Source organism: Rhipicephalus sanguineus, chromosome 5 (assembly GCF_013339695.2).
Source record: "Rhipicephalus sanguineus isolate Rsan-2018 chromosome 5, BIME_Rsan_1.4, whole genome shotgun sequence".
In the NCBI taxonomy this organism is placed as follows: Eukaryota; Metazoa; Arthropoda; class Arachnida; order Ixodida; family Ixodidae; genus Rhipicephalus; species Rhipicephalus sanguineus.
In genome coordinates, this window is record NC_051180.1 from 39,361,215 (window position 1) to 39,433,303 (window position 72,089).

Below are 72,089 nucleotides of genomic sequence, written 5' to 3' on the forward strand. Positions count from 1 at the left end.
GACGATAAAACGTAAGGCGCTTTGTGGCATTGTGGCATGTATTTATTTGAGCACAAGCATGAAGACTAATGTTAGCGGTTCGCGATAGGCATGCACACCTAGGAATGGCTAGCTTTGTGCTAGTTGGTTCTGCATAATTACGACCAACTGAACAAGGAAATGTAAACAATTTTTTGGAGACAAGGACGGCCATGTATTCGTGTCGTTGTGCATTGTTGTATTCCGTCCCAAATAACTTTCACGTAATTATGCGTAAATAAAATTCCCATATTTCACCAACATTTATATATAGGCCTATACTGCGCAGTGCTACGGTCAATACTAAATTCGTGATTTTTGAATCAGCATCACTTATACAATGTGTGCTTTTATTCTTGTTTATTGATATGTACAGGGTGTTCCAGTTAATAGGCTTGAACCTTTAAATATAGGCTACTCTGTGCAAATATCATCACGCAAATATTGCTCAGTCTTAGTGAGAAGTCTTCATTGATTATTAGTGGCTGGCATGAAATGAATCGTTTAAATATGAATAATTAACACTTTGTTGTTCCTATTATCGTCAAAAAGGCTGTTATGGTTTTGTAGTTCACTATGAAGGACGTCAGAAAGAGACGTTTAAAGCAGGAATATAGATTGCTTGTTTGCTTCTCCGGCGTTTAGCGGAAAGACTGCAGAATACGAAAAAGAACCACGTGATTATGCACCCGCGTGCACAGGATAGTAGCACCGTCAAAACATAATCGCATGTCGAAGTTCCGGGAGCAGCATCAAAGCTAAGTTTCATGCTCGGAACAAGTAGATACAGCACTAAATTTCCGGCGTTAGAATTGAAGCCACTTCCACGCTTGTGAAATCTGAGTAAACAGCGGCGCTGGCAAGCAGGCCCCACTACTAGGCGAACGCAGATATTATTTTTTTCATCTTCTTCTCTTTTCTTTTATCTTTGTCTTTCTTTATTTCTTTCTACGTCTTCTCCTTTCCTTCTTTCTCTCTTTTCTTCTTTCTTCCTTTCTTTCTTTCTTTCTTTCTTTATCTTTCTTTATTGCCTTCTCTCCTCCTTTTCACCCTGCTAACGATCACATCACTCCTCTTCACACTCACTTCCCTTTCCCACCCCTTTGCTACACAATACCATGCATGGCTATGCTATGCTAGGAGCTAATTGGCACATACCCGCTTCCTGTCGCGCATACCCGCCGAGTTTTTTGTCTACGACACCGGCCTTACCCCGAGCTGAAACAGCTCCGCTAATTAATATACTTCTAAGAGTTCTCAGTTACCTTACAGTACTTGTGGGGATTATATATGTGCATGAATAATCCCTCGGGACCTTTATCCAGGTTAGTCTCAATAGCTTCGTCAATTATTCCTTTACCTAAGAAGTAATCCCTGGCAACATATATAATGCCGGAACATGTCTTTCCTTCTTGCAAGAGATATTCGGTAACGTTACGGTTTACCCACTCTGCCGCACGCCGGTTTCCAATAATAAACTTCGGGAAGGACGGCTTGAGCTCTGCCATTATAGCAATCGGGTTGCTACTACTTCGGGGCACGCATGCGTTGTCTTTCAGATACTGCATGAGGTCATCTGTGCTCTGCGCATTTGGCCATTTGAGTTCGATACCGGGTGCCAAGAGCTTTTTGTCTCTCCCTTGTAGCCTTCATAGTTGTAGAACGCAATAAAGTGGCCTCGCGGATTTGTTTTGTTTTCGCATTGGTCAAATATTTACTTCAAGCTCTTCACATAGGCCCGCCTTTCGAGAATGACATCTTTCAGCTCTGTAACGATTAGGCGCACAAGCTCTGAATGCCGCGCTGTGGCGTTATCGTGCCCTTCGTCGAATACCATCGTGAACGTGTTGAAATCTAGAAGCACACGTTCACCAGTCCCTGACACGAATTCACGAACTTCTTTGAAAACTTCTTGTATGGTTGGCCGCACATGCGTTCTCTCGTGGGTGACGTAAAACTTGCCGCCGGAATACTGCACCCTCAAATCCAGGCTACGGATGCCGTATGCCAGCTGCTGCGTGACGGTTTGGTCCTTGTTATAAACGTACTCCTGGCGCGGATGCGCGTACCCCTGGTTGTGCATGCCCGAATGGTGAGTGACAGGAATGAGCAGTTCCACAAGGCCGAGCGTTGAGAGCGTGCAACAATTCTGCCGCATCCATCTAGGCTTGTTTGTGAAGCACGAAGAATACAACATGACTGGATTCCAAGGCTCATACGAGTTGTTCACCACGACAGCCCAATAGCTGAGACATTCTCCTTTCATCAAATTGTTGACATTAAAGATAGGTGACTTTGCTTTTGTCGTATGTTTATCTGTTTGTCGCGTAATACGTACATAGGATACAACATCAGCAGATTCCTCCGGTGGATATATCGTTGTTAGCGCAGCGCATGCCTCTCCTATAAGCTCATCGGGAATGCCGAACCAGTTCATCTCGAAGTGTCCATGAGTCCAGAATGAGCTGTATGAGGATACTGTTATGTAGATTCCAGTCTGCCGCATATCTGTAATGAAGTAACACGTTCTAAGGTTCTGGAACTCTTGCATTCAGTGTGTTCAAGCTTGTTCCATTTTTTTCCTTTTTATTAATAACCGAGAAAAAAGAAGTAGGCGTTGCCACTTAATGGCGACAGCAACCTCGGTTTATTATTATGTAACTGGACTCCTACAACTTGCCAAAAATGTTTTTCTGGTGAAGCGCAAATATCACTGATATTTACTAGACTATTTTCGAAGAATATTGGAAGAATGCCAACATCATCTTGATCCATAAGAAAGGGGGCGTCAAGGACCTGAAAAATTACAGGCCCATCAGCTTACTGTCCGTTGTCTACAAGCTATTTACAAAAGTAATTGCTAACAGAATTAATACGACATTAGAGTTCAATCAACCAAAGGACCAGGCAGGATTTCGTACAGGCTTCTCAACAATAGACCATATCCATACTATCAATCAGGTGATAGATAAATGCGCGGAATACAACCAACCCCTATACATAGCCTTCATAGATTACGAGAAGGCATTCGATTCGGTGGAGACATCAGCAGTCATGCAGGCACTGCGGAATCAGGGCATCGACAAAGCCTATATAAACATAATGGAAGAAATCTACAGCGGATCCACAGCCACTATAGTCCTCCATAAAGAAAGCGACAAAATCCCAATAAAGAAGGGCGTAAGGCAGGGAGACACGATCTCTCCAATGCTATTCAGTGCGTGTTTACAGGAGGTTTTCAAGGCCCTAGATTGGGAAGAATTAGGGATACGAGTTAATGGAGAGTATCTCAGTAACCTGCGATTTGCTGATGACATTGCATTGATGAGTAACGTGGGAGACGTATTACAGCTCATGATTACTGAACTGGATACGGAAAGTAGAAGAGTAGGTCTGAAAATTAATATGCATAAAACTAAAATAATGTGGAACAATCTTGGCAGAGAACAGCGCTTTGCGATAGGTGGAGAGACACCGGAAGTTGTAAAGGAGTACGCCTACTTAGGACAGGTAGTAACCGCGGAGCCGAACCATGAGAGTGAAATAACTAGAAGAATAAGGATGGGATGGGGCTCATTCGGCAAGCATTATCAAATCATGAATGGTAGTCTACCACTATCCCTCAAGAGGAAGGCATATAACAGCTGCATCTTACCGGTACTTACCAACGCAGCAGAAACTTGGAGACTTACAAAGAGGGTTCAACTTAAATTGAGGACGAGGCAGCGAGCGATGGAATGGAAAATGATAGGTGTAACCTTAAAGGAGTCCTGACACAAAAATTTTCGCCCCGCATTTTTTTGCTGCAATGTGTTGCTGGGGGCCTGTTAGTCATAGCACGGCACATCGTTTGCTGCAGCGCGCAACAGATAATTAATTACAAGCTCCTCATTACCGACACAGCCTCAGTTTCGGTTTGACAGAGCTCCAAAAACGGCAAGCCGCCGGGTGCAACTATCACCACCTAGCGAGTGAAACGCTCGGTCACGTGAGCACACAGAACAGTGACGCATTTCCGCGCGGTCTGTCGTCGTCGGGCTCATCGTCGTCTGATGGCGACGATTTTCTTGCGGCGGGGATCGAAGGAATTTTCGACGTGGCGAATCACTTCATGTTTGACCCGCTGGCGAGGAGCGATTCGTCGGGAAGCGCGCCAAAACAGAAATGGCGGCTACGACGTCATCGTAACTTGTAGCGGCTGCAACGCGTAGGGGAAGTAGGGGGGTCACCTCGGGTCACCTTCGAGGATGTCAATGCACTAGGTGCGGCCTATAATGCTGGATCGCGCTCGCGAACTTCAAAATTCATATAAAATACATTCCAAGCTTTATTCGCTGCCGATATTTTGCAGATGGTACACGCACGTACACGGGAATCGATCCAGCAGGCTATCTCGGCCGCGAAATTTTGTGTCAGTACCCCTTTAAGGGACAGGAAGAGAGCAGAGTGGGTCAGGGAACAAACGGGGGTTAAGGATAGCATAGTTGAAATCAAGAAGAAATGGATATGGGCCGGGCACGTAGCACGTCGGCAGGATAACCGGTGATCATTAAGGGTAACTGACTGGATTCCAAGAGATGGCAAACGCGTGAGGGGGAGACAGAGGTGGTAGATGAGATTAAGGAGTTTGTAGATATAACGTGGCAGCAGAAAGCACAGGACCGCGTTGATTGGCGGAACATGGGAGAGGCCTTTGCCCTGCAGTGGGCGTAGACAGGCTGATGATGATGATCATGATGATTGGAAAAATCGTTGTCCCTCGCAGGCGATATAGGTTTACGCAAACCCGTATGCAGTTAGGAACTGCACATTTCTTTCTGTTTTCATTCTTGACAAAGAAAAAGTCATTTGATTGATTGATTGATTGATTGATTGATTGATTGATTGATTGATTTTTTGATTGATTGATTGATTGATATACGCATGTCTTCGAACTGATGGAGTGTCGAACAGCAGTGCATTACGCTTAGAGGATAGTGGGTATTTCTGAAACAATTTTCGTTATTGAAAACATTTCATTGATATTGGTAAATTAAACCACGCTAAGGGCTTTCTTAGTTATCGCAAACATCCGTTTGTTTTTTCCCTTATTTATCAAACAAAATACAAACAGAAAATTTCACGTGAAGAAAAATGAGTCCTGCGGCACCGTTTTCGTGAAACGAGGGTGCGTCTTGAGGGCAGAAATTAGGAGCAAACAGTGCGAGAGCTGCTGTTAACTAGAACTATTTTCCGGCAGTCCCACTTCAAGCGTGAAAGAGGATTTACTTGTGACTTGCTATGTTGTCGCTCCTGTTGAGCGTGAGCAGCCACGAAAAATGGTATCTGAAAAGCAGAACATGACATTATAACGCGTGGGCTATCAAAAACACGCACACTACAAAGCTATGTACGTTTGGGAGGATAATTCGCGCGTGATAGTCGTCCAATATAAGCAGCGATTCATTCAGATTACGCTCTGCGCGAACGCGGTACGAGCAAGCGGTTTGCTGTATATAGCTACAGACTCGCGTCAAGCAGTGAAAGGCGTGAGTTGTCAGCGAAGTGATTATTTCCATTGTTGCTGCTAACTTAAGTTCCGCCGTATGACATGCCTTGCCAGGTGCAACGTAGTTTACTGCGTAGCTTACGACGACCAGCACGATGTAAGAACGAGTGATAAACCCATGATGGTGTACGGAGACGGCATGTGAAGGACAAGCCACGTGCAGGGATGCCAGGTCAAAAAGACAAAAAGCAGCCGAGAAACTGGAAAAACTAGCCGTAAAGTATCCACCGTTAGCCAACTGAAATTCAATATCCTTTTGTAGAAAATGTAAATAAGGATAGTGTGGACACTTCAATATGAGCATTGTTTAGATTCAAGCATTAATTTTTGACTAACAATAATTTCATTCAACATAATGAAGTGCCTTGTGCTGTTGCAAAAATGGCGCTCTCTTTACGCGTCTTGCGCGAGTTTTCTGAAAAGTACTGGAAGTAACAGCCTTTGACAACAATAAATAGGACTGCGGCATGAGTGTGCTATGAAACTCCAGGCATGCGCGAAACAGGCAACACATTCACAGCGAAAGCTGATGGAGCGGCCTTTCTAGAGCTCTTGTAAGCTCTCTCGGGGCAGTCACGGCAAGCACAACTGCAAGGTAGCCACTTCGCCAGGAATCATAATTTTGCAAAATAGGGGAGTACCCACTTCGCCATTATTCATCATTCTGTGGAGAAGCGACGTAGCCACTGCGCGCCTGTAAGGCTTTATACAGCACTTTGTTGATGCTGCGGCTGATGTTGTTCATTATCGCTGAGCCGTTTGTAATGCATGGGTGCGAAGTTTTAAACCACCCACTCGCTACGCAGTTTGCATTGTGTGACGTGTGGTGTTATTTTATTCTACTATCATACTATCTTAAATCTGCTAACGTATTTCCTTGCCCAACACAAAGCCTGTATAAAGTTTTCCAAAGGAATTTCATGTACGGGCGTGGCTCTGTGGTAGAATATTCGATCGTCACACAGGGGTTCTGAGTTCAAATTCTCCTCAAACCGTGTTTGTTGCTCTCATTATGTGCGATAGCTGCTACGGACACCGGCGGCGGACAATACGTCATTAAAATCAGCTGTGGTAGTGATCTCATAACAGCTCTCGCTGTAAAATCGCAGTTGCTGTGATTAAGTTACAAATTGTGGTGTTCACTTTCACGATCATTTCTTGTGTGATGACGAAGTCCGAGCATTTAGTATACCTGAGTCGCAGTCCATACTTAATCCCAAGAAAAGACACAACCTGTTCTTCAGGCATCCAATTTCTAATGTCGTTGTGTGCCGAACGGCCACGATGCGCAATACGGAGCGCTTTCAATTGTCCTGTTCACTTCAAACTTTGATTTCAAGTCACGATCAAGAATAGGCGAATTCAGGCCCCATCCAACAGTTTTGCCTTAATTCCAGCCACGCATATTAATTTGCTTTGATGTTCTGCAAGTGCCAAATTGAATTGGGAGCAGGGAACGCACCCTGACTACTACGTTTTTACACAATAAACTTGAACATCACCGGCTGTGGCGTCGCCAGATATTCATAATTTGGCTCAAATGAGAGAACTGAAAGTAGCCAAAGAGTAGCCAAGTAGCCAATACGTTTTTCATGCCACCACCGGCCCAAAAAGGCGCAAAGTAGCTGAACCTGCCAACCCTGGCCACGTGCATTTCGACAAGCCTCAACGCGCGGCTGAAGCAGACGACGGAGTTCAGCGCTCTTTTTTGCCGTGATGCACTGCGCCGACGCATGGTGGTGCACGCGACTTATAGGAAAGGTCCATTAGGTGCTGTTTGGATCTGTTCAAAATTATTGTCATGTTTATGGAGTCTGAAAAGGTTCTTCATACCTTTGTTAAAGGCCAACTCCGGCGATCTTCTGAACATGTCAGGGTAATGGTGCTTTTATGTTTCTGAGACGCTCCTTTCATGCGCCCGATAGAACAAATGCTCATCACATTAGAAAATAATTTTTAATAAGCAATAAGGCCCAACACCGAAACTGAAACCCAACCTAGTGAACTGTCTACGCATGACGTGATAGCTGGTAAGAACCGGACGTAGTGCAATGCATGCCGCTCGATTTGTGTCACTTGCCTTCATTGCGCCTCTCTACCCTCTACCGACGCCGACAAGCCCATTGTTTCACCGTAGGATCTCCAAGACATCCCAACGTGCAAGAGCTACTGAACTGATAGGCGAACTTTCTTTACTACCTGGTACATTGGCTTTTACAGTTTAGTTCAGACCTTTTGATAATATGTTCGCTGAGTCACCGTGTCTTTTCATGATTATTTGTATCGTCTTTCTTTGAGTTTTTGTCTCTGAAATAAGAAAGACATGTTGTTCCACCACACGGTTTGGTTTACCATGTCAATGAAGCCGTTTCTCAGGGACATTATTTAGCCCCATGATTCAAATACACGACACTGTGCTACGTGCATAAACTCCTCGGAGCTTTCGGACAATGGCATCTACAATTCGGACGCATTGATTGAATGAATGAATGAATGAATGAATGAATGAATGAATGAATGAATGAATGAATGAATGAATGAATGAATGAATGAATGAATGAAACCATGGCCAGCCAGCCAACCAGCCGGCTAACCAGAATCTGCATTCCTCTTTGATGAAGTAATGAGGTAGAACATACTTGCACGCTGACGTTGCACGCTTGTCTGATTGCGCAGTTCACCGCCAGATGTCGCCATCTGTCCAGACCGCTCAAGTTCGCTGCTGCCATGATCAGGTACCCGAACGAGCAAAAAACTAGCCTTTACACGATATGCTTGAATAAATTTTATTTTACACAAAAGCTGTTACGTTGCAGTAGTTGTGAGGCCTGAAAGATTCTGAAGATAATCTACGGAGCCCTCTTACTACGATAGCCTCGATTGCCACGTCAATAATCCCACTTCCGAGGAAGTAATCTGTAGAAACAATGCCAGAGCACATCTCTTGTTTGTACCTGAAATATTCGGTCAAGTCGTGATTTGCCAATTGGGTGATGTGAGCTCTGCCATTATAGAAACCATATTACGTCTTTCCCGCGCGCAAGGGTCTGTTTCCAGGAATTCGATGAGCACCCTTTTGCTTTGCGCATTCGCCCACTTATGCACTATCGCGGGTACTAAAAAACCTTCGTAAGGACCCCTGTAGTGTTTCGAATTATAGAACACTGCGACGTGGCCAGGCGTTCTTCTGTCTCTTTCGTGTTCCTTCGAATCCCTTCGGGAAGCGGTGGAAGTCGAGAGGTACCAGTTCTTTCGTGACTTCGACGAAGTTGCGAACTTCTCGGAGCACTTGTTGTATGGTTAGCCATCCTCTCACCACGTCGTGAGTAACGTAAAATTCTTCCCTACACCACTGAATCCTAATATCCAAGGCGCGAATTCTCGAAGAAGTTAATCTCGAAGAAGCCGCGACCCCAGAGTCCACTGAGAGAAGATCTCGCCAAGTAGGTCCCCCACTTCATCGTCTCTGTAACAAAACAGAGCAGCGTGTTTTAAGCGTTTATGTAACGTGGTTTGTATTCCAATCGCTTGTGTGGCTTGTCGCATAACTACGCCAGTATTATTTTCGCTACTATTTGCCAGAGTCTGTTGTAATCCCAATCCCGGTTATTGCATTTCTTTTCTCAATGCGTTACTGCAGCATTGGAACAAACTTTTGTAGAAAAATGAAGCAGTGAACCATTGAAGTCCTTGAAGTTTCATAGTCTCTTCTTGCGCTGCGTACTAAAGAGAACGGGGACATGAAGACCATGGTAACAGATGGCGTTCGAATTCACAACTGGTTTATTCGTACACTGAAACGTGTTGTGTAAAGATTGAGAATCAGATAGGCAAAGAGAACTTGAAGAACAGAAAAAAAGCAGTTCTACATTTTCATTATCGCGGGAAGAGACAAAGGACCAATGTATCAGCTTGTAACAACTCCCTCAGTCAGAAATCGCATTCGTGCGCAGGAGTAAATTATGTTTAATTATAGCTTACGTATACATCGACTATTGTGTTTTATGTTTGTTTTTATTTCTTGTCTTGCTTTTGGGGGGGAGGGGCGTATCTCACTTCTCGGTCCCTTAACAGGATAGACCCCGACCATTCAAACTCGTGCCCCAAATGTAGCCATGACTCATGTTCTTTGGATCACATGCTCCGGTTGCGCCCCGCCCTTAGCGCCTCTCCATCCACCACGAAGGAGCAATGGTAGGAATCACTGAAGAGCAGCACTCTTCACACTCGACTCCAGGACGTCCAGAGGGCCCACGACATCGCGACGGGACCTCGAGTTCCGGTCCGTCGTGGGCGGAGCCACCGAATTGATCTGGGGGCAGGGGAGGAGAGGGGGGGGGGGTTCCGGTTCTGATAAATATCAGTTCCTCAGGAATCTAATAAAGTGCTTGTCATGTATTTCACCTTGTGTCCGCCTATCTGATCCTTAACGTTTACATAACACGTCACAAGATACGGAGGAACCAGTTGTGATTTTGTGCACTAGCCGTCGTCTTCAGCTGTTCGATTCTGTTCTTGTCCTTGGTGCAGAGCACAAGGAAGAAATTAGAAACAACTAGCCTAATTCATCGCTTTTTTGAGATTTGAATAATTTAAGTTAAAGCACAAAACCCGAATTTCCATACGTTTTTCAATGCTTGTACTTTCTTAATTAAGTAAGTTTTTCTTCTTAGTCTTTGTACAACGACGGGGTCCTTACACAGACGAACGGATTTATTTATGTCCACTGAAATACAATGCATGTCTACAGAATATCGTGACAAGCGTCTGCACCTTACAATGAATTCTTTCTTTTATGCTAGATAGCTCAGAGATATTTATATATATATATGTATATATATATATAGTCTTGAGTAGTCTTGAGAAAGGTCAGGCTCGTACCGAAACGTCGACGTAATAAATGAAGTTTTCTTGAAGTGCCACCTCTCATACTTATATATATATATATATATATATATATATATATATATATATATATATATATATATATATATATATATATATATATATATATATATATATATATATATATATATATATATATATATATATATATATATATATATGGTGAATAATTAATGTTCATTGCTTTGTTATAAAATTAGGTAGACGAACAGCAACCACAGTTGACATTGCACCAACATTAGACCTGCATAGGGACTTTGTGTAGCGTTAGGTATACACTGGCCTAGCCGAGCCAGTTTCGCGTGACTCCTCAAGAGCCGTGCTGCGCATGCGCGAGGATCAGTGATGTCACACAGCTGGCGCATCGGAGCCGGCACCTCCCGCGCACTCCGCCGCTGCCACGTGCGACACGCTGCCGTCGGTCTGCGCTTTCTAGAGGAGTGACGTCGTAGCCGAGGTAGACGTACTGGCGCCGGCGCGCGCGCAGCTATTCACCTTCGCTGTACAGTCACCGTCTGACACTGCGCTGGAGCCACTTGATAGCGCCTCTCACTGGCGTTTGCCAGTGTAGTTTAGCTATGGAGAAGGAGAGCGCAAATGCTGCTCAACGGCGCAGAAGAGGAGAGAAGCCTAACTCATCAGATCCCAAAGTAGTAGCCTAGCAAAAGAAATATACATGTGCCACATAATATGTATACCATGTGTGTGCCATTGAAGCAGCAGTAAGCATGATAATCAAGTTAATCCTAGAAAATCAGGAAAGCTAAAAACAATCAGCTGAACCTTTGCTAACGGTACGTTATCCTGGCATAGCCGAGCCAAGCCACTGCAACATTTTTTGAAAGCAGTGTCAAGACACGACGTGGCTCTGTGGTAAAATACCTTATTGCCGCGCAGAATGCTTGGGTTCGATTCCTGCTGGAATCCTGATTTTTATTCTTTGTATTCGTCGGGTCAACACTGCCGATGCCGGTTTTTCTTAACGCTGTCGCATTTCAATTTCCCATGGCTGTTCTTGTGGTGGTGGTGTACTGGTTGCACGGTGGTGGAGACTATTTGCGCTGGCTGAGAGCGCGCGTTGGAGGCTGCGGTATCTCAGGGGATCCCCGCCGACCTCCTCTGTTCTCGCGGTTCCTGGGAAGATATAAACTGTCAATCACCTGTGGCGCATACCCGCTGACCGTGGCCTGTGATATAGGGTTATGTGCCACACGTGTCTGGAGGAAAAGGTTCGACGACGTACGCTACTGGATTTTCACGTTATTCATGTCATGACCAGACAGTCATTCGTCAAACGCTCTCACCCTCCCATACCAATTTTGGTCTACACCAAGCTAAGGATGCGACCGCGAGAGCACCCAGACGTAGGCGGCTAGATAGATAGATAGATAGATAGATAGATAGATAGATAGATAGATAGATAGATAGATAGATAGATAGAAACGCTCAAAGGGCCTGTGGTTCGCTAAGAAATGCTTCGTACTAAAAAAAAAGTATGTGTTACTCGTTCGGTGAGTCCTGACTTGCCAGGTATTATGACTCTCTTTAAAGAGACGCGTTAAACTCTATTTTGGGTCCCACGACTCTGAGACGAGAGTACAAAGACCTCCAAAGAGAGTTCATGTGTTGCTTTAAAGAGAGTCATATACGTGGTTATTCAGGACTCGCAAAAAGAGTGAAAGGACGCTTTTTTTTTTTTTTTTTAGACTGTGAGTATGGGCCTCTACATCACAAGCTCATTCCCTGTTTATGACTAAAGAAAGAAAAAGGTTCATAAGCATTGCAGGGATATATATATATATATATATATATATATATATATATATATATATATATATATATATATATATATATATATATATATATATATATATGTACCAACCACAACAGGGGTTTCAATGCGGGCTATATAGCTGGTATTTGATGAGAAAGTTACGTTGTAGTGCAAAGTAACAATTTTATTTGTCTAAGCGGAGCGTCTCTTTCCTGCCTTTCTTACGTTCATTACGTTGTTACTTGGCGCTACAGCCAAACTTTGCTTTTTTATCTCCCTTATCGCCCCGACTGACGCTTTCGCAGACAAAGCTCGCGCGCAGCTCGCGCGCGCGCTCGCTTCGCTTTTTTTTTTTTTTGCACGATTTTAAGTGTACAGGTGCCCCAAAAGTAAAATGGAGCCCGCGAGATGTGACCAAACGGGGCGAAACTGCATGCCAGGGAGCTCTATCAGAAGATGTGCTGCAGATAGCGAGAGTGCGTCGGCATATCCGGCTGACCCATCTCGATATTCTGATGCTCGCCTTATCGCCGGCTCGAGCGAAGCCGCGTTGCAAACATCACTGCTCGTCAGGAGCGTAAGTGGTGGCATTCTCGTCCATACAGAACGCACATGCATCCGAAGATTTCGTCACGACGCGGGCAAACAAATGCATAAATAGTGGAAAGCGTCCCCTGACGAGTAGTGATGGTAGCAGCGCGGTTTCGCTCGGGCCGGCGATAAGGCGAGCATCAGAATGTCGGGATAGGTCAGCCGGATATTCCGACGCACTCTCGTTATCTGCAAGGCATCTTCTGACAGAGCGAGCTGGTATGCAATTTCGCCCCGTTTGGCCACAGCTCGCGCGCTCCGTTTTACTTTTTGGGCACCTGTACACCGGCTTTGTGCTCTATGCTACCTTATTATGAGACATACAAAGCTTTCGTAATATAAGATCGAACGCATTACTCTGTCACCAATGTGAATTTCTGGGCATAATACGTGAAACAATAGCGAGTACTTATGCTATAATAACACCAAATATAGTAGACCTTAACTAAAGAAATGTTGCCACGTGCTTTAAATTTGGTAACATCGCATTTTAACACAATACATTTCAATCATCACAGCAGCCTAACTCCATTGTTTAGTGGCATACAAAGCACAATGCATGCCTTTTTAACGGCCAGACATGTCATTTAGTTTGCGAAAGGTCTGGTGTACATCGTCGCTTTGCGAACGCCGTACATGCATTGTTGAAATGACGCACGAAGCGTGCGGATTTTGCCTAAATAGCCTTCATTTCACTGAAGGTAATTTTATCCCATTGATTATCATAATGCTCACTTGTCGTGAGAGAGACGCATGTTGCTGAAATGACGTTCAAATAGTAATGATTGCTAGCCGACACCTTTCAGACTACAGTGCTAGAAACAGTCGTTAAAAAATTAGGGAATTGGCAGTATCTCCTTAAACTGGGGCATTTGTTACAATTGCTTATGTACCCGCAAAAACTGTAGAGGCCTTCCTTTCTGGGCTAAGTATACAGCATATATTTTGCGCCAACTGTATCGTGCGTCTGTATCATATAAACAGCGCAAAAGAAAAAAGTAAAGTCCAGTAAAGAACGAGAAAAACAGGCTCTCACGCGGGTTTTCAAGATGGATCCATATCAACTTGCCCAACCATCGCTTCTGATGTATGATGTGGTCACTTGAAGCAAAACAGTCGCAGCCTACTGTTTTTCTGCGTGGTATATGTGGTCACTCGTTGCAGCAGCTGCACTGTCCTTCTTTTACAGCGAAAGCTGTTATGAGATCATTTCACCGGCCGTTTTTGGCGCCGTAGTTGTCTGCCGCCGCCGCCGCCGGTGTCCGTAACCAGTATCGCTCGAAATAAGAAAAAAAAACGAAATAAGAAAAAAATTCCAGGATGGAACGATGTTCAAACCTGGGCCCTCTGCGTGGGAGCCCAGTATTCAACCTCTGAGCCAGGCCAGTGCTTGAAACAGCTTTGCAAAAAGGTCCTATACAGGCTTCATGTCGGGAAGGAACCACATTAGCATATGCAATATAGTGTGGTAGAAGAGTAAAATAAGCACCAAACGTCGCACAACGCGAATTCTGTAACCAGGCGTCACACAATGCGAATTGCGCAATGAGTAGGTTGTTGAATGCTTCCAACCAAGAAGGTTTAAACCTCCTTGCTACCAACCCATTACAGGGCTCTGCCATAATTCTTCGTCGTCATCAGGCAGAGCATCAACAAAGTGCGCATAATGCCTTACATGCGTTTAGCAGGTACCTCGGCTCTCCTTAAAATGACGAAAAATGGCACAGTGCCTGTTGCCCTACTTCTCAAAAATTACAATGATTTATAGCGTAGTGGGTTCCTCGCAAGTGCACTTGTATTGGTTGCCAAGGAAGCCCATAGGCGCATGATCCATTTCCTCGGGGTCTCAGTAAAATTACAAGGATTTAGAGCGTAGTGGGTTCCTCGCAAGTGCACTTGTATTCGTTGCCAAGGAAGGCCATAAGCGCATTATCCATTTCCTCGGGGTCTCAGTAAAATTACAATGATTTATAGCGTAGTGGGTTCCTCGCAAGTGCACTTGTATTGGTTGCCAAGGAAGCCCATAAGCGCATGATCCATTTCCTCGGGGTCTCAGCAAAGTTCTTCGCCCTTCCCCCCGTCTCTCTCCCACGTCAACGCATGTTATACAGCATGACGGGAGAGGGAAATAGCGACCGGGCGTCACCCAATGCAAATTACGTAACTGGTGGGCCGTTTAAAGCTTCCAACCCATTACAAAGGGCTGAGCCATAATTCTTCATCGTCATCAGTCGTCGCGTCGGTTGTGTGCACATAATGCCTATAGACGTGTAGCTGGTGCCTCGCTTCTCCGCAGAATGACAAATAATGGCTTAGTAGGTGCTTCCAAACTTCACAAAAATTGTGATTTATGGCGAAGTGGGTACCTTTCTAGTGTACTTGTATTCTAGCCCCAAGAGAGCTTACAACGGGCTCTAGAAACGCCGCTCCTCCAGCTTTCGCTGTGACTTTGCTGCGGTTTCAGCGCAGGCCTGGCGTCTTTTTTTGTGCACTGAGTTCTTGTACACTGTGACGCTGTTACACGCGGAAACAGAGGCAGACACACTTAAGACCTAAACAAGGATTGATTACGCGATATGGATGTAGCGATGTAGTGTTACTGTCCCTGTGCCGCTCTAAATTCCATGACACGTGAAGTGAAATGTTTTCGTTATGTCATTTGCGTCCAACTTATAGGAACAGTTATGTACACTGTAAGCAATGTTTTGACGTTGCAATTACATCCTAATTCTACGTGAAAAAAACATGGTGTCTACGTTTTCCAGGTGCTGAAAGGCCATTATCACATCGGTAATTGACTGGCTTAATTATTGATTGATTGATTGATTGATTGATTGATTGATTGATTGATTGATTGATTGATTGATTGATTGATTGATTGATTGATTGATTGATTGATTGATTCTAGACTTGATTCTAGTCTAATCGTGGGAGTGTCAGCAAGCGTCACTCGTATTTACGGCGACGAATGTGGACGCGCAATTCAGAGATTGCTGGTCCCAACCAGTGGCAATTCGTTTATTTGTTTGCTTGAATTCATTTCCATTTATGTCGCAACGACCACGCTACAGTTAAAAAAATGTCCCCACCTCCCCGAAGGGAATCGTGAGGAAGTGCGAATGCATTTCTTGCGCCGAGAGAGGGTACCGTTGCCGTCAGACATTCGCCTTCACCGACTTCTGCCATAGCCTTGAGAGGCGCTCAGCCAGCGAACGGTCGAGAGTGAGGCGCGAGCGGACGGGAGAGTGGGGCGCAGGGAGGAGAGAGAGCGAACGGCGAGAGAAGGAGCGGCGAAGCACTGCACCTACCCTCTCCTACACTCTCTCGCACCACATGCTCCGGTTGCTAGGGGCGAGGATAAGCGCGCGCGCCCGCAGCTGTTGCTATGGGAGAGGGCGCCGCGGACAACGCCGGACGCCTGACATAGCCCGACTAAGAAATGCATTCGCATTTAAAAGTACAAATAATGTGTTCTGCGCTTTCGTTGACTTCATTATCTATTTTCAGTATTAGGAAACGGGTCCACTAGAAATGCAGTAATGAAAAATACCTGCTACACTTCAATCCCGTGATATTTTTAGAGCGCAGCTCTTAGGCGCCCGTTCCTGCATTAAGCGGCGTCGCCGTCGCCGTTGGTGGCATAACTGATAGACATGAAATGAAGCGAGAAACAAAATAAACCCAGGATGGAATGGGATTTGAACCCGGGCCCTCTGCTTGGCAGTCGAGTATTCTACTAAAGAGCCACGCTGGCGCTTGAAACTCATTTGCAAAAAGACACTATACAGGCGTCATGTCGGGAAGGAATCGCGTTAACCTATGTAATATAGCGTGGCAGGAGACTAAAATAACAACCACTCATCACACAACCGTAATCGCGAAACGAGTGTGTGGTTTAATGCTTCCCACCAACTGCATAGTGCTCAGCCATAATTCTTCTTCGTCATCAGCCACACGAGCATCAACAAAGTGCACATAATACGTTACAGATGTGTAGCGCTTACCTCGCTTATTCGCAGAATGACGATAATGGCGTAGTGGGTGCTGTCCTACTTCACAAAAATTCTCATTTATGGTGTAGTGGATACCTTGCATGTGTACTTGTATTACTTGTCCCAAGAGAGTTTAGAACGGGCTCTACAAAGGCCGTTCTTCCAGCTTTCGATGGGACTATGCTGCGCGATCCGCGCAGGCCTCGCGTTTTAGAGCGAAGCTCTTAGGCGCCCGTTCCTGCCTTGAGTGGCGTCGCCGTAACCGATAGAGCAAGCGAGAACGAAGGAGAGCGAACGCATAACACTCGAGCGCTGGCATTTTAATTCTGTGGCAATATGTAACGAATGTTACATTGCTACGACTGCGAAAAGCCAAAACTTTAAACACATTTGGCGTTGCCCCAACATGAAACTGCACTCAGAATTCGTATTAGGTGGTATCGTAATCGTCGGCGAATTTTTTGAAAGATGAGGAGGAAGGAAACAGAAAAAGGAGAAGGCAGGGAGGTTAACCAGAAACATTTCCGGTTGGCTACCCTACACTGGGGGGTTGGGGAAGGGGCATAGAAAGACGAGAAATAAAGAGGAAGAAAGAGAGAAAAGAGAGAGAGAGAAGAGATGCAGTGCATTCACTACAGCGTGCGGGATCGCACCACAAGTCAGAGGCGTTCGCATAAGCCCGTCGTTCTCAAAAAACACAAGAGCGCTTTCACTGCTTTGTGGGCCGCCGAGAGATGTGGACGGTGCTGTAGTAGCACCTGCACGGAAATTGGCCGATCATCCAGTCGCCGCAGTGCGTTGGACAGTACTTGTCTCTCCGAGGAAAAACGAGGGCAGTGGCACAGCAGGTGTTCGATGTCTTCTTGGGTGCCGCAAACATCACATGCCGCGTTGTCCGTCATTCCGATTAACGTTGTATATGCTTTCGTAAAAGCAACTCCCAACCAAAGGCGATAGAGAAGCGAAGCTTCGCGTCGATGAAGGCCGGATGGAGGTTGGAGTTGCAGTGAAGGGTTCAGTTGATGTAGTCTGGTATGTCTGATGCTTGGTGCGTTCCACTCCGTAAGTGTGAGACTGCGGGCCAGTTGTCGAATCTGCCTTGCAGCGTCTGTCCTTGAAAGCGGAATTGGGACAACGTTTGCTTCCTGATGTGATGCGCGAGCAGCGTGATCGGCAGAATCATTTCCACTGATTCCACAGTGGCCAGGTAACAACTGGAAGTCAATATCGTGGCATTTTTTGAATTACGTGGTGGTGAAGTTTCACGGTTTCATAAGTAAGTGGGCTGTGTTTTCGGATTCAAAACCGGCGTTACAGTGCCTGCGGTCAGTTCTCCGACGAGGATGCCACGAACAGTTTGAAAGATGTGTCTAAGAAAACGCCAGGAATGCGCGGAACACGCAGAACAGTCAAGCGAAAGCTGGAAGAGCGGCCTTTCCAGAGCTCGTTGTAAACTTTCTGGGCAACCAACTATGCGATAAATCTTCATAATTTCTTTGAAGTACGGAAGCACCCCCTACGCTGCTATTATTTATTCTGCGAAGAAGCGTGGTACCCGCTACACATCTGCAAGGCGTTATGTGAACTTTGTCGATGCTGTGGCTGTTGACGATGAAGAATTATGGCAGAGACCTTTGTAATGGGTTGGAAGCATTCAACAACCCACTCGTTGCGCAATCCGCATTCTGTGACGCCTGGTTGTAATTTTACTCTTATACCACCCTATATTACATGTCAGAGTGATTTCTTGGCCGACATGACGTCTGTATCAGGTCTTTTTGCGAATGATTATTCAAGCAACGGCGTTGCTCTGCGGTAGAATACTGGACTGCCACGCAGTCCAGTATTCCATTCGGTCCTAGACACTTTTTTCCCATTAGGCACGATAGCGGTTACGGACACCGGCGGTGGCGGACAACTACGCCACCAAAATCGGCTGTTGTTGTGATCGCATGAAAGCTTTAATAATATAACAGGATAAGAATCACAATCTAAACACGAGCGTTTTCGCATTTACCTTCGATCAAAAGACCTTCGCTGGGGCCGGAAATTGAACCCGAGAACTTTTGAAAAAAGTAAAGCGCAAAAGTAGACATTCACATAGGTCGACAAACACAGGTGCCTGTCCTGGTGTTTCTCGACCTATGTGAATGCCTATTTTTGCGCTTTACTTTTCCCGAAAGTCATGCACAACATCGCTCAATATCAAATCTTTAGGAACACATGACCCTCTGCGTAAGAATCGTACGCCATGACGACCCTTCTCTGCGGATGGCATAGCATTCCTGTCAAGTTTCCCACCCACAATGTTTATTTATTTATTTATTTATTTATTTATTTATTATTTATTATTTATCTATTAATTTATTTATTTATTTATTTGGCAAGTACTGTCAGCCTTACACATGCCATTACAAGGCGTGGGCTTTACAGCCTGATGCTTTTAGTTCAATGGAACGGAAGTGTTCAAAAACAAATAAAAAAGAACACTAATAAGTTAATAACCGTTTGCAATTTCAGCAGCAAAGTTCTTCATAATTCTTCGGGCGGAAATCTCAAGTGATAAAGGGAGTATTTGTCAACACACATTTATCACACACACTGACTAGCGCTTACAAATGTATGAAAGAACACACACAAAAAATCATTTCTTGAAGACTACTTTATTGTCACACATTTGTGCACCGACAAGTAACTTCACTTCGACTGGTGTTAAAGCTGGTGCTCTTTTTTGTCCAAATAACACGGCTATTTTTTTTTCAACACACTTATACTTATGACCTAATTTATACTGAAATGAAAAGCTCAACATTTATTGCCATTCATTTCATTTATTACGGATCAGAAATGCCGTACTCTCAAGAAAGCACAATTTATACTCCTTCGTGATGCCATGGTACTTTAGAAGAATGAAAGTTCGAGCATATTTACCACGGACAGAGGCGAACTACAAAAGTATCAAGGTGTGTGCGTAGAGTAGGACGTAGTTCTTCAGCAAGTACAAACATGTGTGGCATAACGTAGTAAAAGTATCATTCCACACCAACGCAAAGCAACAATTGTCCTCAGTTTGTGAATACGAAAGTGGAATTATAACTTTCATCTTGTGCGGTCTTCTTGAAGTTCCGATAAAGCTCATACATGCATGAAAGCAGTACAGTAGCGGCATATAGGCGCTAACAAATTTTTCCCCAAGATATTTCCTCGGTCCTGTCGCTCGTACATCAGTGCTTATGTGGGCCAACATTGTGATTTGGTAGCATCTGGCGACCCCTCAAACAATTCGCTTCTATCGCGACATCAGTTATACCGTTTCCGAGAAAGTAATCTGTCGCAATAATACCAGAGTACTTCATCTGCCGACGCCTGAAGAACTCCGTTATTTTGTGGTTTATCCACTTTGCTAACTTGCGGGTGCTAATAAGAAACTTTGGAAACTTGGGCGTGAGTTCCGCCATTATGGCAATCATATAGTGAACACCGCGAAAGCACGCGTTCCTTTCCAGGTATTGCATCAGCGCATTTTTAGACTGCGCGTTCGGCCACTTTTGGCTTACCCCGGGAGCCAGATACTCCTGATAAGGTCCTCGGTAATCTCTAGAATTGTAGAACACTAAGACGCCGCCCCGCTGTCTACCTCCGCTCCTACATCCACCTAATATTTCACCCACCGTCTTCATGTAGTCCATCCCTTTCAGGAGTACATCCTGCAGTTCGTTAACAATTAGCTTCACGAGGTTCTCGTGTCGATCTGTGGCAACCTTGCGTTTCTGCTCGAAACCTTTCGGGAACCTGTGGAAATCTAAAAGCACCACTTCGCCCGTACGTTCCACGAACCTACGAACTTCTCTAAGAACCTCCCGTACGGTCGGTTTGCCTCGGATAACGTCGTGAGTGATGTAATAGTCGCCGCCGCTATACTGCACCCTCAAGTCCAGGCCGCGAATACCGTAGGCGAGCTGTTGCCAGATGTCTTGATCTTGGTCGTATATCAACTGTTCGTGGGGGGCCATGGGCCCGGCCTTGTACATTCCGGCATTGTGCGTTCCTGGGATGAGCATGTCTGTTAATTTGAGCCCGTACAGGGTGCCGCAGTTATCTCGCATCCATCGAGGCTGAGGTGTGAAACACGATGAGTAAAGAACTTTCGTGATTCGCTGTGACTTGACAGCTGTCGATGTTTCCATTATGAGAGCCCAGTATCCGAGGCATCTTCCTTCCATCAGTGTGGAGGCGTTAAAATTCGGCGCCAGAACTTGTGTGGTGTACGCTTCGGTGGGGTTTTTGACAACTTGGCTGGCTAGAATATCGGAAGGGCTTTGAGGTGGATTTTTTGTTGACAGTACAGCTGACACAACACCGATGTATCGCTGAGGCATGCCGTACCAGTTCACCTCAAAAAATGGTTTGATTCCACGGTCACTGTACGACGATACTGTCAAGTAGACGCCGGTTTTTCGCATTCCTATAACAAAATAAAAAAAAGGGTTAGCGCAGAATCCAGCATAATCACAGACATAGTCAGGGAGGAGGGCTCAAGCCCCTCTGAAATTTTTCAGTTTTGCATTTATATATACGCAAAAATACAAACACACGCACGAACACACATAAAGGGCGGTTACTCCTCCACCTCCCACCCCCCTCCCGAAAAAAATTTCTGGCTGCGCCCCTGAACACAATATCTACATTCGACAAATTCAGACGGACGTATTCTCGTATCTACAGAGTTTACACGCTATACATCCAAAGCTTTAGCCGGCCGTGTGTCCTTGGTGCGGCGGTGGACCGGCTCGTGGGGGTGCGATCGTACACCAAGCGACTTAGCCAATTTTCTCGGCAAACCTCTAATACCTAGGACGGAGCAGTGGGAGGCATAACTCGCCAGCTCAAACCCGGTAGTGCAGCTCGCGCTCCTGCATCAAGTCCGGCGGGCAGCTAAGGCCAGTGCATGGAGCCCTAGACGTAGGACCCCATGCCATACAAGCTCCAACATCACCCTTTGCCCTTTCCCTTAATAAAGTTTAACTCTGCCCAGGGTGTCGGAACGAAATGTTTTTCGTTTAGGTTTTAGTTTCGTTGCACCGCAAGAAGTTCTGTTCCGTTTCTGTTCCGGATCGAAAAAATGTTCCGTAACGGTTCATAACAATTTTTTTGTATGCAAAAATTTGAAGTAAAGGTAATCATAAAAAACATTGGATTTGTGATGTAGTTACTTGCCCTCCTCTTTGGAAAGTGGGAAAGGGTAAAACACGATCTTCAGATGAGCGGAAGTAACTGTACCACGAATTCCTACCAACAGCCATAAGCCAGTACTAATTTCAAAGTCATAGTATGTATTTTCTCAAAAGACAAATACCAATTTTTTTAGTGGGCTCAATGCTTTGTGTCAAGGGAGTGAGCACGATCTCAGAAGCAGCACGTCATTGTGTGTACTCTGATGTGCGAGACCGCTGTTCTGATAGAAAGATAGCCAAGTCTGCGCGGAATACGCAGCACAGTCACAGCGAAAGCTGGAAGAGCGGACTTTGTAGATCCCATTGTAGAGTTCAAGTACAAGTACAAGTACGCATGCAAGGCACCCACTACGCCATAAATCATCACAATTTTTCTGAAGTAGCGAAGCTCCCACTATGCCATTTTTCGTCATTCTTCGGAGAATCGTAGTACCGCTACACATCTGTAAGGCATTATGTGCACTTTGTGCTGTGGCTGATGATGATGAAGTGTTATGGCTGGGCACTTTGCAATGGGTGGGAAGCAGTGTTACGGAATGGGAGCCTCCATTCCATTCCAATTCCCTTCCGGGAAATTAAAACTTGCCGCAATTCCATTCATTTCAATTCCTTGTAATGAAAAAACTTAGCCCATTTGGACACTGGGAATTGCCGGGCAGCTCAATTCCATTCCTGGAATTCTTGAACGTAGGAAAGGCATCTTGATAGTTTCATCGAGTTAAGAATGAACGCCCCGTACAGCTGATGTCATCAGATGCATTAAGAACTGCAAAAGTACGCAAAACACGTTACCAACGTCGAGGGATAGTAGCTTGGTGACATATCTCGTGCAGTGCAACCACCCAACTAATTCCCATAGAGGCAGTTCTTCCGCTACCTACAGTAGTTGCATGGTCAGCTTGTTTGAACGAATGGTTGCGTTTTAATACTGTTTAAGCTTAAGTGTGCTAATGCTAAAATAACGACATAGCGTATTTTTTGCTGCAAAAGTAGTATTCAAGAAGGCTAAGCAGTTTTGCCACGCGTCTGCAGCGGTCGGGAATATGGAGAAAACTGCTGGAATTAATTGGAACACTGCACCGCTCGGGCACCTTGTGCTTTTCCATAAAATACGGAACGCTGGGCCGCACTCACGCTTGTCAGTACTCGTGCTTGTCACGCGCTCCTCGCAAGCATGGATGGGGTGAGGAGAACTTGCTGTGTTCACCTGTGCGCAGGTATGCAATATCTTCCTTGTCGCAAAGGTTATTTACGTGCGTCTGGTATTGAACTGCTCGTGAGATAAAGATCAGGCTGTGCATAGAGTATTCGCCACTTTCGTGTGGGGGTACAGAAAGGGAAACAACGCGCAGAAATAATTTTTCTCCCTTCTGTATCTGCTAGGATAGTGCATTTGTTTGTACACTAACTTATGCCTCGGTTTGTAGTGGGTGTGTTGCTTAAAAATGTACAGTGCTTGTAATCAGCCAAGCCATTTTAAAAATACTGCTTTATTGTTAATTTCAAGGCTCTGACTTACTAATGTTTGAAGTTTGAAAAACAGGACGTAGACGAAAACGTGCTCTATTTTCGGAAAAAGACGTAATTCTATTCCCATTCCATTCCGTGCAAAAGTCGCTTAATTCCATTCTCATTCCATTCTCCAAGCGTTGTCCCCATTCCATTCCGGGATCGGGAAAATGTGGAATGATTCCGGAGTACTGGTGGGGCAACTCCGCAACACTGGTGGGAAGCATTAAAGCAGGGCTTAATGTCTCCCTTCAATGGAGGGGGGGGGGGGGGCTCAGAGGACGGCGACCTATATACATTCACACATACATGCAGCCCCTCCTTAAGAAACGGAAGGGGGGCCGCCCCCCCTCCCCTCGCCCCCCCCCCCCGAGCTCCCCCTGACTTTAAGCCCTGCATTAAAGCACACACTCTTTGCGCTATTAGCATTGTCTGATGACTGGATGTTATTTTCCTCTTCTGTCACGCTATATTACATATCTTAACGCGATTCCTTGCCCGACATGACGCCTGTATAGAGTGTTTTTGTGAAGGAGTTACAAGCACCAGCGTAGCACTCTGGTGGAAGACCCGACTGCCACACAGAGGGCGCGGGTTAAAATCCCATCCGATAGAAATTGGTTTCTCATTTAATTTTTTTATCACGAAAGTGTTTTATGCCGGGGTCCACCAAGACTTTAGTGACGTATTTCTGTCACGGAAATGATGTGAAAAAAAAAATTGCACGATCAGATGGCAAAGAAAAAGTTCCGTCAACGGGCGTCAAACCCACAACCGCTCGATCCGCAACAACACATGCCGGGCACGCTTTCTACTGCGCCACGGTCACAGACTCTAGAGCCTTTACAAACGCGCCTTTTATATCTATAACTCTTTCCTGTCGACGGGGTGGTGTTGCCCTCTGGGAGGGGTAGAGCAAAGTAATTCGTCATTACTGTGGCCTCCGCGATTAGCACCTGCAACGCGTTACACGTCCGTCTCATTCCGCGCGTTTTCAATAGAAGCTCAATTTTGTCTCTGCCTTAACACACCGCGAGGTGGCGACCTTAGCCCGAGTGTCGTAAAAGCGTCGGCCTCGTTCATAGCATCACGCTAATGCAAACCGAAAATAGCTCTACGACGCGCACCTGCCTAACCTGGCTGTAACACCGCGTTCCCCGCTCATGCGCTCGCCTCGAGAAAAATCGCGGCTGGGTTACCGGGGCGGCACGACGCGCTTTGCGTTTCCCTCTAGTCCGGCCGTGGTGTTCAATCACATCATGACAGGCCGCGGGATGGCGACCAAGTTCTGCGTTTAATATGCGACGCTCTTCTGGCAATCACACCTCGCTCTCTGATTACGTTTTCACCGTTAACTACTACAGCTACCACAATGGTTTGTTTAATCATTTAACATGTACGTTAGTCGTCGGGATGGAGATGGTGCTATAGCTCACAGACATCAATATACATTGTGCAAACTCTCTTATATCAATGTACAGTAAACATTCAGTTACTTCTGTACGAGCACGCTTTACTTTCGTGTTATTCCGATTCCTATGACGGAGGGATGAACCATTTTTTTTCTTATATTACGCAATAGCGGTCACGGACACCGGCGGTGGCGGACAACTATGGTGCCAAAGTCTGCTGTTGTGATATCATAACAGCTTTCGCTGTAACAAACTTCAGCGCCGACAATGCCCTCTCCACTTTCGCCTGCGTGCCAGGCGCGCAAAAGTCAACTTGCGTTAATATAAATATCTCTGGTTGCCACTGTTTTCGTTCTTCGCACAATTTCAACATATCTTGGCTTTGGAATGCCTGCCTGAGGTACACGCTAATACTGTACCCTGAGATATGTATGTAATTGAGCTCACGCTGCATGAGCTCAGTTGTTCCGGATTGCGAAGTTTTCTCGTGAACCGAAAAACGACTGAAAAAATTTCGGTTTCACTCCGGAACGAAATAATAAAGTTTCGGTTACGTTATCGTTCCGGTTATAAATATTGTTTTTTTTTCGTTTTTCGTTTTCGGTTTTCGTTCTGTTCCTACACCCTGGCTCTGCCTCTCTCTACCAGTATTTGGTAGGTGCTTGTTATACGTCTCAGAAAAATCTTTATAATACAGCTCTCTCTACATCGCTAGGTTACAAGACAATCATTGATGTCCATGCCATTTTCAGGGTGGTTTCATGAGGACAGAAAAATTACGTTTAATTCCTTAGAAGAGCGCAAACAAAAAGGGATTTACCTTTTCAACTGATATTGTCCAAATTAATCACGATTGAATGTACTCTGCAGTGAAGACGAACAGCAGAGGCCAAAAATCCTCGTAAGCGCCGGTCAAGCAACTACAAGATTGTTGCTCGACGTTGGCCTCGGTGTTCCTCCTCTGATTAGTCATTTCACAATTTTGGTCAAAAGAAACCGCTTACGCAACAAATATAAAAACTGCACAGCCAAAAAGAAAAATTCATGCAGAAAGAATTTCTTCAACTGTAACACTACTAGTATATTTTTAATACTCTTCGTACTCTCTTTTTTCATGTATATGACGGAGCGGAAAGCCCATTTGACGCCCATTCAGCGTATCGCTAATCGGTCACAAGGATGTTTCTAATACTTCCTTGCGAATCAAATATGGTATGACCTGCTACTGCCGAGAACTTTTACTTCATTTCATTTTGTAAAGACGCAAACAGTGAGCTTAAGACCTTATTCGAAACTCTTATCCCCTGCGTCATCCAGAGCCAGCACATGCAAACAAAGCTCCTTGTGGCCCCAAACTTCTTGGGGCGCTTGTTCAAAAACTCCCTAATGTTCCCAAACGACACAACTATTTGAACCCCCTACATGACGGGTCGCGTTCAGAGAAGCTTTCGCCAACATGGAACTAAGTGAAACCTAACAGGCCAATCGAACGCGGAGTAATTGGAGCGCCTCGCCGAATAATAAAGATTTAAATTCACTCCTAAATGAAGCTTCTCTGTATGCAGATTACAAAATGGCGCGTTGGACCTGCTACCATTTTTCTTAATAAAAATGTTCAGTCGTGTAGACTACAGAAGCGCTGGTCGCGCGGCAACTACCACATAGTGTAGTCAAATAAAATCCTGTACGCAGTGCTTTTTCGAACCTAACAAGCTAATTACGACACCTATGGGAGGTAACTGTGGGTTTTACAGAGCAGAGCGAGAATTTTAAGAATAGTGAATTGCTGGGCTGATTGCTTTCGCACATTCAAAAGGGGAGCAAAGAAGCGGCGCGCGTCTTTTCTCTGTACTCTCTTTATTCCACACTGCTTCTGCATTTCTTTTTGCAAGGCTGCAAATAAAACTCGCATCACTAATGCAACTCACGACTTCATTTATTTATGTTTCCCGGTGTGCATGTTCTTTCCCCTGGCAGCTTACTTCTATTTCAGTTCTCAGGCGTGGATGAATTAACGAAGGAGTAAACGCCGCTAAAGAAATAGCGATTACGACCTAATGACGAAACTGGCAACAAGCAACAACACCAGACTATAAAAGATTGCGTGCAGCGAACCGTAGTGTTGAATTTAGTAGTTGTTACAGACATCTAGAGGCTCACAGCAGATACGATAGCATAATCGCTACGCGAAAGGTGACAAACAAGCCACCCACAGCTTAGAAGCCGCAAGCACAACTTGGATCCACTTTAGTAAATGGCAAACAGCTTATTCATGTTTTATATTTGTGTTATTGTTATTTGTATTAATATTACTGGTATATTCGTATTATCGCACTATGCCTATGACTAAAACCACTATCACGTGAGACAGGCATAAAAAAACGGTGTGAAGTAGCACATGTGATAACAAAAACGTCGACTTACGGCGAGGTTAACCGACTGGTGGGAGGCTTAAGAAACGTTCTTCGCGCGTATAGATCACGTGAATATCGCTAGGAAATTATGGCTCAGATCCGACGTCACACTCCTTGCAGTAAGTATTTGCTATATAAGACACCTTCGTCCTCGGGAAGGGAAGACTTCCCAAGATACCTCTGTATTAGGCCTAGACTGGCAATGTATAGCATTTGTGGGATGCGGAGTCGGTGAAGGACGGATCCCAACATAAAACAAAACGATGTTTATTAACGTAATAGCAGCAGCAGGGCAAGCATGCCGATGCTGCGCTTCGGAAGGTTAGAGAAACGAAACATGAAATCAAGCTTGGTAGCTTGGGTTATATAGCCAGCAGTGGTGACGTAAGCCTCCGACGAAACTGCGTGGCGCTGTCTTTTATCGGAAGCGTGTTGCAGCAAGTAGCTGTGTCACGCCGGGCTAATCAGTGACGAGACGGAGGCTGCGTAGGTCTGTGCGCAGTGGTCGCCACACATTCATTAAGTCAATAGATTCGTAGAATATTAGTTTTGTGTGCGATGTATACACATGAAACTAAACTATGATCTGACACAGCCGGCGTACGACGCAGAACTTGTTCTTAGCCTTTTTGGTACTAGACTATAGATGCCATAAAAACGCGTAACGCTGCGAGATTTAAAAGCTGCCTTTGCTGCATTTTTACTGCCTTTGTGAGAGTAAGAATATGGGAGCGCTTCAAATAAAATAGAAGTTCAACACTCTACAAGAAAATCACTATGCGGCGCCACTTAAAGGCGCCGACGTCTCCGAGATATCATTTTTAAATACGAAGATAATACATCACCTGCGATGGTTTGACCATAGCACATAGCGCATGTCAATAAAATAACATGGAACGCTAACATGCTGGCTCGCGTTGAACGCACTTTCCTAAGTCGCCCACTGAGTGCGACGATCATGAAAAGCCACTTCAGATACATCCTGTACATTATTCACTCAGCTGCAGAAGAATTGCGTAGGCACGAGCGGACAGTGGTTTATTTTGGCAAATGAAACACAATGCAAGCATTTTTAGTACTAAGACAATAGGTTTTCATTGACCTTTTTTTCAGTATATTGTATGCGAAGTCTGTGCTGTCGCATGGCTCTGAGAATTGCGAGACTGCGCGGATGTGTGTTCCAGACAAGTTTTGTTACAATACATAGACCACCTTAAAAGCGGTAAAAGGAACTCGCTTGATATTTCAGCTTCACTCTTCATTTGAGTTAGGCGTATTGTTCTAAGAAAAACGCCCGTGCTTTTAATAAACATTTATTTCTGACGTTATTTTTATTTCTCGCTCCTGAGAAAGCAGGCAGGCGTTGTGCACCTCCCTCGGAAACACTTGTCAGTCTGCTTCCTCCTTATTTCTTATTTCTACCCTGTATGTTTTTCAGCGCTTCCATATCAAACATAGAATAACGAAAAGCACTCCAATAAACACGCATGAGCTTGCGGTTGTGCGCGTGAAGAAAGAAGCGCCATGCCTTCTAGAAGGTAAGCTACGATAAAAAATTGCTGGGAAATGAGGACTTGAACACATTCGTAAATAACCGACTGACTTACCTATGAGTTTATGCTCGACGGGTGACGACTGCCTCGCCGCTAACGCTGTGCCTTGAGTGTTGCTTTCCTATGTATACTTCGAATCGCCCAATAAAGAAACTGTCAACTCACGCTTAATGCGATGCTTATTTATTTACATTCAAAGCGTTTTTACAATACCCTATAAGTGCAATTTGCCGCCGAAGTGTAAAGCGAAAATGTGGCAGCGCGTTGGAATGCCAGTAACAACGAGAACTTGGGAAGCATCTGACTTCCTTTTAGGCCTCGGTGATCATTGGCGATAACGAATAGTTATAGAGGAGATAACGGAGATTTCACGCGTGCCTTTGTCTAAACAGTTACACATTTCTGTTGTATTCATTGTCATCTATGCCGCCGTTGTTGCTCATCGGTTACTGTGTTCGGCTACTGACCCGAAAGACGTGGGTTCAATCCCTGCCGCGGCGGTCGTATTCTGATGGAGGCGAAACGCTAGAGTCCCGTGGACTGTGCGATGTCAGTGCACGTAATGACACCCAGATGGTCGAAATTATCCGGCGCTCTTCGCTATGACGTCTTTCACAGCCTGACTCGCTTTTGGTCGTTAAACCCCGCAGACCAACCAGCCAACCAACCAACCATCATTTTCCTCTAAATCTACAGCTATAGATGCACTTTGCGGTGAAAAGCTATGCCCCTGTGCGTGATAACTCTGTGGCGATGCGGCAGCTGTTTGACTGGTATATAGAGACAGAACGTAAGAACACTGCTGTATCGTGCAATGGCTGCACGATAAGTTAATCTGGTGTGCCCCACAACTGAACGCTTCATAATCATATGGTGCTTGCTCGTAAAACTAAACAACTGCTACCTTTTTTTATTGTTTGTTCATCGTGCATATCTCATTTTATCAACTTTGTATATGATGCATCTCTTCTTTGTGTCTTCAGAAAAGCTATTTGTGCTTTTTTTATTATGTTATACGCGTGAATGCATGATATGGTATGTAAGAAGCTGCACAAGGTGCAGCGATTAAGCCAAACATAGCCATTGCCTGAATGGATCCTCCGCCGGTTCCATGGCAGTTTCGGGACGTTTCGTGATTTTTATTTTTTGCGTGTGTGATACGTTAACGTGTAGCCTAGATTATTCCGAAAGCGCGAAAGCTGACGGCGTTCTACGGGACGCGGAAAGTTGCTCGGATGAATTCACGCAGCAGACAACAGTGGAAAGACGTAAGGAATTTTTATTTTACAAGGCGAATGCCTGAAACGCGTTTCGTGAAGCAATAGATTAGAAAAAGTAAACGAAAGTTGTATATCACACTAGACCGGGGCTTACACTCTTGCCCCCCACCCCCAATCACAGCTGCGGGCAGATGCCGTCTCGCTCAGCCGTGGTGGCTCTTCTCGCTGTTGAAGACGTGAGCCTTCTCGGCGCAGATGCCGGTGGCGCCGGTCAGGATGGCTGCGCCGGGCTCCAGCTGGCAGGTGTTCTTGCCGGAGCACTTGTCCTGGAAGACTGGCACGCAAGCCTCACCGGGGCACTACACCGCAGGATGACAAGAAAGCGAAAGTAAGTGGTTAAGGCTTACTGTCGCTCGGTAAAATGAATGCTACCCATTTGTGAAAACATAGCCGTTATCGAAGCACGGGCGGTGCTTGGCCCTATCTGCATTAATGACACCAGCGATACTAATTACGCTCCTTTTATAAGTTCCAGAACAGAACACAAAAAAACTGTAATTGAAACATAGGTTACTGTTATGGGGAGAGCCTTAGTAGAAGGCCCCACTGATCTTAGCCGCCCTTTGAACCTGGTCGATCAGCGCTTGCTGGTCAGCCAGCTCGGCGCTGGACAGTCGCGCCTCTACTGCTCCAACGTGTTTTGCTGCCGATTCTCTGTCTGTCAGGTGTGAGAGATGCTTCAAGCAGCCCCACATGTAATGTGATATAGGACTTCCTCCGCACACCGCACAGGAACCTCCACAGCACGTCGGCAACATGGCGTCGGAAGAAAAGGAAACGAGGGGGTGCCTTCCAATCCAAACCCACAAAGGCACAGCCGAAGTTTGACTACAGCAAGGCAAAACTCGATAACGGTAGAAATACACGGTGGACACGAAAGGTAGCACTTTAGTTGTTTTTTTCTTTTCTTTGTTAAATTACGAGTCATATTAACTTCTGACCTTAGGTGACTATTTTATACAACGTGTTTGATATTAAGCGCAACTTACTATAAATGCTGCAAACACTAACTTTTGCGGTTTGAAAACTGGAAAAAAGAAAAGGAACATTGAATGATCACGGTCAATGCTGGGTCCGTGCCAAAGGTACCTGTAAATTCTAGTTTTTCTTTGCTTTCGTTTGTTTTCTTCCTGCTCAATAATGACCTTCATACTTCATGCCTGCAACGGATGGCAAGTGTTGCCTTTTTTTTAGGGGCGAAGCTCCTTAAGGCGGCACCCGTTCGTCCCTCGTAGTCGTAGTCGTAGTGCGTAACCAGTCTTACGCTTTGACCTCCAAGGTGGTGCCGGTGGGAGATTTTTCCTGTGCGTTGTTGAACAATAAAAAGTTCGCAGCGTGCGCGTTAACTAAAAGCCGAATTCTTCTGTCTCTCATTCCCCATTAGCAGCCATTGGCATGTTCCAGTAGGAAACGTTAGTAGAAGTAGAAGTGTAAGCGTTAGCTAAAAGCCGACTTCTTCTGTCTCTCATTCCCATTAGCAGCCATTGTTTACCTCCAAGGTAGTGCCTGGTGAGATTTCTCCTGTGCGTGATTAAACAATAAAAATTTTGTTCAAAACGCCGTTGATTGATGAAATAAACCAACGAAAGACGCCAGATGTTTTGTAAAAGCAAAACGAAAGAAAGCCAGATGTTTCTAAAGCAATACGAAAAGACGCCAGCTGCTTTACGAAAGACGCCAGATGTTTTCTAAAGCAATGGTTTTCTAAACAATAAAAATTCACAGCGTACATGTAAAATAAAAGTCAGCTGCAAGTCGTCATAACTCATCGAACCTTTAGTATAAACGCGTGCGATCTCACGTCGGTGATGATGTACTGGGCAGAATTCACGGAAGATTCACGGTTTACCGATGAACCTCCGCAGCTTCGCCCACTCATCATCATTCACTCCGTGGATATGCTGCGATTTTTTTTTCATCGTTGTTGGTTGTTTTTTATTTTTGCAGGTTTGTACTACGTAACATATTTTTGAAAGGGAAAAAAGTTCTCATCGACGAGTTTGTCGCACAAAGTTATAAAGGACACAATTTTCGTCTCCTAAGAAGCTTCCTTGCTCAGAAATACGTGTCAATTTCTTTTGTATATCTTGAAGCCACTAACCAGCGCATGGCAATTTCAATAACTTTAATCCACCATGTGAGCTTACACAGAACTTATTTACCATGTTATCAGGCGTATATTGTTTCTTGAAATGATGTCCCTTAAGACGTCATCTTCATCTTCTTTTCTCGGCTGTACTTGCACGTATAGGCATTTGGGCGCAAAAAAAAATATTTCTACCTTCTTTTCCTGCATGTATCAGCTCATGCAGCTAAAAATACAGATAATAACATCTATTATCTTAGACAAGTCTGTCGGTAATGGCCTGGCCAAAATAAAAATAATTGGATGTCCTGACTTTCTCTTTCGGCTTTCTAATTATAACCGCAAGAAACCACCGAAAATAACTAGGATTGTTGGCAGTCCACGCGTGCATACCTTGTAGCAGACATCGCAGCAGTTGCAGGAGTCCTTGTAAGTACCGCACTTGCAGCTGGCAGCGTTTGGGCACTTGCTCTGGTCGCAGGCACTAGCGTCACAGTTTGGCTGAGAGGTAGCCAGGGCGCTGCTCGTTGCGTTAAAGAAATACACAGAGTGTTACACTATCACCTACACGTTCAAACACTCACATACGCGAAGCAAATTAAGGTTTCATTTTTTTAACGAATTTAGAGGCCAGGAAAGACGACGTACAAAGAGAGCGTCACGCGAAACGAGTGCTCGTGTTCTAGGATACTCTCTTCATACGTCGTCTGACCTGCGCTCTAAATTAGTTACAAAAAATGCAATACCAACAACAGCTACCCGTCGCAGTAGCTAACGTGGTAAGGTGTCACGCTGCTAAGCTCCAGGACTGTTGGCATACCGGCAACGGCAGCCGCATGTCGATGGGGGTCAACTCCAGCCTTATGCTTAGATTTGGGAACACGTTAAAGTACTCCAGATAGTCAAAATTGATCCGGTATCCTAAACGAAGGCGCGCCTTCTAATCACAGTGTGGTATTGCCAAGTAAAACACCAGCAATAATTATTACCGAATACATCATATATCCATCCTGCCGTAAAGGTTGCAAGCACAGAATATTTCGTAACACCGGAACACAAAGAAGTGGAAGATCAACAGCTTATGAAATATCGCCCTTTCTAATTCCACTGTGTGTGATGAATGAATAATGAAAGCTCTGATTACCATGCGTAGGCTTTAAAGAAGCTGACGCCCATGATTATGCTGAGTCCGCCACCACTGCGTATCTCATTCTCATACATGGGTTCTCTAATGTTCTCCTTTATGGGGTTCTTCCCGGCATTTCATTAATTATGTCAATTCAACGTTACTGAATGACTGCGGTAAAATTACAGCTGAAAAGCGTTCCATGCGGTTATCGTGGCCGCCAAAAATACAATTCTGCCTGTTTGGATAGATGTTTTCACCTCTATAATAGGATCGATATAATGAGGATGACACGGTTGTTTAGCACGTGCTTTCTTTTATAAGAGACGTCGTCTAACTGACTCTTACCCGATGACGGCGATGGTGAGCACAACCAGGAGACACAGAGCAGCCTTCATCTTCGTTTTCTAAAAGAAATGCAGAGAAAACAAAAGTGTAACGCCAAGTTAAGAAGGCACTGGTGCTTTATTTCCTAATGGCGGTGCATCTGCAGCGAGAAATATCGATGATCTGTACATGCATCAAGAACTTCGAAGCGAGTCATTAGGCGCATTGCTCTCTTTTCGTTCTACTGAATGACGTGGTCACGAAAACGTATGCAATTAAGTTGTACGTCCAGCTCTTACAGCCCGTGTCATTCAGCGCGGATGACCTTCGTTACACATTTCCATCAATTATTCTCTGATGTCTTAGTTTTCAGTCACATGTAGTGAGGCTTAGTTCTCAGTGCCTGTAACACATGCATTTCCGACGGTACGTTTGCACACCTTAGTTCTCAGTTCGTGCCACAGTGCGGAGAGGCAAGTGATGTGAGCAGCTGCTACAACTATAACAGCATAATGTTATATGACTGCAATTTGTGCACAGAGCACATATAATAGTGCCTGCACAGCTCAATTTCCTGGTCTCCTTTTCTGCATAACAAGGTGTAACACAGCTACCTGCTCCAGCTGCATGATTTCTGTACTTATTTACGCCGTCGCTTATCCTCGTGTCCTCTCTTTCTCTCATCTAAGCTTTATCATAACCCCTTTCTCAGTTTGAAATTAGCCAAATATAATTATTACTGGTTAACCTTCATCTATTTCCACACAGCCTTCACTTTTCTGGCTACCTCCCGGTCTTTCGCCCTTTCCTTTTTCTTTCGCTTCCTCCTTATTTTTCCTGATATTTTGCCCATGATAAGTGCCAAGCCTGCTGGCAAAAACAAGCGGGGTAATTGGAGCGCCGACGTCATAATAGGCCGATGCACACGGCTACAAAAATAACTTACTGATCATTTATACGCTACAACATGCGGCTTGCAGACATGGTTTAAATTCTTCTTTTTGCCATTTCCGTTGTTGCACTTAACAATGCAAAGACACTACAAAGTACGATAAAGGAATGGTCAAGGAATTGCTGCATGGAAGGCAAATGGCACAGAGCAAAAGAGAAATTAAAATGCTCCCGCCTATGTACGAGGAATACACGAAAGCAGGAGCACAAATTCATGAATACGAGCATGAAGCAACGTAACCATAAATAAAAATGAAATATTATTTTTCCTTTGCATGAAATGTCTTCTCTCTGTGAATATATATTTTGCCCTTTTACAAGCCCTATCTAATTAAGGGCATTGCTGTTTGTTTGTTAGACAATCAGGAAAAAAGAATTAGAGAAATCCTTCACACGTCGGTTGTTGTCGTGACCTTAACAAAATGTTCATTTTCGACCTGTCGAGCCAGTGCAGCTTTCATCCTAAAGCAGTATTTTTGTCGTCTTGGCAGCACTTTATTGTCAGTAGCTTTAGTACTCGCTACTCTCTTCATATTTGAAGGTTACATGATGGCTAAGTGCGCGTTGTTTAATCTTTCTTGCGCGGAATTTGAAAATACAATTGCGACCGTCGGACTACGGCTGTTCCTGGAGTTTTCATGTCGTTGCAAGCTTACTCATTTATCGCGAAAAAACAGTGTGGTTGCAACAAATGAAACAGTTAACATATTAAACACTTAGGCACATCGATGTGCCGCGTGATACAGTGCACTGAAAAGGCCACCTTTTAAGTCAAAGGGTTTACCGGTATTAATAGAAATCTTAGTCGTGCTGAGTTACCAAATTATCAAGCAATAACTAAAGCCAAAGAAAGCAACAATACGAAGAACAGCTTTGTTTTGTCATGCGTAAATTGTGCCAATACATTTAGTTTCCGGTGTTTAATGATAATACGGAAGTCGTCTTCGGTAAAGCGTAAAAAGACATCATGTTATAGAGCGTTCGCATCGTTACAAGTTAATGATCACGACAGATTATACAATCTCTACTGCTACCTTTAAGATGTTAACATGAGCGAAGTTGTACTCAGTGATCACGTGGTGGAGCAGCACGCTATCTCGATGAATCTTTCAGTTTTGGCTTATCTAATTAAATTTATCCGTTTTTACTTCCATTTATTATTAGCAGGTATATAAGCGAAGCACAGCTTTTGTGAGCAAACAGTGCCTATGATCTTTGAGTGCTAAGTCACTGAATATAAAACTACTTTTTGATTTTCTCTCATTAGCGGCAGCTTAAGTAACGTAGCCAGCAATAGATGCCCACCGGTGCTTGCACCAATTACTCAGCTTAAAAATATCCTAGCAGCTGAAACCCGGGAGGTTACAAATCACAAATCCGGGAGCCACGCCACTAAAAACCTGCGGGCTGCCTTTCACGAGAACAGTCAGGCGTCGCTACTTGCACTGATATTCACGGCGTGGCGTATTCGACGTTAGGCCTCTTCCGAAAGCCGGGTAGTTTTGGTATCCGCAATCTTCGCGAAGCAAAGCGTTCATCCCGGCGCTCAGGAGCTCACCTTCGCAGTAGCGGCACAAGTGCAGAGTTGGTTGAAACGAAGACGGAGCCCTAGAAAAAAAAGGGGTGGGTTTTATATGCGATAGACCCTTGCGCCCTCTCCTTCATTCGCCTGAACTAGCAACTAAGTCCAGCTTCGAGCGTCCTCCTCTACACAAAACCTTGAACGTTCGCTCGAGGTGGCACCGTTCACTCGACGCACTGCAGCCTCATTAATGCAGTGGGCGAGAACGGGTTTCGAGCGATCCTATATTAACTAAATAAAGAGCTCCTCCAAGCGCCTTCTCGGCGTGGTTCCTATCTCGGAAGATCGTTGCGTTTCGCTTCAAGATTCAGCGTGTTCCAGCGTTGCACGCACGGATTCACTTTCTTGGTCTCGAAAAGTTAAAAAGAGAAAGCCGCAGGATCAACGCGGGTGCCCCCACTCGTGTAATGAATTGCGCTACCGCAGTGTTACGTGGCGGGAATCTTGGATATGCGCGACTTTTTATCGAGGTGGCTGCGGAGCCCGTGATCTGACTGAATGATGCGATTGCGCGTTATGTTAGCTTATGGAAACGCCTCGAGTCGTATGCGAGGGTATTCTCAGAATCGTTGCTTTGAGCATCGTCCGATTGTCAAAACGAGCCGGTAAGCATTAAAATGTGCCTCCCATTTGCTCACTTGAATTCGCATGCGTATCAAACGACTTGCATACATTTATTCATTGCTGAGCCAGCGATGTTCTTGCATCTATTCAGGTTTCGGTTGATCCTTCACATCCGCTCCAACCGCCTTAGGAAAACTTTATGGCCTTCAGTGTAACGTGTCATGAAAAAATGGCGTTCGACACCACTTGTTATTGTACAAGTTTAGTGTTTTGGCAGCAATGTAATGACTATCCTGTCAATGTCCTGTGCGTGCGGTCTCCCACATCTGCGCTATTCTGAATACAGAGTAAACAAAACGACCATGACGTTGAACGTCACTGCCAGGCAGCGCAGGTGTTTAACCCTCTTTTATGCCGCTGTCGACATGCTAAGGGTTGAAGCGTTCGACGCTCAAATTGATATTTTTGGCAAGGATAATGCGCGATTATTCTGTACTATACTTTGTTTTGGGGTGTAATGCAGGATGGCCCGAGTTTGGCGACACTCGGAGTCTTTCCGAGCTCTTGTGACCCCCCCTATTGAACGAATTAACAGTACGAAAAAGTCAAATTTACCCCTCAGCGCGCGCTACGATCTATTGGTTATGATGTAACGCGGTGTCACGTCAGGGGCGGTTGACAAAGTTGCGTAATGTCTTCAAACCAGAGCATCTTCTTTCATTTGTTTGTCGTTGCACTGAGTACAGAAGTACACCCATGCAAGAAAAGTGTCAGAAACTCTTAGGGCTACTAACCATATCATTTAGAGGTACGGGCTGTTTAAATTCATTTTCAAGCGTTTAATGTCTCTACTAAGTATCCTTTAGAATAATCAGCACCGTAGCCTCTGAGATTACCTCCGGCCGAGCACCTTACAACACCGCGGCCAGAGCTAATCGCCGAGGCCACGTGTATAATCATCATAGTTGGCCTGTAAATTATGATGGGTTGCTCGGCCGGCGCCCCTCTTCATCCTCTTCTTCATCGTCTGCTCGCTTCCCGAGCATGAGCGCCTGGCTGATTAGCTAATTGGCTGGGCGGTATACTTAGGTAATTAAGTCAAGACTTGATATGACCAAGCTAATTAAGCCAATTCATGCTAAGACCAAGCTAATTAAACCACATATTGCTCAAACCATGCCAATGAAGCCAAAGAAATCTAGGAGCAAGCTAATTAAGGCCACGGTAAATAGGAGCGCCGCTGAAACCTCGCTAAGATCGTGCTAAATAGGATTACGCTAATTAGCACCATACTGATTATGAAATTGCTAATTCAATCTCAGTAGTCAATGTCGTGTTAATTAAAACATTACCAATTAGGACAGGACTATTCAACATTATGTTAAATAAGACCTAGCAAATTGATACTGTTCAAATGTTCACTGAGTGGCGGCTCTGGCGCGTTCGGACGCGGTGTTCCTTTGAAAACCGCGGAAAAAAATTCGGCAGATCCCACGCACTGTGGGAATCGATGTAATGCGAAGCAGCCAGCAAAGAGCTGCATACATTGCCTTGTTTGTCTTCGAGCCAAATGAAATCATTCATGCCATGACATCTAGTCCACCATATATCGCATGTTTGCCATGCACGCATGCATGCACAATCTAGTGCACACCATGCCAATGAAACGCATATTCTGGTATATAAATGCATGACCTGTCGTTTATATTAATCACTCACTCGTGTCATGCCATACTCGTGTCACTCACTCGTGTCATGCCATATATCACGTTAACAAAGCGACCGGAAGCGCACCATGACAGTGGCACGTAAATCATACCGTACATGACATGCATAACATGATTCGCATGTTAAGACCTCTCATTTATGTTCTTCATACAGTAACATTGCGCAATGCAAATTTTGGTGTATATCAAAGGAGTGAAATGGCCGCGAATGCACCATGAGCGTGGAATGTAAGTCATGACATACATGGCATGCATGTCATAGTTTTCATGTTATCACCTGTTATTCATGTTCTTTATACAGTCACATCGCGCAATACCAATGTTGGTGCATATCAATCTAGCGAAACGGCCACGAGTGCGCCATGAGCATGGCATGTAAATCATGTCGTACATTTCATGCATGTCACGATTATCATGTTACCGCCTTTCATTTACGTTCGTCATACAGTGGCATCACGCAATACCAATTTTGATGTATACCAAGCCAGCGAAACGGCCGGGAATGCACAATGAGCGCGGCATGTAAATCATGGGAAACATAACCTGCATGTCATGATTTCCATGTTACTACCTCTCATTTACGTTCGTCATGCAGTCGCGTCGCGCAATACCAATTTTGGTGTATGTCAAGCAAGCGAAACGGCACGAGTGCGTCATGAGCATGACATGTAAATCATGTCATGTCGTGCATGTCATACATGTCATGATTTTCATGTTACCACGTCTCATTTACCTTCGTCATACAGTCGCTTCGCGCAATACCAATTTTGGTGTACATCGAGCTAGCGAAGCGGCCGCGAATGCATCATGAGCGTGGCAATAGACCGATCTCACCAGATGATCTGCGCATGCGCGAGTTTCCGACAGCGGCACTGCCGCCATCTTAGTTGGAGTACTCTGAGCGCTGCTGGTGCGGCTGCTTGCTGCGTGCTTCAGGTATATTGTCGTTTGGCATGAATCCTCGGCACAGAAGACAATTGAACGCTGTGTTAAACTGTGTCCGGACCTCTCATGTATGTTATTTTACTTCAGGTTACGCTGCATATCCTAGCTTTAAGAGAAAAAAAAAAGAACAGTACACAACGTTTACATGTGACGAGGTCGGTCTCGTGTTGATGGGCGCGCGTCGCTTCGCTGAATAAGTATTAGTTAAAAAAAAATAAAGACGAGAAATCATGTTCCTGTCGTCATGTTCCTGTCACTCAAGAACTGCTGAGTTCTGAGTGAACGTCAGCACGCGTGCGATACAAGTTACAGTGTGCGGAAAATAACTTGCTCAAACGTAGAGCTCTCCGCGACTACGAAGACGGAAAAAAAACAAACCGATGGGACGAAAAAAGAAGAAAGCTTTTTGCGCTTCTTTTTTGTTCAAGCAGTACTTTAAATGTACGTACACTGTGTTGTCAGCGCAGGACTTCGAGCACAGTGATGCGTTAAACGTGAATGAATATGAGACGGTCGCCGAGATGCAGGTTAGAAGCGCGCCCGCGGGGCGACGACTGGCCGCATGCCGTTTGGAAAAGTTTGTCTCAGAAATCTTGTGAATGGCAAAATATTTCCTACTGGACAAGGGATGGATGAGTCAGTAAGATGTTTTGGTGACACACACAATGTGGCGGATGAGCAGTAGCCCGCTCAGGCCGGCGGCAGCGGCCTCAGCTGATTGCTCGGCGTCGATATCGTCGCTAGGCCTATACTGCTTCTGTATACGTAGTACGTTAAGAGCCGCCTACGCTTATATAAGAAGCTAAGCTTTGCTACCGCTGTTGCTGCTTTACGCTGCGTTCGCGATAATATCACGTTTTGAAAAGAATAGGGAAATCCCGGCGGCGAAGTTGGCGGCGAAGTTGGCTGCGATGCCGACACGGTCGAATTTTCGCCGTGCACTCCATGGCGCGAGCTGCACACATAAGTTTGGCTTGTATCACAGGTATGGTTCACGCTAGACACTTCACAGTCGTGATCGCTTTTGATGAGAGGTCGGTTTAGGTGTCGCTATATATTTAAGCGATCTGTTTTGCCCGGAAAACACGTTGTATCCAACCTGTCGCCGCTGGCGGCGATCGCCCCGACGAGGGGATCGAGCACACGTTGTATGAAGTTTTGCTGTCGCTGATCGGCACATCAGTAGCGCAGAAAGCTTGTTATGGCGCAATAGATTGTTGCTAAATTACCAGGCATTATACACACGGAATTCACAAACACGGTGAACAATACGTTGAAAGTGCGCGGTAGTTGCCGCTCCGTCCGACTTCGTTGACTGTCGCACACATTCCTGTCGGAGCTTGACATCCTTTGAAAACACGTAAAATCCGAGTCCTTTTGCTTCAGGTTGCTGCTGTAACATCTCAGCTTGCAGCAGGTGAACCCAACAATCGCTATTCATCCAAATACGGCCCCTAAAGCTCGATAATGCAGCTCGCCGATGCACCAGCTATATGCAGCTGAACGTACCGAGTACTCTAAGTACCGGCATGCACTGCGGCAGCGGTGGCGTAGTGCAACTTGCGGTGAGATCGGTCTATTAAGTCATGACATACATGACATGCATGTCATGGTTTTCATCTTACCAACTGTCACTCATGTTCTTCATACAGTCACATCGCGCAATACCAATTTTGGTGTATATCAATCTACTGAAACTACCGCTAGCGCATCATGAGCGTGGCATGTAAATCAGGTCGTACATGACTTGCATGTCATGATTTTCATGCTACCACGTCTCACTTACGTTCGTCATACTGTCGTGTCGCGTAACACCAATTTTGGTGTAAACGGACGCGAATGCACCATGAGCGTGGCATGTAAATCATGACATAATGTCATGGATATCATGGTTTTCATGCTACCACATGTTATTCATGTTCTTCATAAAGTCACATCGCACAGTACCAATTTTCGTGTATATCAATCTAGCGAAACGGCCGCGAGTGCGCCATGAGCGTGGCATGTAAATCATGTTATACATGACATGCATATCATGATTTTCATGTTACCACGTGTCAGTGATGTTCGTCATACAGAAATGTCTTGTCATTCCAGTTTTCGTATGTATCCCGTCATTTAAACGGCCGCGAGTGCCCCGAGACCATGTCATGTAAATCATGCTGTTCATGACATGCGTGTCATGATTTTCATGATATGACCTGTCATTTATGTTCGTGATAAGGCCATGGTATGACACACCAATTTGGTACACATCCGATTAACGGAACGGCCAGGGAGCCCAAAGGCCGTGGAATGTAAATCATGCTGTTCATGACATGCGTGTCATGATTTTCATGATATGACCTGTCAATTATGTTCGTAATAAGGCCATGTTATGACACACCAATTTTGGTATACATCCGATAAACGAAACGGCCAGGAAAGCACAAAGCCGTAGGCGGCTAGATAGATAGATAGATAGATAGATAGATAGATAGATAGATAGATAGATAGATAGATAGATAGATAGATAGATAGATAGATAGATAGATAGATAGATAGATAGATAGATAGATAGATAGATAGATAGATAGATAGATAGATAGATACGCTCAATTCGCAGAAGTTCGCTAAGAAATGGTTCGCATTTAATAACGCACATTCGCTTGTGACGCCATGCTCGTCTTTGCAGCCGCTTTTATCAACGCTGCTATCGCGCGCTCCGCACTGTCTTCCTATGACGTCCGCCGTTGTGCGAGCTCGGAGCAAACTCGTGCTCATGAGAAGCTCGGGCCATCCTGCATAGCACCCCTGTGCGGTCACGATTTCCTCCATATTTTACCGCTTTTTATTTGTGTTCTCTAAGAGCAGACACCGCTGATTGTGTGATATCACTGTGATCAGAAGAGTATATAAGGTCATACATATGCCTGAATAAACGTGGTTTGGAGTTCGCGCTTTTCCTTATTGCGTCATCTGCCCTCGTCTTAGCGCGCTAAACATTTGAAATAATGCATCCTTACCAACCTGTCCAATTCCCGCACTTGCTATTCATCTCTTGTTTCATCTGGTGTTTTCCAAACATTTGATATATATTAACGGAACTTTATCCACAACTATTTTGTGTACATGCGTATGCGTGACTGTACGTGTTACTTTTGTATCTATCTATCTATCTATCTATCTATCTATCTATCTATCTATCTATCTATCTATCTATCTATCTATCTATCTATCTATCTATCTATCTATCTATCTATCTATCTATCTATCTATCTATCTATCTAATACACGTTTCATATTGTCTCTTCTGGTACGGCGCTGTATTTATTTATTAGTACTGCGCAGGTCAGCGTGAACAAAAGAGGCTCAGTCTCTTTAGTTGCAGTGTTAAAGCATTGCGCAAATATAATTTCGCAATTAACACGTCGTCTTCGTTGTCGTTGTTACCAGGCGAAGGCCTCTCACACAGATCTCCCGTTACACTTGTCTTGCGTTCGCTGAATACGAGTTCTGTTAATGTTGCGTTAGCTGAATCAAAGCCACCTAGAAAAAATTTCTAGGTGGCTTTGGCTGAATGCGAGCTCTGTTAACATTCTTATTTGGTCGCACCCACCCACCTAATTTTACGCCGTGCTCTGCCGCTGTGTTTCCGTTCCTTTGACACCCACCAGCTTTCTCCCCTTCTCATTACAAGACCGGCCCGCTTCCATTTCTTTGCGATATTGACTATAATATCGGATACCCCTATTCGCACTGTAACCTGCACGACTGTCGTATCTTAACGTTATGTTTAACATACTTCGTTCCACCGCTCGTCGCGTGGCTCTTTTAATCAAGCTTATTTGCTAACCTCTCTGTTTCGATCCCGTATGTCTGTACCGGTGGAATCTAATTTGTGCAATAATTTCCAAGAACTGCGGCAAACTGCGGGTCATAACTTCTTTATAGCTACCGTAGGAGCTCCAGTCCGTTTTGTCGTTCCGAAATATCTTCGATTTCCACGAAAGTTATCAACGCCGTATTGACAAACATACTTACTTTATATGGGCAATATAATTGCGATCTGATCTTGCGCAAATTTTTCAGAGAGGTTGCGTGTCTCTGTCGGTGCTCTTGAAGAATACTGATGTCTTTTCCGGAGCGAAACGTTAACCCCAGAATGCGTTTTCTGTTCCTGCCCCGAGAGTTCTCCTTTACTATGTCCACTATGGAAAATAGCCTTTTTGTTTGCTCGGACGCAGACTATCTCACGCAAAACGTTTTATGTACTGCTTGTTTTCGTGGACAAACAGAGGGTTACTGCCAATTGAAGTACGCAACATTGCAGCTACGTTCGCTGCTTTCGCAATAGCAGGAATCGCGAAACCGTTGCTGGCAAGCAGATCGTTTTGATATTATTGTAAACGCAGCGCAGAAGGGACGGGGACACAGGAGAGATAAGTACACAGGATAGGCACTGGCCGGCACTGCTGCAGCCTGTGCCTGGCGCACCGTTTTTAGAAGGAAAATCAACCAACTCCCGCAGATTTCCACTATATTGAAGTATCAAGTAATGGACTTTTTTTACTTTTTTTTGAACTCAGTGAATTGAACTGTAATCATAATAATTGTTGGGGTTTTATGTCCCAGAACCACAATATGATTGTGAGAGACGCCGTAGTGGAGGGCTCCGGAAAGTTTGACCACGTGGGGCTCTTTGCCTGTTACCTAAATCTGAGCACAAGTGCCTTTAGCATTTTGGCTTAATCGAAATTCGGCCACCACGGATACAATTCGATCCCGCGACCTTCACGTCAGCAGTCCAGCACCATAACCACTAGACAACCGCAGCGAGTAATTGAACTGTAACTGTAATCATGACAGCGTTTATGTTTAAAGATATTTATTAAGCTTGTACGATTTACGATTGTGCCATGGCGTAAATGTCAATCGCCTAACAAAATAAGGTCTTTGGAATAGCTCAGGGCTTGTGAACCCCTCTATAATGACCAACTAACGCGTACTTTACTAGGCAGACAACAACAAAAAAAGGCGACAGGACTAGAGCTGGAGGTAAAAAAAAGTATCATTTAAATTTAGGATAAAAAGACGGGCAAGTTGGAAACTTGCCCGTTTCAGCCTTCAGCACTAGTACCGTCCTCTTTCTTTCGTGATGGTCGCGCCTATTAGGAGATGGTATCCAAGTTTCCAGCGTTTCAATCCTTCTATAGTTCACCTGCCCATAAATCAACGTTCTAAACAGCAACCCGCTGCTTTCTCTGCTCACTCTGTTCCTAGTAAAAGGTGAAAATGTCAAGTTCAAAGGTTACATTTGGATTGCCCTTAGACGGAACTCATGTATAATTATAATGTGTTCCAATATTCAGCATGATAGAAGACACGGGACAGATCAAGTGTGCCAGAGGAAAGGCGGAACATTATTTAAGGAGAAAAGCTGACACGCCTTATGGAAAGGGTCACGTAGCGAAAAGGCGGCATGTAGTACAAAAAAAAAAAAAAAACATGAGGCATAAAAAACCAACTGGGCGCCTCGTGGCTTTAAGCGTGCGTGCGGCGCTGTCACTTCGTCTTTGCGGCGTTCGCGCGACTACAAAAAAAAAAAAAGTTTGCCACGCCTACTTTTAGCTCTTCTGAAGTCAGGTCACACGAAAGCGTGACTCGGCATAATGACGTAGAAGAGCTAAAAGTAGTCGCTGTGTATGTGCGTAATAATATAATAATATCTGGGGTGTAACGTCCGAAAAACCACGATATGATTATGAGAGACGCCGTAGTGGAGGGCTCCGGAAATGTCGACTACCTGGGGTTCTTTAAAGTGCACCTCAATCTAAGTACACGGGCCTCAAACATTTTCGCCTCCATCAAAAATGCAGCCGCCGCGGCCGGGATTAGATCCCGCGACCTTCGGGTTATATGCATAATAATCAAAGCCAATCGAGTGAGCAGTGAGAACATCGCTGAAAGTTAATTAGTGAAATGTGAGTTAGTGCAGGTTAATTATGTGGTGATAACGAAAGGAAATTAAGCGAGATACGAGTTAATAAGTAAAAGTTCAGTTGTGAGAATTACATTCGTGACACGAACACTGGGCGTCGATATAAAGCCAACGGTTAAGTAGCCACACCATGTGGCTTTTGCCTTCGAGCCATCTTAGGCGAATGCATGAGAGATCCTATATGTTTTTAGCGACCTTTTCATAATATGCGATGCAGTGTGGCTAATCCCAGTCTTCTCACGCGTTTAACTTTTTATCACTTTAGTTCCTTTTACTTCGTCTTGAACATCACGACCTTTGACTGAACCACTTAGCGCACAACCTAACTCCTGAACAAAATTGCTTGCTCAAAGTGAAATTGACGCAGTATGATGAAACGCAATATGATGAGTAGTTAAGCACGTATTTGACTTTCCTTGCATTCTGTAGCTATATGATAGACGCGACTGACAGAGCACTTTGTGGAGTCACTGTATTGAGTTACAGTAGAATTAAAATTGCGAAAAACAAATTGAAAAAGGAAATCGAAATAGTACGGACGTACTTCGAAAATCTGCGTTCAAACAAACATTTGAAAACACTTTTCTTAACCTTGCAGCGTGCAGTTCAAGTGTTGGTGCAGCGAAGTCATTGTTTAACGCGGTCATCATGTCATCAGCTTGTCTTATGTCAATTATTGTAAGACCTGATATGTTGATTAAGTATTATTCCCACGCAGCGGTGAACGCACTTATTAATGTATAGTCCTAGTGGTGCAAGTTTCGAGTTAGAACAGACCACAAGCTTCGCAAAGATATCGAAATACAGCTGTCAATCTTGAGACAACTGGTTTCTTGTGTCGCTGTTCTCTCTGTGGCTAGAGTGATGGCAGTTACTATATCGCAAAAGCGTATACACATTAGGACTTCTGTAACGACGACCGAGAAAACGACAGGAACAACGTCACCATAAAGATTTCTGCAAGAAAAATACCAAACACAGCATATGACTCTAGAACACGGCGAACACGTTCGTTTACCGGCTACAGCGTAAAAACAAGTTACGCCTCTCATGATGGCGCTGTAAATGTGATCTGAATACATCGCCAGTCAATTATATTCGCTGCGGGTACGCCTATGATACATGGCCGCATGCATACGCTTCGCTCTACCACCGACAATTATATTCCTGCTTGATCATTTTTTTTTATATTCCGCTGAGTTGGTACGACAACGTGTGCTCTCTCTCTTTCTCTCTCTCTCTCTCTCCAGATCGGCCTTTTAAGTGTTACGAATAACACATGCAGCTGGCCAACAAATTGCCAGAACATTGCATCATTTAAAGCTTAGAAGAAGAAACTATTTTCTGCAGTCAAGTCACGCGCCCTTAAAATATACGAGGCCACGTTGCATAAGAGTTATCCGCCTACAGGGTATTTTTATTATTTAGTAATAGGACGGAAGGACGACGAAGTTACTCAGTGCTAGAACGCGTCTGTCACTGCCAGATGTTTTTCGACATGTTATCTATCTATCTATCTATCTATCTATCTATCTATCTATCTATCTATCTATCTATCTATCTATCTATCTATCTATCTATCTATCTATCTATCTATCTATCTATCTATCTATCTATCTATCTATCTATCTATCTATCTATCTATCTATCTATCTATCCGCCTACGTCTGCGTGTTCTCGTGATCGCCTCCTTAACTTTAGTGCAGGCCATGGCATCGAAGGGAAAAAGAGTTTGTCGAATATTACTGTCTGATCATGACATGAATAACGTGAAAATCCTTGTCGCGCACGTCGTCAAACCCGTTCCTCCAGACACGTGTGGCACATACCCTTATACCACGGGCCGTGGTATATGGGTATGCGCCACGGGTGACTGTCAGTTTATATCTACCCAGGAATGTTGTGAATAGACATTGCCAATTTATATGCGAGAGCGTAAAAAAAAAAAAAAACCGGCACTGACAGCGTTGACCCGACGAATGCACAGAATAAAAATTAAAATCCCAGCAGGAATCGAACCCAAGCATTCTGCGTGGCAATCAGGTATTCTACCACAGAGCCACGCCAGGCATTGAAGCTGCTTTGGAAAAAGACCATTGCAGGCGTAGTGCCGGCGCAACGTCAATTATGGCTGTAGTCCTGGCTGCCTAATTTTATAAAAAGGCAATAAACACTACATTTTTACTCCTACAATACAGGCGTCATGTCGGGTTAACGTCAACTGTGGTTACAGTGTTCACTCCACTTTTACCGCAGGCTAATAAACATTACATTTGTATTCCTATGATTCAGCGAGCATATTCAAGCGTTGCTCGACTTCGGAGGAGTACGCTAACGAAAATTGATAATCAATTTGTGGGGTTTTACGTCCCAAAACCATGATATCATTGTGACTGGCGCCGTAGTGGAGAGCTCCGGAAATTTCGGCCACCTGGGGTTCTTTACCGTACGCCTAAAAAGCACGCGGGCCTCAAGCATTTTCGCCCCCATCGAAAATGCGGCCGCTGCGGCCGGGATTCAATCCCGCGACCAGCAGGTCAGCAGTCAAGCACCATAACAACTAGACCACCGGAGCGGGTACGCTAAAGAAAGTTACATATGACATTCACATCGTCGCACCGTAGCGTGCACCTCGTTTCGATAACACAGACGTCTGTTCTCAACGTGAGTGCTGATACTACGTCAGACAATAAGTTATACCATTTAAACGTCAGTGTAGTCGGCCTGCTTGGTAAGCCCACGGTGTGCACAGAACTCTTCCATTTACAAAAACACGTCGAACCACTTCGTAATGCTTGGCTCATGGCCAAAAAATGCAGCATAGAACTACTGGCTGCCTGATTTGCATGAAATCGATTCCCACAAGGCGTAAAATCAGCCGAATTTCTTTGAACACGAAAGTGTTTTAAGCCGGGTTCCACAAAGTACATCCGTCACGGATATGACGTTGATTAAATGGACGCCAACGGGGGAGAAAGAAACCAAGAAAAAGATCCGCCGCTGGGAACCGAACCCACGACGTTGCGGCCGCGACGGTACGCGCCGAACGCTGAACCGTCTGAGCTACCTTCGCAGACTGCACGCTTCACGACCACGCCTTATATCTTTCCCACATTCTCTCTCGCATGGTGCTATCTCTTGGCGGTATAGGCTGGCGGGGCGGAGCGGTGGCGCCGTCTGTGAAAGGTGAAAAGAAGTAATGCGTCATGATCGACACTTATTAGCGCTTACTCCGAGATTGCGCGGGATATCGGAGATCGTGGTTAAAGCGTCTCGATACCACCGTGGGACACTGGCCGCGCTGGCGTCGCCGAGGAACCTAGACGCAGTTACGTTCGTTGCCTTTCACTTCGTGTTAGCGTGCGCCGGCTCATCGGAGTAATGCAGCTTCCACATGCACCAACGGGATTTCTCCGCCGCCGACTGCTTCGATTGCGAGAGCACCGAGTAACAAAACTGCTGCAATACGCGTTGCAGAAAGGACACGGTTTCGACGGGCGAATGTCGTGCCTTGATGGAGCGAGACAGAGGCCAGCGGGACACACCCGTTTGCGGCTCAAGCTACGAACCTCTGCCTCCCTTGTTGCTCAAACGCAGTGTGGTAGTGTATGCATGAGCACAGGCGCCGGTTACAAATTACTAGAAAGCGCACACTGTGCGCACACCAGTGTTGATTATGAGCTTGTTGATGTCATTTTTGCGCGGGATTCACGACTCGCTGTGTCCAAATATCTGTTCACAACTTCAGCTACCACAACAGTTCAATCATGATCATGGCCGTTAGTCGTCGCGATGGAGACATGCCACTAACCGTCAACATGGGTGCATCCATGTCAAACGGTACTATAGCTGCCAAACACGAATAGGGATTGTACCAGCTCTCATATATCACTGCACAATAGGCCTTGTGCAAAATTACTGCCATCTAGCCGAGGTTTGACGAAGGTACCGGTTCGGCGCCATGTTGGAGGCTTGTGTCCGAATCGTATTGCTGTCGCTGCTATTTCTTCTTGCTTGTATCTGCTTTGATAGTCGGCAATAGGGGCATAAAAATGTGAGACGAGGCTGTACACGTTACCGACATTTTTGAGTTTTTATGCTGACAATTATTACGTGTGAAGAACTGCGAGAAAAAACAAGTTTGTCACCGAGTCACATATAAGCCTGTCGTCGTTGACAATGAAGAAAAAACAAGTTTGAAAAAAAAAACGTGTGAGAAAAAACAAGTTTGTCACCGAGTCACATGTAAGCCTGTCGTCGTTGAGAATGAAGTTTCGCGCTTGGGTATAAATTTTGTCTGTTTTCAGTGTAGCGAATGAAGCGTTGTCAGCTATCGGAATATCATGCATGTAGTGTAGGACGGTTGGGAGGAGGCATTAGCTCGCGACGCGGCTAGGCGCAGCGGTGACCGTAAGAAAGTGCTGTTGACCCATTTCAAAGCGTATTTCATAAGGGACAGCCTACGTCATCCTAATGTACTGAGCATCTTACTTTAAATAAACGTTGTCCTGTTTGTTATTTTTGAAACAAGAAATATTTCGATGCTGTAGTCACCGATGTATGTTTTGCATAGAATTACCGCGCTGTTAAAATGTAAGAAGGTCTGCCTCTCACGCACGCGACAAGTGAACATTAAAAGCGTTAGTTGCTCCAAGAAGTGGGCGCCGATTAGCTGGCATTTTATCGAATATCCTTCCGACATATACTCAGGAATGACACGATCCGCCAAGAATATTCGCGTTCAGATCGTCGCTTTCGGGGCCTACTAGCGCCTTACAATTCCAGCCCGTTGCGGCAAGGCAGTTTTGCGTCGCTGACTGAACGCTTGCGAAACCACCTTAGCTCGTAACCAATGGTAGCGCACCCACGGTCGAATGTAACACATCTGCAGGAACAGCATTCTTTTCAGTTACATACAAAAGTGCCACACACAAGCACCTGTTAACATTTCATAGCACACAGGGGTGGATACAGGATTTTTTCGAAGGGGGAGCAGCGCCAGCTGTGGGAAAACCTGATATGTGCTCTTCTTCGGGTACAAATAAAAAAAGGGGGGGGGGAGTCAGGTGATCCGGGCCGCGCCTCTGAAATAGGCAGTAATAGCACATGCAATGCTTGAAAAATAGGCATAGGGAAGCAGTACGCGCGAAAACCATCCCACCTAATAAATGCTACCTTGTTAAACTTCGCAGTCGAAAACAAACTACGAACAACACGCTCCAGCACTATCGGTCCGTTCGCTGAGAATCGATGACACGCACGAACTACCTAACTTGTAGCGTAACTGTTATCGCAATGTGATAAACAAAGTAATGGTGTCACCAACTGCGCAGGCATGCGCGAGTAGCCGTGATGCAACTTTGGAGCGCGCGCACGAAGGCGGTTTGTATGCCTGCAAGTACACGGCGCGAAAACTGTCCCGTTCCGGCATGACACGAACGAGTGTTCTCTGATGAGTGCCGGTGCTGTCGCATACCGCATCTATAAGGAACGGCGAACGTAAACACTGCGTTAGTCGTTAGCAGTAGCGGGAGCAACGGAACGATCTGCCGCTTCTAGTCGGCCGCAAGGAAATCTAATAACATATGGATGCTAGTTTCCTGTAAACCTTTTTCAGTATCCCAATTTCCTCAGACTCAGCAACACGGCACACTCGGCACTGCCGTTCACATCAGCGGCCACACGTCGATACGTACGCTCCGTGTGTGCACATGCGGAGCGCTCTTAGCCTTCAACATGGCGGAAATGCGCACGGCGACCGCTAGATGGCAGCAGATTTTGCATAAGGTCTATAAGCACTACTTCTGTGAAGACATGTTTCACTTTCTTGTTATACCGATTCCTATGACGGAGGGATCAGCCATGTTTTGTTTTTTCACATTAACTGGGGCTCTCTCCGCGTCCCACCTTGTGGTGATGGCCACGGTGACTTCTGCAGGCTCGCGCAGCCAGATGTCGCCGACCTCGAGCTCTTCAGTGGCTCATCACTCAAGGTCCTACGCCAACGAAGGCTCAAGAGATGCTCTTGCTCTCGTGCCCATGGACGAAGAGCCGACTTCAGGCCCGTCTGGCCACAGCTCAACATTCTTAAGCTCCTCAAGGAAACGAGGCTCTCGGTGTAGCTCCAGCGAAGACGCAGATATCTACTCAGTCACTGGCGTGAGAAGTCTGTGAGGAGCCAAAAGGCCAAAAGGAGGCTCATCAAGGCGTCATCACCGGCGAGTACGTCAACCATGAAGGCAGGAAGTGAACGCTGGCCGCATAACATCGTCTTCATGCCCGTGGATCCTTCCATGAGCCTTCGCGTATTGAACAGGCAAGCTATCTCCGCTGTTCTTGAGAGAATAGCACCAAATTAATTTAAGGGATCCGGCTAAATACACGTGAGCATGTTTTAGCTGTCGACACAATATGTGCAGACACACTGGAGAAACTTCGACCGATGACAGAGCTGAGAAAGGTCAAAGTACAACCAATGAATGGGGCATGCACTGCAGGTGTAATTTACAATTCCAAACACGTATCTGCCCCTTCTGTTAAAACCGGCGTATAAAGGTGTGGTCATCACGCATGTATGCCGCCTCGGGAACAGCCGCCGCGTGAGGATAGTCTTTAAGGGCGACTCTATCCCCACGCACGTCAAGCTTGGCCACTTCCGGCATGTCGCACTGCAGTTTGTCCTAAAGCCGCTTCAATGCCATAAGTGCTTCAGGATCGGTCATGTCAAGGGCGTCTGCGTAAACCCTACTTCATGCATCCGGTGTGCGGAGTCGCACACGGTAGACACCTGCTGTGCAACATCATTCAGGTGCAGCAACCGTCAAAGTACCCATGAAGCCACGTCTAAAGAATGCCCAAGACTCATGAAAGAATTCGATATTCTAAAGCAAATGGCCCGAGATAACTTCACCCCTAGAGAAGCCTCAGCGAAAATCTGGAGTCGGCGCCGCCATCGACGCAAACACTGAAGTCATGGCGGTAGTCGTGCATCACTTGAGCCAACACCATCACCTCCTAGTAGAAAGCCGGTGAGCGCAAGAAGGCCTTCAACGGCGAAGCCTCTCCCCCCGGAAGACTGGCAGCGCTCACGAGCACACGGCCTTCTAAGCAGCTTTCACGCTCCATGCTTCCATCGAAACCCATTTCTGTTATTGACGACGAGGCTTCGACAATATATCGCCAAAGCGTTCCTATGCGGAGATCTATTGTAAGTGTCATCAGAGGTCTTCTGACAAGCATCGATACGCCTTCTGCTTGAAGCGAGCTGCAAGGGCTCGACCCGTTCAGCCCAATCCTTGCAATCACAGGTCATTTCGACAGGAGGTCAGAGTATCGTCGATCATTCAACGGAACGCGAGAGGCCTAAGATCTCGCACCTCTGAGTTCCGCCAGTTTTTTTGTCTATGCCGATTTCCAATCACTGCCATATGTGAAACAAAATTACCACTCCCAATCAGACTATCCGGCTACGAGTAATTTTTCTCATCAAGCAATATCGAAAGTAGCAAGGTCGTTGTTTTTATTCGCAGAGAGCTTGCTTACGTCGTCCAGCCAGCGCAACCTCATGACGACAATCATTATGTGTGCTTGACTGTTAAAAATTGAAAGGTCACTTTTGCCCTCCTGGGTATGTGCCTCTTCCCATCGGGTTCATTCGACGCCAAAAGACTGGACGAGATTTTGAAGAACCATCCGGGTCCGTGGTTTATTATCGGGGACTTCAATGAAAATCATATCATGTGGGGAAGCTCAAGGGTCAATTCAACGGGATGACGTCTAGCTTCATCGGTCTCCAGACATGGTCTCGTTCTCTTCAATGATGCAAGTCCTACGTTTCTGCGAGGCACCGCATACAGCAGCTGCCTTGATTTGTCTTTCGTGTCACGCCACTTCGCCACGCAGGTAAAGTGGTTTTCGGAGATCGAAACACATGGAAGAGACCACATCCCAACTTACCTGAAGATCAAAGGTATTCCCAATGCGTATTCATCTACCACGATATGAAGAGTGGACCATGTTGAAAACTCAACTTGAGGACGCTTGTCAGAAAGGCCTCTCCCGTGGACTTCGGCAAGCTATTAAGAAAACTGCACAGATGGCTATGCGCAAACTAATATGCCCTCCGAGGTACTCTGAATTCGACCTGGAGTTAGAGACTTCGTGCGATCCGCCGTCGTGCCGAAAGAAGATACCGACGCACCAAGTCCATAGGCGATCTAAGAACATCCCGTAGCACCCAAAAGAAGATACAACACCGCATTGATAAACTAGAGGCACAACGATGGATAAAATTTTGCGCGTCGCAAGATCCTCGTAAACCGCTGTCTCAAATATGAAGAACTGTGCGAGAACTATGGAGAACTGTACGTTCTGTTCCAGAACAGCGCTTTCCATTCAAGGCCCTCGCACTCCTCCAGCGCCGACAAGAAATTGAGGTGGCGGAAGCTTTCTACACTATGAGTGCGGGCCAATGAACGCGCAGAAGTATGCATACTTTGAACGGATATTTCATATTCACCGGACACGTGCATGGATCTGCCGTTCACAATGCAAGAACTTGACGTGGCGCACGCCCTACGTAATAGATCGTCGTCGCCTGCCCCGGATGATATATATTACAGGATATGGGGTCACCTTGGTGAACGGGCACGAGATGCCCTCCTTCACATCTTCAACGAGTCCTGGCAGGATAGCAAGGTTCCCTAAGATTAAGATCAGCCGCTTGGTACCACTTCTTAAGCCTGGCAAGTCTCCCCTAGAGATTACCTCTTACCGACCAATTGCGCTGGCAAGTTGCGTTGGAAAGGTAATCGAGCGAATGGTCCTCGCCAGACTTGAATGGTACCTTGAATACTACGAGATATACCCGAGCGACATGACTAGTTTTCGACGTCTCCGATGTTCCATCGACAATGTTATGGATCTTGTCGCCTATGTCCAACATCAAAAGACATGTAAACGATTATTTGTTGCCATGTTCCTTGATGTGAAAGGAACGTACGACGACGTCCTTCATGACGCCATCCTCGAAACCTTGGGATCAGTGGGCCTAGGTGGTCAACTGTGTCGTTGGACACGCAGCTACTTAGAAGGACGGCCTTTATTCTTTATTTGTGAACACTGAAGACGGTCCAACCTCCCAATATCACACGTGCCGTGGAGTTACTCAAGGCGACGTCTTGAGTCCAGCTCTCGTCAACCTCGTACTCATTGGTCTTGTGGAACGACTACCGAGTGTGGTCAAGCATCAATGTATGCTGACGACATCTGCGTCTGGGCATCTGGCGTGACACGGCCTCAGGCACGCGCAAGGCTTCAGAAAGCTGCGACGTTTGTATCGGTGTACCTCAATGAACAAGGTCTCAAGATCTCGCCAGCGAAATGTGATTTGATTGCTTTTAGCCGAAAGCCAATGAGACCATAAACTATGGCTATCGACGACCAAGTCATACCGTATGTCAGGGCGCGCAGATTTCTAGGCATGAACATCGATAGGGCCTCCGCTGGGGTCCTCACGTGGCCTGCCTCAAGAGACACGTGGCAGACATTGCTAATTGATTCAAGTACCTTGGAGGAAATACCTGGGGGACATCAGTAGGTTCAATGATGCAACTGTGCAAGACGCCTTTTGTCGGCTATTTGCGATACAGCCTGCCTGTGCTGACCAATACCTGCAGAACCAATATTCGCACACTCGAAAGCGTTCAAGCTATGGCTCTTAGAGTTTGTATGGGGCTACCGCGTAGTTCCTCAGCAGCTGTGACTATTGCGATTGCAAGCGACTACCCGGCCAAGGCACATATTGTAATGGAAGCGCTCAGAGCACCGAGAGGTATCTTGCTAGCGCCGCTGCTCATCATTTAGCCGCACTGCCAGAAGACCGACCTCGTGCCTCATTTTGTCAGATAGTCCTGTCCTACCGTACATGCCTACCAGCAAAATATATACATCTCTCCAGCAAGAGTTCCAACTCTCCCATGGTATATGACTCATCCTCAAGTTCGACTCACGGTTCCAGGTGTAAGGTCAACAGCACAGCTCTCGTCTCCAGCGCTCAAGCAGCTTTCTCTTCTTTTGTTGTATGAGACGTACAGCGAGCATAGTCATGTATATAGTCGCGCCTCAATCACTGTGGATGTGTCTGCAGGGTCGGTGATCTTTCCTGCAAGAACAACACCGTGAAGCTTAGTCTATCCCACCAGACGACATCGACAGCTGCGGAGCTTGCTGCTCTTCGTAGCGCGCTTCGATTAATTCGCGATGAACCACCCAAGAAATGAAGCATGTTCACGGACTCCAAAGCAGTTTTGCAGTGCGTGATGATCCCCTTACGCCGGGGACCTCACGAACAACTAGTGTTGGAAATTAGAGAGCCGCTTCATCAGCTCTTCGAGGAAGGACATGACATCACATTTGTGTGGCTTCAAAGTCATTGCGGCATACTGGGCATCGAACATGCCGACGCAGCTCCTCTATCTACACACGAAGACGGCATACAAGAATCCATCCCGTTATCAAGAACAGATGCTGCAATGAGAATTCGAGCGATTGCTAATGATGACCAAAAATTATTGTGGAACACATCAAGTTTACAGCACACACGACTGCATAGACTGGACCCGTCTCGTCGACTTCGGCCTCCGTCCGGACTCTCTCGACTCGAGACAACGGTGTTTTGCCGACTGTGGCTTGGTGTCACTTTCACCAAATCTTTTGCCTTCCGAATCGGCATGGAAGACAGTGCTGCTTGCAGTCACTGCGGCGACAATGAAACGATAGACCACGTTCTTTGTCGCTGCCCTCGCTACAGCGCGCACAGACTGCCGCTAGCTACTGTGTTGGCCCTGACGACAGACCCCTGTCGGAACAGTCAGTGCTAGAATGACGACCCGACCTCTCTTCACACCGTAAATCAATTAAGGCCTTATGAACTTTTTGCGTGGCAGTGGCCTATTGAATAGACTATAGTGATCTACACCTTCCCTTTATTTATTTGGGTTTTTTATCGCGTGTCTGCTATTCTCTCCCCTTTGCATCTTTCTTTACCTTTCCCCTTCCCCTTAGTGCAGGGTAGTAAACTGTATGCTAGAATTCTGGTTGACCTATCTGCCTTTCTCTCATTTATTATCTCTATCTCTAGTAATAGGACTGTCTGCTTGGAAAAATGTGTCCGTTGAGTCAATCGGCAGCAGGCTGCGGTGTGCGCAGCTGCGATTAGGGGCTAGACTGTAAGGGCTGGGAAAGAGGGAAAGCGGGTGGTAGGGAACTGACTTTTAGAGAAATAGACATGAAGAATGTTGCGAGGGTGGGGTTTCAACTTTTTGCCTCTAGTACCGAAGCCCGATACCCTAACTAGTATGTCACAGGCGCATGCTTGCACCAGCGGACTAGAACGCCTTATGACAGTGCACCGCATGCAAGCAAACACGTTCACACGCTCTAAGCGTTTTTCACAATGCTAATAGCTTTACGAAGAATTTCCCTCGTGCAAGTCGGTGCGTCCAGACGTTTGGTGCGTTTTCACAGAGGTGACAGTTTGAAGCCGGTCCCATCATGTGCACACACCATCGATGCGCGAGGCCTGCACCATGTAAAGGTTACGTATAAAGTCATAGTTGCGATAACATCTCCCCGCGCGTCGTATGTTCTATGTGCGTGTGAAAACATCTGTGGGCAGCTGGTGATCGTGGCTCAAGCGGAAAGAAAACGCCCGGCTGTCTTCCGTTCCACGAAAGGCTGATGGGGTGTCCCGGAAAGGTAGGTGTGTGTGTGTGGGGGGGGGGGGGGGATGCGTGGCGCGGCCCGGCTCGGTCGCGCGCACCCTATGTCGACAGCGATCAGCACACGGCTCACAGCTTACTACGTGCTGTGTTCTCGTCATCAGATTGTGTTCAAGCGATAGACCACACGGTCTCTTCGCTAGCTGCAGCGGCCGCGTTTCCACACCTAGCGTTTTTTAAGCCTGGTCGAATGCTAAAAGCAGGGTTGCCGTTGGTGGCTACTTTGCGCCAAATTGGCTTCTTTTAGACCCCGTCTGGCGACAAAAAAATCAGGCTGGCACCATGGCTAATTTCTGGCTACGTTTAACTTCTGTTTTTGCACAGTAAGCAATAAACACGAAAGTGTTTTATGCTGGGTCTACCAAGGCTCCACTGACGTATGTCCGTCACGGATATGACGTTGTAAAATATAAAGACTAACAGATGGCAAAGCAAAAACTAGAAGAAAAAAAGTCACAGTTTCGCCGCAAGGGCGAAGCAATGAATGCGATAGTAAGAAACTAATGCTATACGAAGTGAGGCTCGTCAATGGATACTCTCAGTTTGAACAGCGCTCCTGTTGCAAAGGCGGCCGAAGCAGCGAAGGAAACTAGCGTGCTTCAAATGTCGAGCTGTGACACTTGATAGTTCGCGCTCATCGTCTGTTTGTTCGTTTAGCGGCGTCCCTTGAGCTCGAGTGACTATCCTACGCTCCGTAACATGAGCGCGGACACCATGCTGAAAGCTTGAAACAACCCTCTTCCCCTCACCACCAGAAAACCGCGCGAGCAGACAGCGGAAGGGCAAGGTTCTACCTCCGCAAATATAGGAAGAAGCGATCGAGCTCGCCGACGACTTTTAAATGCGCCCGTCGTGCTCCTAGCGCCATTTCGCTGATAATGAAGAAACGCTTACAAGTGCCAGCCGTCTTTGAGTCCGTCCAGCGGTAAAGGGTATGTATATAACGCTCGCCGTTAGCTACGTGGAGGATCTGCGTTTCGTGGCGTAGCGGTTAGCGCCACTCGCTGCGGAGCAAGAGGTCCCTGGTTCGATTCCGCGCTTCGGAAGCATTTTTCTGAATTATTTTTCTTTGTGGATTTTATATATATATATACATACTCATACATATACGGTGCATGACGGCGACGGCAAAATTCAGCCGAGACTGTCCATATAATTGCTATCGCAAGAAAAGTTCCGTCAGCGGGAGTCGAACTTACGACCCCTCGCTCTGCAACGCGCGGCGCGAATGGATTAGGCCACAGACGGCACGTTCTTCACCATGCTAACGCGACCTGTTTAGATTCAGCGTGTTTTTAGATGTGAAGCAGCTTTTGCTCGTGGCTGTGTCCGGCGGCGGTGGTGGCGTCCGCGCTCCACTGCGCATGCGCCTACTCTCTCTCCCACTCTGCTCCTTTACGCTGGTGTTCGGTCGCCTTCTCTCCTCCCCCGCGCTGCAGCCGCGGCGCAGCATCTCCTCCCATGTGATGCAGCCGCGCCGCAGCCACCGCAGCCAAATACAGCTTGTAACCCACTCTCTCCTCTTCGTAGCCCATTTCATGTCTATATAAGCGCGTGCGCTCAGTCGGCTTCCGTCATTCTCAATTCGCCATTTTTTCGTCATTCTTCCAATTCTTCCGTCATTCTCAATTTATTATAATTATTTTATTGGCAACTTATTTATGACTTAAAGACCAAGCAAAGGGGAAAGCTATGTTCTTATTTTATTGACTTTTGTTATTCAAGACTGGACAATTTATTGTTCAAAAATAAAAAAAACCTGCTGACAATATCGCTTCTGTTCAATCTGGCTACAAATTCGGCGATACAATTAATGGTATGGCTACTTTGGCTACTTTTAGCTTGAGTTCTGACTACTCAAATCCAAGCAACGGCAACCCTGGCTAAGAGTTAGCTGCTCACCTTAGTTCGTATGACTTCCAGTTTATTGCTATAACATTCATTTCTGCGTCCTTGCCGCGAAACTGACATTTCTTACTCCGCAAAAATAAAATGATATGATTCACTGGCATATCAGTTACAATAACTGTAGGACGTGCTGGTTCATGTTCTTCATTTTTGTTACCTTTTTAAGGAGTTTATGAAAAGCGTTTCACTGCTGTAATGTTTTATGCTATCTCACGTCATCATTTGATCACTGAACAACTCAGCTTTTCCACAGAAGCTAGCAATACAGTACTTTCCAATATTTTAAATCTCATAAAATAAATCCATTAATCGGTCAAGGCAGCCCTAAATAAGCTCCTACTTTAGAACAAGTTCGAACATCACATCGCAAAGTGCTTGTGTTCACTTGATTCTACGTTTTCGTTTACCCTCAGTATGATAGCCTCATTAATAACTTTTTTTGCATTATTTTAGAGTAATCTACGAAATTCTATACATACTCGGTCGTCAGGGGCATAAAATCTGAGTGTCCCATAAAATACCTAACAAATAAGGAAGGAAAACTGCTAACGTCACTACTTAACAGTTGTGCAATAATTTCACCTGCAATCGAGTAACATCTACTTTCTTCGATGGCAGCTATTATAAACGCTACATGGAAGCATCCCATTTGTACTTCAGTTCTTCGCTCTCTGTTTGATTATTCGTAAGGGCACTTTTATGCTATTCTTTCACTAATCAGTATACAAGTCCAAGATACCACACCCTCCCTCTATTTCGTAGGATTCCTTCCATTCAGTCCGATTATTCTCTTCATGCCAGTATGTAATCAGTGAAAAGCAACACTTACCTTACTTTAACTGTCCTTACGTCGTAAATGCCTCCGTCGTTGTTTATTCAACAGAATATATTGTATTAATCTTATTCTAAAAGTTCTTTTTTCTGCACCTCTTTGTGTGCCATGGCGGTCAGACCATAATATCGAAGTTGGTGTTTCATCTTGCCGAACCAATACTTACAGTGAATCTTTCATTCCCAAGACCAGCAGTAAATGAAACCTCCGTCCCGCTTCCATCACTGCCTTCACCGACGCCAATTAACAGCTTATAAGCAGCCGTTCATGATCATTCTTTAACATCATTTTTTTACTTGCCATAATAGTACTTTTTATTTTACTGTACACACGTATGTTATCTACCACTCGTTCCGGATATGTCCTTGAGCCTTGGAAGTGTGCTCAAAAAATTAATGACTAATATCTATACTCGACCCTCCAATACATTTTGTGGTACGCAGGGTCACAGTCAGGGCTCAAATCTTGGGCGACATTGGCATTATTTTTTTTCTTCGTCACAACGTGTCTGGAATTACGAAGGGTTTTTTATGCTTGCATCTGCGTTTCAAGATCACTTTATTGAAGCCACTTTTCCCACAACTTAGGGAAGTGACTATGCTAAAGGCTTGGAAGGGTGAAAGAAAAATATTGACCGAAAAAATGCCATCACGTCGCAACTAAAATGCAGCGCGTACACATCGGTTCTGCGGAATCCCGCAAGGTGGCGGAAGGGTTTCTGAAAAATCCGTTTGAATTTACTTGTGCTTTTGGGTTACAAACGGCTGGTTCTCAACTTGATTTTCTTTAATGCAGCATGCACAATATTCCTTAAATAAAAGCGACTGTCTTCATTTTCCTGGCTACCTCTTAGGAAGATGCGGATGGCTTGCATTCGCCCCTACCTCCGAAAAAGTAGGCGAAGGGACTGTTCATCTCGCAAATGTATCCACTGCTGCACATTTCTTGAAATAACGGAATACACACGTCTCCGGGACACTGAAAGATATTAAAATGTAACGATAAACGTATGAAATACTATAACTATAAAGAAGAATATTATGGACATCATGTACCACCAAACAAATTTCAGTCTTCGCTATTGACCGCAAACACATGTAGAGGTAATAATAATAATAATAATAATAATAATAATAATAATAATAATAATAATAATAATAATAATAATAATAATAATGATGATGATGATGATGATGATTATGATGATGATAATACTATCTGGGGTTTCATGTGCCAAAACTACGATATGATCATCAGGCAAGCCGTAGTCGAGAGCTACAGAAGTTTCGACAGTCTCGTGTTCCTTAACGTCCAGTGACATCGCCTAGTACACGGGGCTCCAGCATTTCGCCTCCATCGAAATGCGACAGCAGCGGCTGAGATGGGACCCGCGACCTTCGGGTCAGCAGCCGAGCACCGTAACCACTGTACCATTGATGCGGAAACAAGTTTAGGTTGGAGGATTTCATTTGCCCAAGCTTTGTTCCCTGGCCGACTTACGAAACTAGCGTGTCATAAATACTACGAAAGCAGAGGGGGCGCTATCTGTAGTTTTGCGCAAAGCGCTGTCTGGGGTCCCTACCAACAGCAACTTTTTTGTCTTTTTTCGTCCACATTTATTTCTCTGTGTGTGTACCTTTCGTTTCTCTACATTACGAGACCTCAAAAAAAAAAAAGAACTACGAATGACACTCATTATGTATTCCTTGGCACCATTATCAGTTGATATGTTGACTTCATATGGTTACGTCTGACAAAAAAAAAATAGAATTGCAGGAGGTTGGGAAGCAGTGGGCTCTAAATGAGACGCAATTTCATTATTTTCATTAGAACATTTCATTACAATGAGAGAGAGAGAGAAAAAACGCCAGACCTGCGCTGAAACCGCAGCACAGTCACAGCGAAAGCTGTAAGAGCGGCGTTTCTAGAGCCCGCTGTAAGCTCTCTTGGGGCTACAATACAAGTACACTAGAAAGGTACCCACTACGCCATAAATCACAATTTCTGTGAAGTTGGGAAGCACCTACTAAGCCATTATTCGTCATTCTGCGGAGAATCGAGGCACCAGCTACACGTCTGTAAGGCATTATGTGCACTTTGTTGACGCGACGACTGATGACGATGAAGAATTATGGCTCAGCCCCTTGTAATGGGTTGGAAGCTTTAAACGGCCCACCAGTTATGTAATTTGCATTGGGCGACGCCCGGTCGCTATTTCCCTCTCCCGTCATGCTGTATAACATACCTTGACGTGGGAGAGAGACGGGGGGGGGGGCGAAGAACTTTACTAAGACCCCGAGGAAATTGATCATGCGCTTATGGGCTTCCTTGGCAACCAATACAAGTGCACTTGCGAGGAACCCACTACGCTATAAATCATTGTAATTTTACTAAGACCCCAAGGAAATGGATCATGCGCTTATGGGCTTCCTTGGCAACCAATGCAAGTGCACTTGCGAGGAACCCACTACGCTATATATCATTGTAATTTTTTAGAAGTAGGGCAGCAGGCACTGTGCCGTTTTTCGTCATTCTACGGAGAGCCGTGGTACCTGCTAAACGCATGTAAGGCATTATGCGCACTTTGTTGGTACTGTGCCTGATGACGATGAAGAATTATGGCAGAGCCCTTTGTAATGGGTTGGAAGCATTCAACTACCTACTCGTTGCGCAATTCGCATTGTGTGACGCCTGGTTACAGAATTCGCGTTGCGCGACGCTTGGTGCTTATTTTACTCTTCTACCACGCTATATTGCATATGCTAATGTGGTTCCTTCCCGACATGAAGCCTGTATAAGACCTTTTTTCAAAGCAGTTCCAAGCACGATCTTACATACAGCGCTTTCATCGGACTTTCGCAACTTTCGTGTGGTCTTCGACGTTTGAACCAATGAGACGGGACAACCTATTCAGGCCAGTTAAGGAGGGAGGGCTGGGTTTAGTTCATTTATATCTATGGCAAATTGTTTCACGGTTCTACTTTTTTCGCGACAGTTCGCATCCCATTATTCGATCATTCTTGCAGATTACGTTTGTTAATGCTTTACCTGACTTGATTGTTTCCTCAGATTTCTCTGTACGCCCGTGTTTGTGGGGATTTATGCAGGAAGTTTTCATCGCTGTACGGTTTCTCAAGGTCCGGTTTTCCATAGAATATCTATACACAGTATCACGCAAGCGACTCTACAAGGATTTGTTATCCATGCTTTTTCCACCTCCACTTTACCGCTCATTATATTCTCACCTTCCAGGACATGATGTACTAAAACGAGTTCGGAAAATGCATCTTTCTCCTGATACAAAAACCTTCTTTTACAAACTCCATACTGATACACTGCCGGCGAAATCATGGTTGCAGAGGAAAGGTATTTTTGTTTCTTCAGTTAACTGTCGTCTCTGCGATGTACCAGAGACAGTAGAACACTGTTTTATTAGCTGCAAAGATGCCATTCTGTTTTGGGACATCCTTCAACGAACTGTTCAAAAATATTTTAACATTAACTCGCATACTATACGTTACCTTCTCCCAACGTCTGTTGATGAAGTGCCCTTTGACACGTTTTTCCTTATGGGGCTGCACAGTCTGTGGAAAACGCGCATGCAAGACCGTAATGCAGAACCAACCGCTGCTTCAAGTATGCATTTCATGCGTATGGCTCTCCATCTAAAGGACGTTTACGAAGAACTTGACATAAGACCGGACTGGCACCCCATCTTGATGAGGTGTTCATCCTTACCAGCCTTCACGTGTAACAAGCTTTGAAGAGTGACTTTTCCTGCTTCTCTGGACTTGCACAGTTATATGCATGTAAGCTTTTGAATGCTTGTGCAGTGCTTGTGCGATTATTGTCGCTAAGTGAATGCATCACTACGTCATAGCGTTTGTGATAATTTCAAATACGCGTTATAATAAATACCATGAAAGAAAAAAAAATGGCTCAGAGGTTGAATACTGGGCTCTCACGCAGAGGGCCCAGGTTCGAACCTCGTTCCATCCTGGAATTTTTTTCTTATTTCGTTTTTTTTTTCTTATTTCGAGCGATACTGGTTACGGACACCGGCGACGGCGGCGGCGGCGGCGGCGGCGGACAACTACGGCACCAAAAACGGCCGGTAAAATGATCTCATAACAGCTTTCGCTGCAAAACGTACGATGCCTTCGGCGCATGTTATGTACGGCGCGTCAGACGGCAAAAACAAAAGTTCACGTGTGTTCAGAGTTGACACAATGAGTAAGAAGCAAAAGAGCGCACATCCGAGAGCTTCGCATGCAAATACCATGCATTAGTGATCAGCAATGAAGCGAACATATACGTACACATGAAAAGTGACACCTGGTACCTTCCTCAGTGCACGCGATTTACAACGGGCATACGCAACCATACGCAACAGCTCGGCATTGCGTAGCTTTCCTACACACAAGGAGCAGCATGCGTGAATCGACTGCGCCGCGGCGCCGCTTGCACGGCGAAAAAAAAAAAAAGGGCTCGAATCGCGCATGCGCTTGCAAACGACACGACGGAAATCGCGAAATGTTTCGAGGCTCCTTCGCTAGGAGGCGATGCGGATGTTTGCAATGTGGAGGCTTCACGAATGTGACGTCAGGGCCTCTCCTTATTTTATTGCGATGGCAATTATATGGACAGTCTCGGCTGGATTTTGCCGTCGCCGTCGCCGCCGTCATGCACCGTATATGTACAAGTATGTATATGTATATATATATAAAAGCCCCAAAGAAAAATAATTCAGAAAAATGCTTCCGAAGCGCGGAATCGAACCAGAGACCTCTTGCTCCGCAGCAAGTGGCGCTATCCACTACGCCACGAAACGCAGATCCTCCACGTAGCTAACGGCGAGCGTTATATACACATCCTTTACCGCTGGATGGACTCGGAGACGGCAAGCGATAATAAGAGTTTCTTCATTACCAGCGAGATGGCGCTAGTAGCGCAACGGGCGCATTTAAAAGTCATCGGCGAGCTCGCTCGCTTCTTCTTATATTTGCCCTTCCGTTGTCTGCTCGCGCGGTTTTCTCGTGCTGAGGGGAAGAGGGATGTTTCACGCTTTCACCGTGATGTCCGCGCTCATGTTACGGAGCGTACGAAAGTCACTCGAGCTGAAGGGACGCCGCTAAACAAACAAACAGAAGATGAGCGCGAACTATCAAGTGTCACAGCTGGACACTTGAAGCACGCTAGTTTCCTTCGCTGCTTCGGCCGCCTTTGCAACAGGAGCGCTGTTCAAACTGAGAGTATCCATTGGCGAGCCTCACTTCGTATGGCATCAATTTCTTGCTATCGCATTCATTGCTTCGCCCTTGCGGCGAAACTGTGACTTTTTTCCTTCCTCCATGGGGCTGCTCACGCTAATGGCGCAAAGACTAGGTAGACGAAGCACACGTGCAGCGTACCCTTGGCTGAGCTTGAACTTCAAAATCATGCACAAAGCCGTCTTCTCGGTTTGTACCAAAAGGAATAGAGGTTTCGCTGTAAAATGGGCCCTCGATCAATTTAACCTTCTTTCGAATCTATACAGACTTTTATAGGTTTTCTTCATGCTTAGTAGATTTTATTTTTTTAGAGAATGGGCAAGGGAGAGGGGGTGCGGCCGCATAAGCAGTGTGATGGACTTAAAAGAACGATCCTGTACTTCGAAAGCGTGCTAAATAAAATACTTAGTGGAAATTAACCAGCAGCGACCTCCTACACAGCGTTCAGTTCTCTGTTCTTGAGCTATTTGAAGCATTAGGCCGCCGACTTGTAAAATCAATCTCAAAGGACTTCGTTTCTTTGCTGAAAGCTATGTGGAACGGCCGAGAAATCATGCACTGCTTTACCGCAGTAAACGTTGGAATACCTTATAACAGACGTCGCAGCAGCCGCAACTGCCCTTGTAAGAACCGCACGTGCAGTCGGTGGGTTCACATTCCACCTCGGAGCAATTTACACTTTCGCAGTTTGGCTCGCTGGTGGCAGATACACTGAAAGGTAAATAAATATTAAAAATTCAAAGTCCAATCTTTCCGCTTCAGTTACTCAAGGCTATTGAGCACGCAAAAATAAAGCCATCTTAGCAATATTAGGTTATCAAAATATTTCGCGATACCCTGTAAAGCTAGTGCTTTACATGCAGTTCATATCTTCGCATAAGAATTACTTCTACTGCAGCACTGACAGTGCGCGGTAGCCTTTGAAATTTCGGAGACAAGTGACACATCAGAAACTGCTGCGAAACGAAAAGGCATCCATGAAACTTTCATAAAATATTTTTGCACTAAAAATAATGAAGATGTAACCACAGCTGAAAGAATTTCGGGCACGAAGTTTGCACGACATGTAAGCGAAGAGCGGGGTAGGATCGACCATCATGAATTTATATTTTTTTTGGTATAATAACATAGATTTAATCAGTGTAGATAAGGTATTAAGCCAACTTGAAACAAGGAAGCTTTTTTTTTCTTCGAGCCTGGTGGCAGACATGTCACCGCCCCGTTATAAAGGGTACGCTCATAGCATCCATCCATCCATAACCGCACCATTGTCTCAAGAACTCACCATGCGACTACCGCCAGGACGACCAACACGGTGGAGGTCAGGATGGTCCTCATATTCATTTTTTTTTTTTGTGCAACTGATGAAGGATAGCGGAGACAGTTAGCACGGCCAGCGCTCACAAAATGGCTCCGGCATATAAATAAATGTAACGCCACTGACGATTGCTCTGTGGATGTGAACGGAATACATTGCGTGTCAAGGATATCCGCCGCAGCCACCACAGCTGCTGCGCTCAGTGTCATCCAACCCAGGTATTTATTTCTAAACCAGCGCGTTTCCTTTGCTCTTGTTTAGCATCGTCTGCACATTTTCCTTTCGTTTTTTTTTTTTTTTTGCGATACGTTCTGAGTATGCTTCGGTGCACTCTCGCAAACAGGTGCGTTCGCGTGCGCACGCTGCGATTTCAAATATTGAACGAGCCGTTTTCCATTCCATTCCTTTATTTCAGCATTCATCTCCAAAAACAATTGCTAGGACAGGAACAAAAGTTGTATGTCGAAATTGAAAAAAAAAAACATTTACCAACGGTTACGATACTGCCTAATTCGCATTTTGAGCGCAGCTTCGTGTTGGGACAAGGTCAACTGTGTCTGAAGTTTTGGTTTTCCGCAAGGCATCGAACATACCATAAATCGTAATTTTTGTGAAGTTTTGTGAAGTAGGACAGCACCCACTACGCCATTATTCGTCTTTCTGCGGATAGGGGACCTACCCGCTACACATCTCTAAGGTATTATGCGCACTTTGTTGATCGCCGCATGCGGCGGATCACGATGAAGGATTATGGCCGAACAATTTGCACTGGGTGGGAAGCATTATATCACACACTCGTTGCGAAATTACCATCGTGTGATGACTGGTTGTTATTTTACCATGCTTCCACGCTATACTACATAGGTTAACGCGATTCCTTGCCGGACATGACGCCTGCATAGGGTTTTTTTTTTTTTTTTTTTGCAAATGAGTTTCAAGCACTAGCGTGACTCTGTGGTAGAATACCTCGACTGCCACGCAGGGGGCCCGCGTTCAAATCTCATTCGATCCTAGGCCACCTAGGTATAGGGAACCAGCGCTGGAGTTTCCGCGGTGTGGGCAGTGCCGCCCTGGCGGTCAAAGCGCGCATACTCCAGCCGCTCCCGCGGACGAGAGTGGCCACTGGTTGAGGCGATGCGGGCGCGTATCCCCGGAACAAAACAAAAGGATGCTGGCGCTACTGTTGCGCATCCAAGTGCGTAACATCCAATACGTAAAAATGAGGGAGGACGTATCCTTCTATGCCTTTCCTTCTAAAACATATGAATAGGAACGGATGCGGCGTTGCATCCCGGCTGTCAGGCGAGCACAGTATGTTCTGCTCTTTCTCTCCTGTCTAGTGGCATCTGGTTGGTCTCTAAACCAAATTGCGCGTGTCTGCTAGATTTATTCGTTAGTGGGGGCCACCAGTGGAAACGGGTGCCAACGAGCAGAATTTAATCGGTGTTTTGTCGTAAATAAAACATACATATTATGCAGCATGCGGCATATGTAACAATCTTTTCATCTGAACACCACCAAGCTCCTTCTGATGCCACCGCGTGCAGTGAATATGATACGGTAGGCAGGTAGTCTACATTATTTGTAAACAGTTACGCAGAAGGAAAGCTGTCCGTCTACGAGATGCGTAAGGGGGTACGTTCGCCGAAGCCGCTGAAAAATATGCACGCGATGGATGCCTCCGTTGAACTTCACTTGTGCTACAGACAGAGTTCTTGTCACGAACAAAGCAGCGGACTACTCGAAGCTTAGCTTTCTGGAGTCAGCCGATGCGGTAAAGCTTCTTTGTGCATTGGCTGCCGCGGCGAAGTGACATCGCAATTTATGCCTCGCTAGAATAGGGTCAAATATCTTGGATTTTTACTCGCTGTTTATTTCGCCTAACGTACTGTGTTAGTTTCTTTTTTCGCTTGCCTGTGTATGCTTAGAATAAACGTGCTTCATCAACATCGACAATTACTGGCGTTTTGCGTGCCAAACAAGGTATGATTATGAGGCACACGCCGTAGTGTGGGAATCAGGATTAATTTTGACCGCTTGGGGTTCTTTAATGTGCACATAAATCTCAGTATACGCGGGTGTTCTTTGTACTTCAACCCTATCGAAATGCGGCCACCGTGGCCGGGAATCTATCCCACGCCCTCGAGCATAACAGCGCGACACCATACATGCTATGCTAGCACGGCGGTTTGCTTGATCAACGTCCGCGTGCATGCATACCCACGGCAGAAAAACGTTGACGCAGCTTACCCTTGCCTCTTACCTTTTTTTTACTGCAGCAGTGGGCAGCTGGTATCGACGCAGCACGTACTTATAATGGAGGCTTTTGAGTCTGCACTAGCTTGATACAAATCCCATGACGCAAGCAGAAAATGCTGACGACGGAGTCGCCACCACGGCATAGCACTGTCTCTTCGACGCCGTATGCACATACGTAGTCTGCTTTGCAGGGCTTCTCTCCGTTTTCCAGTGCTTTCCTGTGAAAGTAGCCTTCAGGCAAAGTTATTTTTTTTTTCGAAACCATAGAGCAGTATTACTGGCGCAATGACTGCTCGAGCTGTTCGCGCCTAAGTGAAGCATGGGAACGGCCCATGCGCGTGCGCTCACCGCGGTACAGTGCAACCGGTCGTCTGACGCGCGCGGCATGGCCTCCGAGATTGGCTCCGGCGGCGCGGAGGCCATGCGAGCGGCGGAGTTATGTCGCGACTCCCCGCCAGGCGCCCTTTTTCGGTGCGCCACCTATCCAGCGCTGGTCTCCCACTTTTTATCTTTTTTTTTTTTCATGTCTATCGGTTGCTTTTTCACGTCTATCGGTATCGGTTTCACGCCGCTCAACGCAGGAACGGGCGCCTAAGAGCTGCACTCTAAAAGACACGGCGGCAGTACCTCGTTTGTGCTAAAGTCGGGACATGACATATAACTATCCATACTGCACCCTTCTAAATGCCGTATTTATGTAGATAGAGAAATAGATGAAAAGAAAATGCAGGGAGGTTAACCTGGCGCGGGTGACCGGTTTGCTACCCTGCACAGGGGTGGGGAAATATGGTTGGAAAGAGCAGAGAGAGAGAGAGAGATAAAATGAAAACGAAAAAAAAAACACACATACACACATGCAAACCCACGCAAGACGTTCCAGTCAGAGCCGTTCTGAGAGACCGGTTGTACGCAGAAAGCGCAGTAGCGCTTGCACAGCCTCTATCTGTGACGTTGGGTCCGGTCGATGGTGCAGGATTCTTTCTTCCGACAGAGTGCGGTCGTCCAATTTGTCGAGCACGTTGCAAAGCGACTGTCTCTGTGAACAGTACTGTGGGCAGTCGCACAGAACGTGTTGAATAGTTTCATGACTGCCGGAGTGGTCACATGACGCGGTGTCGGCCATTCCTATGCGGCACGCGCACGCGTGTGTAAATGCGACACCCAACCATAACCTGCACAGAAGGTAGCGTCACCTCGGCGAAGGCCTGGAGGAATTATGCAAGAAACCGCCTTTTCAAGAGACAAAGGTTTATCCCCCTTGGTTACTCAATCAGAGGCGTGGTTAATGTTTTCTTGATGCGATTAAGTTCTTTATTGCACTTTAAAAAGCTAGTTGTTTCCACGATTGTAGGTTAACTGATGTTCCGTACGATAGATAAAAATATTTGCAGGGCTTAAGTGCGGAAGCGTGAAATCTGTGAGAATATATCGTCACACATGAGTTTACTATAAACTCATGTAATTTCTTGCTCTTATACTTGTCTTCTTCCTTTTTATACACGAAAAGTTGAAGATCATCTGTAGGCATATGAGATGAGAATGCAAAAGCGTTTCTGTTGGCTAGGTTGTTGCGGCGAAGGAATGCCGAAAAGTAGTTTAAAACTTAAGTTATAAACGATGAGACAGCGTGAGAGGCTGACTGATCTTTATTTACAAGATTTTGTTCAATCACAGCGGTGTCGATGAACACCACGGTACGTTTTTTCTATTACGCCATCGAGGCAGTATGCATCACATATATGCATCACGACAGCTTGGGGTCAGCTGAGACTGTAGTCGAGAGGGCGTTCCCTTTGTAGATGTTGCGTCGGTATATAACCTCAATTAAGCGTCTACTAACTACTACATGTGTTCCAGACATCGGCTCGCTACGCAGAGCCAGATATACTAGTTTGAGTCAGCGCTCGTCCTTTGTCGTGTTGTTTCGTCCTAGTCTTTTTTGCGCGGCAGTTTTTAGCAACAAGTACCGCACGATGACTCTTCAAGGAAGGACCCCTGATTCAATGTTGTATAGCCATACTAAAGCAGATGGGGAGGAACCTCTTGACTCATCCAGACGCTGCAAACCGTGTGAAAATGGCGCTGACGACGCTCCTGTCGTCAAAATTTGTCAAAGACGACCGCAGCCGCGACGGCGCACTTTCCACGACAGTCATCTTGGCCTTCTTTGCCACCAAGAATGAGCAGACTCTACATCAAGGACAAAAAGGCCAACGATTATTGAGCGGCGGAGTGGGTGAGTGCAGTTTCTGGTTCTTTCTGTCCGAGCATAATATTTCTTTCCCAGATTACAGCAAGACGCTGAAACATTGAACTCATTATGTTCTCCAGCAAAATTGCCTGAGGAAGACCCAGCGCGTTATCATCATGCTGCAGGTTAATGCTATCCGAATGGCCTTCAATCAGCTGGCTACGCTGTCTTCTTGAAGCACCCTGCAAGTGCTGCATGTTCTTCATCCACTACTTGTACAGCTTCAATGTGCTCAGTGTAATCCTTTCAGGCAGTATTTATGAGCCGGTGGAATGCTAGAGGCCACTATGTCTCGTGTTCCTTCTTTACGTCGACACCTTTTTCACAGATCGACTGCCGTACTGGCCTTTACTATCGGTTAAGACTGCGTCAACTCTTCAACAAATCTGGTCCCTTTAGTCATAGTTACCCACCTCTACATTCACGGAACTTACTTTCCAAGGTTTAGAAACCATCGCAACGAAGTCACTTATTTCAGCGTGGAGCTCGCATTCATTGCGTATGCGTTGCCCAGCGCCGACCATGCCAAGAATAAAATTACTCCAGCTCAAGAGCCGACCTGAGACTACTATGACTAAGTGAGGTATCAAAGCGGTCTTTCGGATACAGAAAATATTCTCCCTTGTTCGCCCCTTTCTTTCCTTCTTTTTATCCTTTACCATCCTTTCGCTTACGTGGGTATCAAACCGGATGCGCAAGTGCTTCACTTCCCTGCGTCTCATTTTTTCCGTTTCTCTCTCTCTCTCTCTGTAGGATTACTTGAGCTGAGTTAATATAGGAAAGGGAGAGCGTATAAATTTATAGGCGCGCGCACAGGGGGGAGACGGAGGGGGGGGGCGCCAAGTGTCTGCCTCATACCTTTCGTTAGTCTGTCCTTTCCCGGCATTGTTTAATGTGAACCATGCAGGTTTCTGGCGATGAAACTTTGCTCCCCCCCCCCCCTAATTGAGAAC

At 45.7% G+C, this 72,089-nt stretch overlaps 2 protein-coding genes across 2 annotated transcripts; both read right to left on the minus strand.

Moving 5' to 3' along the window:
* Positions 1 to 19,475: 19,475 nt before the first annotated feature.
* On the minus strand, positions 19,476 to 28,418 carry LOC119393520 (uncharacterized). Its single transcript, XM_037660587.2, has 2 exons — positions 28,243 to 28,418; positions 19,476 to 21,293 (listed from the first exon to the last, which is right to left on the minus strand). The coding sequence occupies exons 1-2, from the start codon at positions 28,385 to 28,387 to the stop codon at positions 20,053 to 20,055; spliced, it is 1,386 nt and encodes a 461-aa protein (XP_037516515.1). The 5' UTR covers positions 28,388 to 28,418; the 3' UTR covers positions 19,476 to 20,052.
* A 1,791-nt stretch (positions 28,419 to 30,209) lies between these two features.
* Positions 30,210 to 36,367, minus strand: LOC119393522 (8.6 kDa transglutaminase substrate). Its single transcript, XM_037660589.2, has 4 exons — positions 36,279 to 36,367; positions 33,791 to 33,849; positions 32,710 to 32,836; positions 30,210 to 30,529 (listed from the first exon to the last, which is right to left on the minus strand). The coding sequence occupies exons 2-4, from the start codon at positions 33,838 to 33,840 to the stop codon at positions 30,374 to 30,376; spliced, it is 333 nt and encodes a 110-aa protein (XP_037516517.1). The 5' UTR covers positions 33,841 to 33,849; positions 36,279 to 36,367; the 3' UTR covers positions 30,210 to 30,373.
* Between the last annotated feature and the right edge of the window lie 35,722 nt (positions 36,368 to 72,089).

Coding starts and splice junctions, on each gene's coding strand:
- LOC119393522 (XM_037660589.2), bottom strand. CDS start 33,840: ATGAAGGCTGCTCTGTGTCTCCTGGTTGTGCTCACCATCGCCGTCATC. Junction 32,837..33,790: donor CTCACCATCGCCGTCATCGG/GTAAGAGTCAGT, acceptor CGCAACGAGCAG/CGCCCTGGCTACCTCTCAGC. Junction 30,530..32,709: donor GCTGCGATGTCTGCTACAAG/GTATGCACGCGT, acceptor CCTGCGGTGTAG/TGCCCCGGTGAGGCTTGCGT.
- LOC119393520 (XM_037660587.2), bottom strand. CDS start 28,387: ATGTACAGGATGTATCTGAAGTGGCTTTTCATGATCGTCGCACTCAGT. Junction 21,294..28,242: donor CTATGGTCAAACCATCGCAG/GTGATGTATTAT, acceptor ATTTTGTTATAG/GAATGCGAAAAACCGGCGTC.